Genomic DNA, 66,594 nt, shown 5'->3' with positions numbered 1-66,594 from the left:
CTAGTGACGGTGAGGCTTATTAAAGCCGTTTTAATCAAAAATTACATATTGTAGTGTGTGGTCTTGGTATTCTATTATAGTGACAACTATTTGACAAGATCTTCCCATTTGCAATATTGTCCACCGGCTAATGCACGGTAGTAACGGTCTCTGCAATAGACAGGTCTTCCATCAGCAGCTTCAGCCGCGGCCGCTGCCAGATCATCGTCAGTCACAACATCTACTGGTAACCGAAGCAATTGTTCTTTTCTGCAAATTTGTATAGTGAAAAGAGGTGAGTTTGGTTTTTTAAAAAGGCCACTTAACCTCTGATCCATTTCCTTACCTTATATTGAACTTGTTGCTGGTTCTTGAAATGGAAACTTCTGGTTGGTTTTCTTTAGATCTTAGAGTGGTTTTAAAGAAATCCTCAACCGGTGTTGCGAATACGAATAGCACGAATGCTGAAACGAGTAAAGCTCCTGTTCCGATTAATGTTTGTTTGAGCATCTTGATCACAGGCTTCACCTGAAAATCACAAACTTTCCTGATTTTGTTTGTTTGTTTGCTTTTTGCAACATTGAATAAGAAACATTGTTTTGTTGTTACCTTGTAAGAACCTAACAACCTGTCGCGAGCCAACACCTGAAAACACAAATGCAATGTCACAATAATAAACCAGTTGCTTAGCTTTTTAATTCTGCTTGTCAATCAGGAGGCAAAGATGCATGTCTTATAGTTTCAATAATATAACATGCCTTCTGGAACCGGTGATAACTTGGCAGTGTTTCGATCCATCTACTAGTTTTTGCAATGTTTTAGAATAGATTTTGCTTTGCATAGTGAGGTATATTCACAACAAGCTCAGTTATGGGAAACTATCAAAATCAGAAATTTACATTAAAAACTACTACAAATGACTAGAACTATGTAAAAAAGTGATAACTTGGTAGTGATAAGATTGAGTTTCTACATATTTTTTGTCCTGTAAGTTAGCTAAACAAAAGAAGTTGAAGTTAACTAACCTCAGGTGGTTTCACCCACATTTGTCCATCATACCATCCACTCTCTTCATATGGTATAACTGCAGAAAGTAGTCTATCTCCAACATAGCTCCATCCCTAAAGATATACCAAAAGTCAAGAACAAATCAATCAAGCTCACAACAAGTGAGACCTCTTTGGAGAGAAGAAAGCTGGTCAAGTTTAATACCAGGTAAATCCTCAAGACAATCAATGAAACCAGGAATAACGTTCCTGTCCCTGCAGCTAGAGCAAATCTCAAAGGCTCCTGCAACATTTTTCAATAGAAAAATATATTAAAATCTCTACTAAAACACATCTTGTTGCACAGAGGCTCTGTTTCAAAAAAAGCTCACTCTGGAAGGATTAAAGCTAGCAGCTGCAATAGGAACACCAAGAACAGTGAAAGTAACCAACCAAAGACCACCGAGACGGATAAAGAACTCGCTTGGACCCAATTCTCCCCATGAATACAACATTCCTTCCTTTAAAGACGAATACTCATTCACCTACAAACCAAAACGTGTAATTTTACACACTCAAAAAATCTCATCATTACTTTAGAATCAGAAGAAGAAGAAGAAAAAAAAAGTGATTTACTTACGGGTCTTTGGTCTGAAGGAACTTCAATCTCTGAACTAGGATCCCAGCTTTGACCAGAGAAACTCATGCTTCCACCTCCATTATTACCTTTGTCTTCCACTGCTTTCACCGAAACACTAAGAAGAAGTTCCTGCTTCTTACCAACATCATCGACGATTCCGCCATATTTGATGATCGACGAAGAATCATAGTAACTCCCGAGCTTACTACTGTTACTACAAACCCGGTGGGGTTTCTTGGGAATCAGAGGGTAATTAACGATTAACCTGAGCATTGCTCGATCTGATTCCTGTTCCTGAGAGTATTGTTGAATGAAGATTAAAGGTCAGTGGAGCAGAGCACCTGATACACGGCAAACAACACAGAACCAGAAAAAATAATAATCAGTTTAGTTTCGGTTTCTTCTGTGACTTGTGGCGTCTCTCTCTCGCCACGTGGCACATGCTCCCTTGCACGCATCCTCTCGTGTTTCCACGAGCCTCTCTACGTGAATTATAATTGGGCCACTCAGGCCCAATTTAAATTAATCGGCTTTTAACCACATTTTGCAAATAAATATTTATTTTTCCTTTACCCCCATACGTTTGAATGTTTTTGACTAGCGCTTCTCGGACACGATCTTCTTCATCGCGTAGTGACTTGGCTAACTTCATTCAACAGTATGTCCGCCACGCTGCTTGTATAAAAGATACGCCCATGTTCTCCATTGCACTGAATCAAGTCTCGATTGAGCTGATCCAATCCGAAAACATAGCCAAAGAAGCTGATGGGAGAGACCGAACCTGAAAGTATCTTGGAGTTAGAACTGGACCTTGGACCAAGCAAGGTTCTATTATCATTATATTTCGACTTTATAACAACAAAGGTTCTATTAGTCCAATGGCGTAAAATATTATTTGAGAAAAACTTTAAAACTTAGCCAAGCGTTAATGTTAAATTTAATATATGTGAAAACGTGTTGAACTTATGACACCGCAAGACTTACAGACCAGAATGACAGAATGCTAAGTCCGGTTAGTTTTCAACGTATTTAAATTTAACACTTAGAGTTGTTGTTTTTTGTAAACATTTTGGTTAATTAAATATTTTATTTAAAAATTAAAACAATTTAGTTCAAAAATTATTTAAAAAAAAACTTTTAACTAAGTGTTAAAGTTAAAATACGTGAAAACATGTTGAACTTATGAGACCACAAGACTTACGGACCATAAGGACGGGATGCTTAGTCCGGTTAGAAATGAAACGGTATTACTTAAAAAACTATTTAAAAAAACCTTGAGATTTAGTTTTAAATAAAAAAAAAAATCAGAAGTGAAAAATAGAAATCTTATTTTTTAAAACTCAAAATTATGATAATTTATGATCAAAAAACAAAAAGGTAAGAAAGAAAAGATACAGAACTAATTTTATTTTATTTTTTAAATTGAACACTTAAACTAATTTTTAAAAAGTAAGATAAAAATAACATGGTTTTAGTTAAAAATTATTAATTATTTTCTTAAAGTTTAAATATGAAATTTGTTTTAAATTTTAGTGAAAATCATTATTATTTTTTTTTAAAATGAGTTTAAGTGTTAAATCTATATTACGTGAAAACATGCTAAAATTCGAACAGCTTACGGACCAACTAAGGACAATATGCTTAGGCGCGGTTAGTTTCCGCCGTTTTTGAAATTGAACACTTCAACTAATTTTTAAAAACTAATAGTGAAATTAACATGGTTTTAGTTAAAAATTAATAATTCTTTTCTTAAAGTTTAAGTGTTAAATTTGTTTTAAACTTTAGTGGAAATCATTATAATTTTTTAAAAATGAGTATAAGTGTTCAATCTATATTACGTGAAAAAATTCCGAACTTCGAACACCAAAGGACAAGATGCCCAAGCGGGGTTAGTTTTTGTCGTTTTTAAAATTGAACACTTAAACTAATTTCTAAAATGCCGTAAAAAAAAAAACCTAATTTCTAAAAAATAATACTAAAATTAACATGGTTTTAGTTAAAAATTATTAATTATTTTCTTAAGGTTTAACTGATAAATTTGTTTAAAATTTTAGTGAAAATCATTATAATTTTTTAAAAATTAGTTTAATTGTTAAATCTACATTACGTGAAAACATGCCGAACTTCGAAAACCAAAGCTTACGGACCAACTAAGGACAGGATACCTATGCGCGGTTAGTTTTCGACCTTTTAAAATTGAACGCTTAAACTAGTTTTTAAAAACTAATAGTGAAATTAACATGGTTTAAGTTTACATTTATTAATTATTTTCTTAAAGTTTAAGTGTTAAATTTTTTTAAAATTTTAGGAAAAATTATTATTATTTTTTAAAAATGAGTTTAAGTGTTAAATCTATATTATGTGAAAACATGCCGAACTTCGAACAGCAAAGCTTACGGACCAACTAAGGACAAGATGCCTAGGCGCGGTTAGTTTTCGACGTTTTAAAATTGAACACTTAACTAATTTTTAAAAGTAATAGTAAAAATTAACATGGTTTTAGTTATAAATTATTAATTATTTTCTTAAAGTTTAAGTGTTAAATTTGTTTTAAATTTTAGTGAATATCATTATTATTTTTAAAAATGAGTTTAAGTGTTAAATCTATATTACGTGAAAACATGCCGAACTTCGAACACCAAAGCTTACGGACCACTTAAGGGCAGGATGCCTAGGCGCGGTTAGATTTCGACGTTTTTAAAATTGAACACTTAAACTAATTTTTAAAAAGTAATAGTGAAATTAACATGGTTTTAAAATTTAAGTGTTAAGTTTGTTTTAAATTTTAGTGAAAATTATTATTATTTTTTTAAAATGAGTTTAAGTGTTAAATCTATATTGCGTGAAAACATTGCCGAACTTTGAACACCAAAGCTTACGGACCAATTAAGGATAAGATGCCTAGACGCGGTTAGTTTTCGACGGTTTTAAAATTGAACACTTCAACTAATTATTAAAAAGTAATAGTGAAATTAACATGGTTTTAGTTAAAAGTTATTAATTATTTTTCTTAAAGTTTAAGTGTTAAGTTTGTTTTAAATTTTAGTGAAAATCATTATTATTTTTTAAAAAGTAATAGTTTTAAATTTAAGTGTTAACTCTATATTACGTGAAAACATTGCCGAACTTCGAACACCAAAGCTTACGGACCAACTAAGGACAGGATGCCTAGGCGCGGTTAGTTTTCGACGTGTTTAAAATTTAACACTTAAACTAATTTCAATTTTTTTTAATGAAATTACATGATTTTATTCTTAAAGTTTATGTATTAAATTTGTTTTAAATTTTAGTGAAAATCATTATTATTTTTTAAAAATGAGTTTAAGTGTTAAATCTATATTACGTGAAAACATTGCCGAACTTCGAACACCAAAGCTTACGGACCAATTAAGGACAGGATGCCTAGGCGCGGTTAGTTTTCGACGTGTTTAAAATTTAACACTAAAACTCATTTAAAAAAAAAATTAATGAAATTTCATAGTTTTATTCTTAAAGTTTTATTTAGTTAAATGTTTTAGTGAAGGTTTTAAACTTAATTTTTAAAGAAAAAAAAATAAGAATGAAAAAACGTAATACCTTGTTGGATTTGGTAGCAAAGAAGGCTCATACAAAAAGGCCCATTCGAATTTGGAAAATCTGAGAAGCTTCTTTGTCTTTGATGATTGCTTTCTTTCTGACTTGCTTCATGGGCTTTTTGTTGGGCTGAAGATGACATTGCAATCCAAGACCTTCTTCTCCACCACCGTGTGACCTTCTCTCCACCACCGTGTCCGTCACCGAGAACGCAAAAGCTTCCAATGATCCTCCTCAACAAGTGCATTGAAGATCCGACGTCCTTGAAGTCAAACAAAACCTCCGCGTAGACTGTGAGAAGATATCGAGAGACGAAGAATCAGAGCATCATCTTCTTCATTCACGCCAAAGATTTTTCCAGAGAAAATCATGAAATTCGAAGAAATCAAAGATGAAATTGAAGCAGGAATCGATGAAGATAATGGTAAAAAACCAGAGCAATTGGCGCATATCTCTCACTCTATAACTCTCTCCCTCTCAATCTCTGTGTGTTTCTCTGTTTTTTTTGATGAAACTAAAACAACGATTACACATAGAGAGAAGAGAAGGCTCGAGACTCTCTATTTATAGACTTATGTGTTTGGGATCAAAGTTTCCTTTTTTTCACTGTTTCTTTTTTTTTAACACAACGGTCAAAAAGCAAAGTATCTAATCGTATCTTCTACTATACAACGGTCGTATATACTCTTTTCATGTTGTGTTTCCTTTTTTCAAAAAATCTTCAGTATTGTTTCCTTTTTTCACTTGGGTTCGAGAAAGTTTAGTAGAGCAAAAATAGATACGTCTTATATTAGCCAAGATTCGAGATCGAAAAAAAGATACTTGTGTTCAGTCAGGATTTCAATACTGAGATGGAATCAAGCAAGGCAAAAGCTTTAAGTAGATAAGATGATCTGATGCATAAAGATGTACAATTTGTTCTTGAAAGATACTCTATGAGAGTCTTTTAGTGATGTCCTGATATTTCTTTGCCTAATCCCTTCTTCTCAACCATCAAAAGATTCATGGTTGGGAAACTTGCAATAGCCTCTGGTTGTTTCAAACCTTACACTCACAAATTTTTCCTATTAAAGGAGTATACATGTTTTGAAACTGAAAGCTAAAGCCAACAACGAGCCTGGATTCGAAGATGGAAAGATCTCTTCGCTTCAAGCGGTTTTAGGACATATATGGCCTTCAAGGGTTAAAAACAGTGGCATGAGCAGAGAAGAAGACACACATTGTAGATTACCAATAGATATGAGACAAAGGCTAAACCCAAAGCTAAAGGAAGAGTGTTTTGGGAATGTGATTCAGACCGGGATAGCTACAGTTAACGTTGGGGAGCTGCTGGACCATGAAATTACAACCTGACCCCTACATCTACAAACCCATTTCTCTGAGGGAAGGTGGTGGTGATAGAATCTGCTATGTTGGGTTCAGAGGTTTCGTACAACGTTTTTGGGAGGGAAGATTGTTGCTTGCCGGGGATGGTCTAGTACAACGTTCTTAATGGTGGTGTTTCGTGTTTGACGATTATATGTAAGTTATGCATAGAAGAAGCAAAGGGGACAAGAATTTTTGTGATTAAAAATGCAATGGAAGGATTGGCACGGGTTCTTCTTATACGAGATTGTGTCTACTTGGTGGGTTATATGCCTTCTGTGTTTACCTTTTTACACAAGTATGCTGCTTCGGTTTGTCAGAGACAGAGTAAGAAGACAAATGTAAATGATATGATTGCTTAAAGATAAGTTTTTGGGTTTGATGATTAAGTGATAAAACTTGGAACATTACTTCTCTATCCTTTAGCAGATGAGACATATTTTGTTTTTCTTTATCTACAGAGCAATATACAGTATTCCTTTTTTTGATATTATGTATGGGAAACATCCATTTCATTTAACCAGAAAACATGGCGGGAAAGCTCGAACATTTCGTGTACCAATACATACTTGAATAATAACATTTATGTATAAGAGGTTTCAGACATTTGAAGTCAGGACAAATTTGTTGGACAGAAGAAACATCATCTTGATATAAGAATACTTGAAGAAAAGATGAACAATACCATCATCATCACCAGAAAGTTCAAAGACAGATCTCTGTGTTCATTGACTTCTCATTCTGCTGGTTTCTGCTGCCCTAACTTGGGCGAAGTAAGCGTGTGCCTGTCATCAAATCAACAAAGTATATTGATTTACCTAATATCTGATTAGAAACAAAAACAAAGGCTTCTTATTTGTTTTCTAAAGCATACAACGTACCATGGCTTCTTTTGCAGTTAATCTATCTTGATGATCATACCGAAGTAGCTTGTCGAGGAAATCAATCGCCTACACGGTTTATGAAAAAACCCGTTAGAACCCAACTAAATCATTTTCTATACAAGGACACAAGAAAAGATATAAACCTCTGGTGAAACCAAATGCTGATTGTCTGCGTTGATGAATTTGGACCAAGGTTTCCTGCTATGCCTGTAGGTTGAGTTCCATTAAAACCAGAGAATGATACAAAACTATCCTTAGCTTCAGCTCATTACATGCAAATTAGAAGCTCAGAGATTACAACATAATGTTGAATATTCACGTACCGCCCAACAAGTGCTTCGAGTTGTGGGTCAAGTTCTAACTGGTACTTGTTCAGATAAGCATTCAATTCGTCAGTCCCAATCACCTGTGAATAAGAAGGAGAGTTCATGATAACAATGGAAACGGAGATCTGCAAAAATTCTAGATACTGAATTGTAATATACCTTGGCAATTTTCACTAGCTGATCCTGATTGTCATGGCCGTAGAAGAAAGGTTCCTTACGGAATATCTAATATGGTGAATGAGGAAAAATTAGGTAATAATTAGATCACCACAATTTCATTTCTCAGAAAAAAAAAGTAAAGTCTTCCAAATGTTATATCATGAACTCACCATCCCAGCAAACATACAACCAAGACTCCACATATCCAATGAATAGTCATAGTCTTGCAAGTCCACGAGAAGTTCAGGTCCCTTAAAGTATCTGATACACATTAGGAGAGATAAACATCAGAGTGAAGCTTGGCAACAGCGAAAAAATGAAATAAAGGGTATGAAGTAAAACCATACCTTGAAGCAACACGGACATTATACTCTTTTCCAGGGTGGTAAAACTCAGCAAGACCCCAATCTATAAGACGAAGCTTACGCAGCTCATGGTCAATCATAACATTGTGAGGCTTGACGTCTCTGTGCATTATTCCTTGTGAATGACAGAAGTCCAGTGCCTGCAACAAGTAGTCTTATAAAATGTGAGTATGAAGTCAAATGGAATACTTTTAATCCAACCAATATCAGATGTTTACCTTCAAAAGCTCATAGATATAGTAACGAATGTCGTAATCAGTCAACGTAGGATACAAAACTTTAAAGTCTGTGCTGTTAACATATTCAAAAATCAAGCTTGGAGTTTTCGAATGTTGATCTCTAACAACATCAAGCAGCTTGACAATATTTGGCCCACCGCAAAGGTTCTGAAGTATCTTAATCTCTCTTCTTATCTACGAAAAAAGGATCATAAAATTCAAGAAACAACCTCAATTATCCAAACTAATCAAACCCAAAACATTGAAAACCAATTCACCTTCTTTTTCTTAACAGGTTTGAGGATTTTGATTATACACTTGTCCTTGCTGTTCACATTTATACCCTCGAAAACTTCGCTATATTTTCCACGCCCTACCTTCCTTACTACCTCATAATCATCTTGCTCCCTGAGAGAGCAAAGAACAAGATCAACACTTTAACTAAAACATCACTGCTTTACACCATAACAGACGAACTATAAGCAAAACAAAAAATCAAAACTCATCAATAGAGATAAAAGTAAAGTTTCTTCTATATTAGCTGCATCAATTTCATCAGATTAGCTTCATCAAGAAGCAAGCTGAAATCAAATTCAATACAAACCCTAAAAAAATCGATTATATTTCTTTACCAACTACCAATTCAGCTAATTCTAGGGTTTAACAATCTTACCCCCATTGAACAATGAGTGACTCGTAATCCCAATAATCCTTAGGTCGAATCACGTTAACGTCGGTGTAAACACGAGCTTTCGACATCGCCCGCGTCTGGTTAGAATCAGAGATCTCGACGAGAGAATCTGGATCGATCGTAGTACTACCGGAAACGTCCGAGACAGCTTTCGCTGTGGGAGTGACGATAGATAAGCGTAGGATAGGAGAGTGCGCCAACGGCGCACGTAAGGTTAAGACGGCGCACAAGAGACGTCGAAGAGGAGATTCGAAGAAGAGCGTATCTATCATTCACTATCGAAGAGGAGATTATGATTTCTTTTTGTTTTCCTTTTTTTTTCGTTTGCGCCAACTAAATTTACCAAAAAGGCCTGACAAACCATTATGGGCTTTATGGCCCAATATAAATGAAATATGGATTGTATTTCGATCGGTGGGTCTTTAAATTATGGTGCTAATTCTCAAGAAAATCTCTGCAATAATGGGCAAGAAAAAGGTGGAAACTTTCTATTTGTGGTGTCCCCACGATTCAAGATTAAGAAGGGGCTGCGACAAAGCCATTTAAAGATTGATCAGACTCCTATCACTATCAATGGGTTTTCCGACAAATGTAACAGCTAATTGGTCGTAGTCTTACATACGCCCGAAGATTACGCTAATGGTTGTTTTAGGAGTTGAGGCATTTGATGGATGCAGAGACTCAATGTATAGTGTGGAGTCTACAATTGTTAACATCAGATTGCAAAATGCTATTGATCTTGAAGTGGTTGAATTGGTTAACGATAATGACTCTTGATTCCAATGTTGAGGACTCCAAGGAAGATTTTGTCGTCTTTACTCTCATTTAGCTGACCAAGCCATGAAAACAAACAACTAGAGGTAAATAACTCAGATTCATGTATCATTTTCTGTTTTTATTGTTCGCAACTATTTGAAAATTTTGAATTTTTCGTTGAGGACGTCTTATATTATTCAAGAGACACAATTAATTGCAAGATTGAGTTGAGTCTCAATCAAAATGTTGAGGCATATAGTGACTTCAATTATCAGAAAGAAAAAAAAGGAAGAATTTAAAGATGATAAGACTCTTTGTAGGGACAAAGATCATATCATTCATGTTCTGTCACAAAGCCAAGATTCTGCAGCTTACTTATACTTCTTCACTCTCTTTTCCTTTACCATTAAACCAATTTATAGCTAACATTATATTATATTTGTATGAGATATATACATATGTGGAGAGGAATCAATACTCTTTTATTTAAGTTGGAATTATTAGTTTTGGTCCAAAGATGTGTGTCTGATCAACTTGGACTCTTGTGAATTTTTAAACCAATCCATTACCACACACACTCCCTCCTTAGAGCTTAGACTGACTCTCTATCTTGTACTATCCATGAGAATTACATAACTACCCTGTTCTGTTTTGTTCATTGCTCTTGGTGGTAAGGGTAGTTTGTGGTTTTCTTTGTTTGGAGAATTTGAGTTCTATTTTTCTGTTTGGTCACAATTATTAGAGGAAGAAGCTCATTTGGTTGATCTTATTCTCCCTTTAGTACGTTACGGCACGTCTTCTTCATGAGAAGGACTTGAAATAGTGTTCCATGGTGAATTTCTTGAGTGAAAAGAAACTGCGAGCTAAGTGTTCGTAATATGTCAGCAAAGAAGAAAGATCTTTTGTCTTCAGCCATGAAGAGAACCAGTGAATGGTTCTTTATTCTCTTCATAAGATTATTTTGTTTCTCAATCTATTTTTCTTTCCAGTTCTGAAGTAGAAATCGTTTCTCTTTTGCTGTGATTAAACATAAAAATCCACTCTTTATTACATCGTTTCAGGATCTCTTCTCAAGAAGTTTCTAGTGATGTCACCGTTCATGTAGGAGAAGCTTCTTTTTCACTGCACAAGGTAGATTCTAGATCTATATTTAGCGATCAATCTCTATGATGTTAAACCAATGTGATGATCACATTCTTGCCGATTCGGTTTCCTTTCTCTCTGAATCTTGCAGTTTCCACTCTTGTCAAAATGTGGGTTTATCAAGAAACTTGTGTCGGAATCAAACAAAGATTCAGATTCCACCGTTATCAATATAACAGATATCCCAGGAGGCTCTGAAGCATTCGAGCTAGCGGCTAAGTTCTGCTACGGAATTAACTTTGATATGAGTACAGAGAACATTGCCATGCTGCGATGTGCAGCAGAGTATCTAGAGATGACAGAGGAACACTCTGTGGAAAATCTCGTTGTAAGAGCCGAATCTTACTTGGATGAAGTAGCTCTCAAGAGCTTATCGAGTTCGATCACTGTCTTGCACAAATCAGAGGAATTGTTGCCCATTGCTGAAAGAGTAAAACTTGTGAGCCGTTGCATCGATGCAATTGCTTATATGACTTGTCAGGAGAGCCAATTTTGCAGTCCTTCCTCCAGTAATAGTGGTAACAATGAGGTTGTGGTTCAGCAGCAGAGCAAGCAGCCTGTGGTTGATTGGTGGGCTGAAGACTTAACGGTCCTTAGGATTGATTTGTTTCAACGTGTCCTGATCGCGATGATGGCTAGAGGGTTTAAGCAGTATGGACTTGGTCCAGTGCTTATGCTCTATGCTCAGAAATCTCTTCGAGGGTTGGTGAGTTTCCTGCAAACACACATACCATTTTGGTTCGGTTGATGAGTCTCTTCTTTTGTTGAAGTTCTAGGGACAAAGAATGATCCATAAAAAGTTGTTTTCTTTCTTTTCTTTACAAAATGCAGGAAATTTTCGGGAAAGGTATGAAGAAGATTGAACCAAAACAAGAACACGAGAAAAGAGTGATTCTTGAAACAATCGTAAGCCTTCTTCCTCGAGAGAAAAATGCAATGTCGGTTAGCTTTCTCTCTATGCTTCTACGTGCAGCAATATTCCTTGAAACAACGGTTGCTTGTAGACTTGACTTGGAAAAGAGAATGGGATTACAATTAGGACAAGCCGTGCTCGACGATCTCTTGATTCCTTCTTATTCATTCACTGGAGATCACTCTTTGTTTGATACTGACACTGTTCAACGCATTCTCATGAATTATCTTGAGTTTGAAGTTGAAGGAGTCCGCTTAAGCAATAACGGTGTTGATCTTGCTGGTGATATGGAACGTGTTGGTAAACTGTTGGAGAATTATATGGCTGAAATTGCATCTGATAGAAATGTGAGCTTGCAGAAATTCATCAGTTTAGCTGAACTTATTCCTGAACAGTCTAGGGTTACTGAAGATGGGATGTATCGAGCCGTCGACATCTACCTTAAGGTAATATTAAGTTAGTAAAGATCTATATTCATTTGCACTCTATATTGATCAAATACTGAATCCGTTTTGAGGGATGACTACAAAATCTGGTAAATATTCGACTTTTACAGGAAGTGGTCCTGAAACTGATAGATACTTAGCATTTTCATAAAATTATGGCAACTAATTTCCTGAAACTGATCAAGACTTATCACTTGCAAAAAAATGATGGCAACCCACTTCCTGAAACAGATATGTCTTGTGTTTAAGGAAACTAGTTACCCTTTTTTTTTTTTTGTATAACCCAAAACTCAAGAGTTAAAACCTCACTTGAGATCTTGTGGTTAAGGAGATGATCAAGTTCCCATTATCTTAAGAGATTTTGAAAATTTAAGAGATATCGGGTGAACACTTGCAGGCGCATCCAAATATGAGTGATGTTGAGAGGAAGAAAGTATGCAGCTTAATGGATTGCCAAAAACTATCACGAGAAGCTTGCGCTCATGCAGCTCAGAACGATCGTCTTCCTGTTCAGACCATTGTTCAAGTCCTTTACTACGAGCAACAACGTCTACGAGGAGAAGTCACTAACGATTCAGATTCTCCAGCCCCACCACCACCTCCACCAGCAGCTGTTCTTCCTCCCAAACTCAGCTCCTACACCGACGAACTCTCCAAGCTGAAACGCGAAAACCAGGACTTGAAGCTCGAACTTCTCAAAATGAAAATGAAGCTTAAAGAGTTTGAGAAAGAGAGTGAGAAGAAATCGTCATCATCAACTATCAGCACCAATCCAAGTTCACCAATCTCAACTGCTTCCATGGGTAAGCCTCCATTACCAAGAAAATCATTCATAAACTCTGTTTCAAAGAAACTCGGAAAGCTAAACCCTTTTGGCATCACACCATACAACGGTAGAGGCAGAACGAAACCACCAAAAGATCGGAGACACTCTATTTCTTGAAAACCATATTTTACACACATATAAGTATGTTTAATTTTTGCTGGAACTTTTAAGTTCTGATTCAAGGATTTTTTTTTCTACTTATCAACATTTGATATTTTTGTGTGTTTATGATGTTTGTTTGTACATAAAGCTGGTAATATTTTTTCAAGAAATATTCTAAAATAGCTTGAAAGTAAGTTTTAGCTCCAAGAGTATCACAATCTTGAAAGAAAAATAAATTCCATACATATTATTATGTGAAGCTTTATGAAAAGAAAGTAGAACATAAAATATGGTATTTTTGCTAATAAATGTATAAAACTTTATCTGTGGAACTTATCACTTGTATGACTCATAAGTTATGAGTATAGATCATAGATTCAGAGAATTTGGGATTCTAAAGCTGATAATGATCAAACAAGATCGTGGGGTCATGTATGAAAAACTAATAGTAGTAACTTTTCATTTTCAATATTTTTGGAAATTAGAAAAAAGTATATATAAATCAGGATTAAAACAGGGGAAGTAGGTGATGCTTGAAGCCTAAAGGGAACATGCCAGCAGATAGTGCATGTTCTTGTCCCATAACTAATTCATCATTGGCCCCTTTTATAACTTCTCCTCTATTATTATTATTTCTTATTCATAATAATTCAATTTTGCTTACCCAAAAAAAAAAAATTCAAGTTCATTATCTTCTTCTTTTTTTGTGCATTTTATAGCTAAAGATCGAACCTTATATAGATATTTTGAGCTCTAGAATAATTATTAATGTTCATCTTCAGAAACAATAACACATTAATATTGATTTTATTTACAAGAACCCTAAAAAGAACTAGTAAAGAAGAAAATTACTGATAAGCATTAAATAAAAAGGAAAAAAATCACCTGATAAGAGGCATGATAAAACAATCTCATCAGAAAATAAAAATTAAACTACTAAATTGGAAAAAGAGATGCAAATCTATTTCAGAATACAGTTAAAATTAATATTATTTATTATCAAATAACATTCAAGGTCAATGCTTGAAGCCATGGCTGCTTCTGATGCTTCATCATTCTTTCTTGCCTCACTTGTTCTTCAAGATTGTTGTTATTGTTATTACTTGATCCTGTCGAAGACGAAGAGAAACTCCGGCGACCGGAATTTAAATTTCCGTCCATCATCTCCGGCAAAGAGTTCTTTTTCTTCTTCTTGTTCATCCTCATCAATTCATCACCACCGTAACACGACGGACCTAGAGTTAACTCGATCTCACTCTCATCCATAATCTCTATATTATTACCACCGGAGAAATTCGCCGGCCGGTCAATCTCATGGTCAACTCTTCTGATGAATGTTCCTAGACCTGAGTTTACATGATTATTCTTGGTAGTAAATTTGTTAATCTCCATGTTCTTCATCAATATCTTCTGAACTTGATATAATCTATGAAGTTCATATACCTGAAAATGCATTAATTAAAAACCATATATTAATTTTAACATGTAACATATATATGACGTGAAATGTGTAATATATGGATTCTAATTATTACCTGTTGCTTGAAAGTTTCTTCATGTTTAAGCATAGCCATTTTCATGCACTGCTTATCGTACGGATTAAGAAGCTTCTCCATGTTTGACGTTCCAAGAGATTAGGATTTTATTTCATCAAGATCTCAAGGAGATTTGATATGACGAACTTCGAACTTTGTTTTGTAATAACCTGTGAAATTTGAAAGTTGTTAGGGACAGGAAAAAAAAATAAAAAAATTGTCTGCTAGGATCGGTTTAGATTCTGCAATTTTTAGCCACTAATGCTAATAAATCTGAGCACACATGCACAAAAATATCTTCATATATCTATACATACAAAATTTCATAACAATATATATCGTACTTTGAAAACCAATTTGGTGGTTCATGTTCTTTCCCTTAGACGCATGTCAATCTTGTCTTTTCATTAATAAAGAGTCTTTTACATTCTTATGGACTTTTGTGGTTTTCACAGTAAGAATTGATGTCAAGTTTGGTGGGAATAATAATAGAGCTGTTCAGTCTAAAATGAACAAAACCCAATCTGAAAATTGAACTGAATTATATTTTGGTTCAAAAAATTTAGTATCCGAAAAAGCAAAAACTAATATATAATACAAGTTGATGAAGAAATAAAATCAAATTAAGAAGAGATAATAAGTAGTGGTGTTATCATTACTGACCTGGAACCAATTTGGTTTAGAAGCTGATTATACGATGGAAGAAGATGATGAAGGAAATTAAAGGAGTTTTTTTTAAGAAGGGAATAATGAGCTTGAGAAGGAGATGATTATGATGAGCTTAGAGAAGAGATATGGATTGGTGCGTCACATTGTTCGTAGTTATATATACTGCAGATAAATTATTTAAAAAGAAGTTATCTAATTTAATGATTATAAAAACAAGGTTTAAGTAATCATTTGTTTAAACATATTAATTAATCTCTCTCACACACATATCACAAGAACCAAAGTGATTGTTGCAAACTCATGCCCAAACAAAACAAGTGTGTCTTTAGCCAATAGCCTTCTTCTAAGAAATATGCCATATGCCTCCTCTTCAGACAGCTCCAGCAAAGCTTTACTTACATTAATCCATATAATAATATCTAAATAAGTCTACATGTAAGTATATATGTCTACATAATCGTGTACATGGATACATGCTTGACAGATGAGACAATACTAGATTCAATTTCAGATCCATCACATATTCACATAATTAAATTCATCCATAGAATAATAATATTCATGGCTTGAGGGGGTTTATGATTCATGGTTTTTATATTGGTGGTTGAAATTTTATATTTATATCATCATTATGAATACCGAAATTGTTTTGGAGTTTTTCGTTGAGCACTTGAGCTTTATTTTTTTGGTAAAATCTCCCGAATGTGTGTGTGTATATATTGTCAAATAAATGTGAATTTAGTGCTTGTTGGAGACTTTATATCTTATAAACTTTATAATAATAAATAATATATGATTGGGCTCTATAATAATTATGATTAAGATATAATATAGACCAACGGGGAACATCTTATATCTTGCTGAGCTTGAATCACATGCAACCCAGACTAACAAATCAACAAACCCAGTTGTCTTAATAAATGTATTATACAAAGAAGAAGTATGATTAGTAAAAATTTGTAGATATTCTAAAATAATTAGGAGAGACTTTTTAGAGAATAATTTGGTATTTAGGGAGAGAGAGCGAATCAGAATCTACGAATAGGTGGCATGTCGTGGGTCCTGCAAGTATGGGGGAGAAAGAGATCTTAGCCGTTGGATTTTGTTAAGGATGTCCTTTCGAACTGTTCAAAAGTCTTAAAAACTGACCCAACAGGATCTGATCTCCACCGTATCTACTATCTACAAAAACACACATAAAAGTGACCAAATAATTCTTCTATAAGTAATTATCACATTTATTTTTAGTATTGTTTATATGAAGAAGTTTTTCTGATTAAATGTTCCTGGACCAACTTTTTGTTCTACATTAGAATTTTATTATCTCGTTGAGTTTGCATGTTATGTCAAATTTAAATTAATAATACAAGACATGGCTTTAATTAGAGTTGGCCGTTTTGTGTTGATTTTATCGTCTATATAAAGTCAATTTCTTATGTAATGTGTAACGGGAACAATGTCAAATCCTTTACAACTCACTAATCATAATTATATGTTAAGGAATGATTTAGGAAATAAAACTATAGATAAAGTAGCAAAAATGTCAGAAGTCTAGTATTTATATATTTCTATTCATTAATCATTATGTTTATTTATACAAAACTTGAGCTACAAATTTTTTTTTCTTTTTTTTGCCTATCAAAATTTCAATGAAATTATTTCATGGTGTTAACATATATCCATAACAATAAAACAAGTTATAATCGTAATCTCTTAGATCTCTTCACAAAAAATATGTGGGAATTAGCTAACATGTTGAGTTGAAATTAGATTTAAACCTAGCCACTAACTCTCTATCTCTCATTTCATTTTGTCAACTCCATGTATCAAATTTATCGTTATTTACTAATGTATAACCATCTGTTATGTTAACTAGAAAAACATGTGACAACTAGCTACCAATTTTATCTCTATAATTACCCAAATAAACTAAAGAAAAAAACGTGCTTGGAAATGTGGATGTGAGAGAGAGAGAGAGGCACGCGTTGCCGGAGAGAGGAGCGGCAATGGCATAGAGCCGTGGGTCCGATCGACGCCCGCGTTTGTGGAGTGCTCATTCCTTCCTCGGAAATTGTGGACAACAATTATTTATACTTTTGGAATGGCCAAATAATAGAATAAAATGTGGATCAGACCCAACAAAATTAGATGTAAATGAACGATCGAGAGTTGTGAAGATCGAGTGTCTTCCGTAGGTTCTTGAAGCAAGCGAGACTCTGACTTCTGCAGTAATGTTTTGTCCCTCCTCCTCCGCTACGATCACGCGCTTTATAGTTTATACGATCCCTTTTGTTTTTTTTTACTTAGTCTCTTTCAATTTAAATTAACGATGAAAAAAAAAAAAAAAAACGATACCATATTTTTGCGAGTCTATGATGTTGTAGTCTATACGCATGGATATGTGTGTGTGTTCATACATGCGTTTCTTTGATTGCTTTGAAATTTCTTATTCGTTGAAATATATAAACACAAAAATCCATGCGAAATTGTATACATGCTAATCTGTATACATAGCGTTAACATTTATTAACATATAGTTTGATTTTGTTGTATACATTTATATATATTAAGAAATTTCATACTCAGGATTTTGTTGTATTGTGAAACTTCTATCTAAGTATTTCTTATCTAAGATTGTGGTATCCAAAATATAAATGATGAAACTTTTTAGTGGTTCTCTCTTACCGGATTATGAAGCTTAGGATTTCTGACTTTTAAGCAAATTGTCATCTTTAGAGGAGGATTTGTTATTCGTTGGTTGGTTGGAGAATCTTCGTTACATTCTTGTAAAGATTTTCTCACAGATAGGATGTCTTGTTGGTTTATTATGTGTCTATTTGTCGAGTTTAATTTGCTTAAGTTCATTTTTTGTGGCATGTATTTTCCTATTACTCTTATCTTTTGCCTCTTAGTATAGTACTTTTTTTTGGACAAATCCTCTTAGACCATCCATCTCTAATGGTCATTTTTGGGTAAATGTCTTTAAATTTTTTAATAATTAATTTTAATGTGATTTATTGTTGAGTGTCTTTAAAGATTGTGAAAGTGTCTCTAAGTAGATATTTTAGTCATTTTTCACACATTTTAAAGACACCCATCACCAAATCATATTAAATTTAATTATTAAAAAAATTAAAGACACTCATGAAAACATAACCAATGTAGATAGCTTTAGTATAGTACTTTGCTTTTTTTTATATAGGATATTAAATTTCGGAAAAATTTAATGTTTTCCGCCGGCATATGTTGTAATCCTCCAAATATCCACCATGGTAATTCTAATCTTAACCGGATGACAAAAAGAAAAAAAAAAGGAAATGGATAGGAGAATTTCGTTTTGAGACATGTTGAGAAAATCAAGGGTCACGGCCATCTGAATTTCTGAACCTCGGGTCCCCATTTCATAATCACGAGCTTGATTATGATTATTGATTGATTATTGAAAAGTAAGATAAGTTGAAAAAAAAAAAAAACAAGATGATTAAACAAGTGATTTTTTCAAGTTCACTAACACTAAGGGTAATTATGATGACCAATGGGTGACATCTCGATTTCCTAAAACGTCCTTATTTTTACTGAGTTTTTTTATAAACCAACTCTCTTTCACTTTTTTCTTATTCCCTCTTTTATTTATAAAATCAATTAAATATTAAGTTTTTCAATTGTTAAGGAAACTGATCGCCTATCAGGCATTTTTCACATCCCCTGTAAGCTCATCTGATCAAAACTTATGCAAGAAAAAAAAAAAAAAAAAAAAAACTCAAAACTTGACATCAAAATCAGTAAATGGACATGAATGAATTTTCTTATATCGATATAAAATTACAATACTTTTTGGTCACCCAGTCCTATATATTCAAAAAAAATTGTGTTGCTATTTTTGCTCTGCACAAAGGTCACGTTTGGGAGTATCTTCTCCCTTCTTAAATTCTCCAAGTGTCAAATGGCATGTTTCTTGTTGCTTGATGACCCTTTTAGATTGCCTGAGACTGAGATGACCCACCGATTATGTATTTCTTATTACGTTAACTTACCCTTTTGAGAGTACCTTCTATGTCCATGGGCCTGAATACACGGAACACGACAAAGCCCATAAAAGTCAAATTTCCCAAGTTGGCCCAAAACAGAAAGATACTACTACTAGAGTACTAGTACGTAGACATTCTACAAAGTCAACGATTAAATTTTCAAATTCTTTTACTAATTCAAATGCCAATTTACTTGGGGAAGCAACTCGTCGGCCATCACCAAGAACGTGGCTCCAAGTTACATATATGATTCGGCCGAATTTTGAATACTTCTTCAAAACATATATAATTTTTCTAAACCATATTATTGATAAAGTCTATTTCACCATTCCTATAAATATCATTCAATAGTTTCTTCATTTCTCACAACTCAGACAATCTCTCGCCTAAACACAAGAACTTCCAATTCCCGAAAAAATGGCGCGGTTTGGTCTGGTTCTAGTCGTGGCTCTTAGCATCACCATCTCTATGCTCCCGGACACAACCACTGCTCAGCTCAAAACAAATTTCTACGGGAAATCATGTCCAAATGTTGAAAAAATCGTGAAACAAGTCGTTAACCAGAAAATCAAACAGACCTTCGTCACCATCCCAGCTACTCTCCGTCTCTTCTTCCACGATTGCTTCGTCAATGTAACGCTCAAACTTTTGTTGGTTTTTTATGTTTGAAACCTATGATATGATGATTTAAATTTTTTTGTATGTAGGGATGTGATGCATCGGTCATGATTCAGTCAACGCCTAACAACAAAGCCGAGAAGGATCATCCAGACAATCTTTCTTTGGCCGGAGATGGATTTGACGTTGTGATCAAAGCCAAGAAAGCTATTGACGCTATCCCAAGTTGCAAAAACAAAGTCTCTTGTGCTGATATTCTTACTTTAGCCACCCGAGATGTTGTTGTCGCCGTAAGTTATAGATTTAAATTTTTTTCCAATCATAGAAAATGTTTTTGGGAAATTCTAGGTCAAAAACACAGAACTTTATAGTTGCTATCAATACAACAATGTTAAATTTAGTTTTTTTTTTTTTTTCTTGGATGTGTTTAGGCCGGAGGACCGTCTTACACGGTGGAGCTCGGAAGGTTTGATGGTTTGGTGTCGACTGCGGCTAGCGTTAACGGAAACTTGCCAGGACCAAATTTCAAAGTTACAGAACTTAACGCGCTTTTTGCGAAAAACAAACTTACCCAAGAGGACATGATCGCTCTTTCAGGTAATGATTAAACAAGCTTTTTGCGAAAAAAAACTCGATTTGTTTAGAAATAAAACCACTTATATATATCTCCAAAATGGATATAAATTATAATCTAAGCTATTAAAATTTTCCAAACAATGCAGCGGCTCACACACTTGGATTCGCTCATTGTGGCAAAGTGTTCAACAGAATCTACAACTTCAACCGCACACACTCCGTTGACCCAACTATAAACAAAGCCTACGCTAAAGAACTACAGTTGGCTTGCCCCAAGAAAGTTGACCCAAGAATCGCCATCAACATGGACCCAACCACTCCAAGAAAGTTCGACAACATTTACTTCAAGAATCTGCAACAAGGCAAGGGACTCTTCACTTCCGACCAAGTTCTCTTTACCGATGGTCGCTCAAGGCCCACCGTTAACGATTGGGCCAAGGACCCTGTTGCTTTCAACAAGGCTTTTGTAACCGCTATGACCAAACTCGGCCGCGTTGGTGTTAAGACTAGACGCAACGGTAACATCCGTCGTGACTGTGGCGCCTTTAACTGATTTTCCTTTTTGGGTTTTGTTTTCGAGATTTGTTTCTTGACGTGTTATGAGTTTTTGTTGTTGTTTTCTGTTTGTTTCTGCTTCTTGTATTTTTGAAAACCATTAACAAATTTAAACCGTTGTTTTATTTCTTTTGGCTGTAATATTAATAATGATCTTATTTCTATTAAACTTGTTTAACAAATCCAACCTAAGCATACAAAATCAACACAAACCAAGACATATATACACAAAACCTAAAGATGTTCAAAACAAACTCTGTAAAGGAAGAATCTGATCTATCTATTTAAAGAGTTAGTAGCTTGTCTGAATCTGCAGGCGATCTTCTCAAGCTTTGCAGGCCAATCTCCCCCGAGTATCGACGGATTTAACTCCATAGCTACTTGAAAATCTACCAGAGAAGATGCTGGTGAAGCGTTACTTGAAGAACATACTTCTCTTTGGCGGCTACTAGACCTTGAAGCTGCTAATTCAAGACATGGTTTGATCAATCTCTTCAAGAAAACATCCAACCCTGCGTTTAACGTGTTGGCAAACCCAACCGAAACCTCTAATCCTTGCTCCATAAACCCCGAGTCATCTTCGAGTTTCTTCTTTAAAGAAACCGAATCAGGAAGCTCACCAGAGGAGCAACAACATGTGCCTATACGATGTTGTTTCTCTATAACATCTCTAAGATTAACACCAAAAGGAGCTTCAATAGGTTGACTTCTCCAACATCGAATCAATTGGTCAACTTCTTCACCATTTTCCATTAACCATTGTTGTCTACCACTAGAAGAAACAACCTCAGTGATTAGACTTTTACCTTTGCTAACATTACTATCTTTAAACCTCCGTTGAGTCCTTCCTTTACGAGGCGATTTAGGAAGGTCTTTGCACAAAGATTGGAAACTAAGACTTGTCTCAAAAACTCCATATAATTGCTTCTTCTTCTTCTCTGAATCTACTACACCATTCTTTATCAACGGAGGTGTCTTTGAAGAGAGACATACGTTCTTAAGAATCCCTCTTAGCAAAGCGTTGTGTAGACTTATATTCTCCCTCTTCACCGTCGCAATGATTAGCTTATCGAAATCAGATTTGCTGATTTTCAAACTCAAGAATTTCGATAAGAGATTAAGGTAGCTCTCAGTTTTGGCCCGACCAATCCTCTTCTCAATCTGAGATTTTAACACTGCTATGTCTGTTCTAACGGCATGATGCTGACTCGTTGGCATTTGGGTCCCTCGAATTTCCCTATAAAACAAAAAAAAAATACTGAATCTGCATTCTCGTATAAGTCAAATCACGAGTGAATAAGGTCAACGCAAGCTGCGATATACCAAAAAATGTCGAATTTAGATCCGAATTACAAAACCCAGATTGTAATTCGTCGGAATAAGTAATTTTTTCAACTTCATTCGATAATTAACAATTCATGTAATCCCCCGAACGAGAACTCACACATGAACACTGTGAACAGTAAACCTACCAATATATAAAAAATAAAATCCCAGTTTCGATTCCCGAGAGAAATCCAAACAACAACAACAGCAAAAGTTTAGAATTCTCAGTCATGAATAGTGAAACTTGAATTCTTTCCACAGATTACCAGATTCGGAAAATTCACAGAGAACTCGAAAAGTTAACTAACCTTTGTGAAGAAGACCAAAGAATCGAACAGTAATGAACTCGATTTTAATCGCGACTTGTAGTGGAAAAAAAAGAAGAAGAAGGATTTTGAGGAAATTTAGACGAATGTAGATCGCATTTTCTAATTTCTTTTTGTTTTTTTAAGAAGCTTCTGCTTTGAAAGAGTCAACGTTTAGTCAACGCGGCACGTGCAAAATTTCACACAGCTGGAGAGTTTGCTAACGGACCAATCACGTTACTTGGTTTGCTAAATAAAAGAGTTTGAAAGTCAGCACATTCAGACACAACGGGTCCGGTCAGGTTAAAATTCCCTACACTACTAATCCTTAATTAAGATAAGATAAGCATCATTATATAAGATCAGCAGCAACCCCATTAATTGGTGCCCAAGCCGATGCAAACACAACACTATGTCCCTTCCACGTCAGCACAAAACGTTCCACGTCATCATCGTCCTCAACATCTTCCTTCATTCCCCAACCGGTGGCGTGTTCCTCCAGCATTGTTTTAACCTCCGTCCCCGCCCTCTCGCCGAACCCAACTCCGGCAAACTTAGCTTCCCTCATCCGCTCGAACCACCGGCTCTTCAGCTCCAATCTCTCCACCCTCTCGGCACCTTCCTTGGCTACTATGTTATCTATCTTCCAACTTATATCTGCCTCGTACCACTGCCTATGCTCGCTGCCGCGTGTCAAAAACATGTCGGCGGTTTCGTAAGGAATCCACATGTAATTGTAGAGAGACCGTAACCTGAACATTTTAACACACATTTTACTCACATGTATCACTTTCATATGTTAGTCTCATTGAAATATTGCGTCATTTTCTTTTTGTAATGGGATCTTAAGGTCAAACATTCGTCTTTAGGTTTAAATTTTGAAATATAACCAAAAAAAGAAAGAAAAACCTGGAGATAAAGTTAGTCGAGGTGAAATCCGAGTCTTCGTCAATTAGGGTTACGATCGTTGGGTTTAGATCTCGAAGTTCTTTCAATAAAACTGATCGGAGAGGATTCGAAGTTAAGGTTTCGTCGGGGATGTAATGAAGCATCATGTGGCAGTTAACGACGAGAGCTTCATTGAAGACGAATGGGTCGATTCGTAGTTGTTCGATAAGGGAGGAGAGGCCGTCGGAGTAAGAAGAAGAGATGATTCTAAACTCCATTGCTATGTTACGTGTTGTCGCGAAGTTTACTAGCTTTGAACCCAGCTCTTCGTAGGAGATTCCGAGCAACGGTGGCGGATGAGATTCGGCGTCGGAAGCAATGACAGTGAGTTTGAGAAGCGGAGGGGGTTGTTTGTGGAGTTTGTTTGCCATGGAGTCTATAAGAGTAGGGATTTGCATGCAGTGAGTCAAACTTAAGTCAACGATGTGAACAGAGGAATAACCTTCGACGGCGTCAAGGATTGCGGCGTTCGCGGCTATGAATCCGAAACGGTGCCACGGCGTTAAGTCGACAAACTCAGCGAGCTCTATGACGGAGAACCGGTGTAGCATTTTCTGGGAGACGGAAGCGGTAGCAGCCAGTGATAGAAACGCGAACGCAGGGCTTTTGGAGGCGGCGCGTGAGATTAACGCGCGGAGGAAGGAGGAAGCGAGTCTCTGAGTTGAGTCTCCGTCGGGTGAAGCGAGGTTGTTGAGCACCCAAATGATCTGTTGAGCCAACGTGGCGTCGTTTGATTCGATGGCCTTTGCGCAATGGAGGAGAAGCTGCTCCATGCAGTTGGCATCGCCGCATAGAGATTTGGAAGAAGAGAAACCAGGCCAAATGGGTCGGGTCGGGTTTATAATTTGGGTTGTGTTCATAATTGGACGTTGGAGATGGGAATGAGAAAAAACAGAGGAGGAAGAAGAAGAAGGCAGACAAGCAATGCGAATAATAATAAATGCAAATGAGAGCTTTTGAAGAAAACAAAGAAAGAGGATGAGAGAGTGTTGAAGGCAAGAAGGAAGAAAGAGACGAGACATATTGACTAGTACCTTATCAATATGAAACGCACCGTTCTAATACTCAAAACGAGACAAAACCGTAGATGTATAGGTACAGCTTTTTTGCTGGTCATGTGTGCTTTCATTTTCGTTTCTCTGGGTCTTAATTTATGTAGGTGTTGATATGTCTGAAATAGCTAAAATTTAGGTTATAGTAGTCTTCTGCATTTATGCTGGTATATATCTCTATATATGGACAAAATATTTAAAGTTTAAACCATTCGTAAAAGTTTGTACATTTTTCTTACCTGGTCTTTCCCTCCAAGTTCTCGTAACGTTCCATATATAGATATTTGTTACTTCCTATCAGTTTAAGGGTGCAAATGGTTGCCTAAAATTAAATGGTTGAAAGAGTTGAATGAGCATTCATCTAATTTTTTACCATTTGAGATGAATAAGTTGAAAAAATGGTTCAACCCATTCAACTCAAAAAAATGGAAAAATGAACTAATTATAAAGAAAATTTGTTCAACTTGTTCATCTCCTATTTCGCAGAGGAATGAGTTGAATACTATTCAATCTTTTTTTTCTTTAACTCAATTTTTCTAATTTTTCATCCATATGCAACCATTTGCACCCTAAATAATTAATGGAGTAAAACAACTTTTGCTTATAAACCGTCTAAACTATTTTGGCCAAAAAAAAAAAAAAACAGTCTAAAACTATTTTTCTTTTTTAAAACATGTGGCAAACTCCCTGCAAGGCTGCAACACTGTTTTGTCGTGTAAACTTTATGGTCCACTAATTTAAATATCTTTTTTTTTTTTGTCAATCAGACACCATATATTAATTCACGGAATAAGACTTTATTCTAGAGAGAGCCAATCAGGGACCGTCGAACTTACATGGGAAAAACAGAACCCGCGATTTCTTGCACATTTCGCAAGATAATCGGCGGAGGTATTACCACTACGGGAGATATGCTTAAGACTGAAAGTAGTAAAACGATCCCTATAATATGCAAAGTCTTTCAATTCTGTAGAAAACGTAGGCCACTCTTCAGGAGCACCAGTCATAGCCAATAGGTCAGAACAATCCGTCTGAATGAGGATGCTCGTCAATGGGATTGCCACTAAGCACTTCATCGTCCATAAAAGAGTATCCAGTTCCGCATGAAGGGGAGAAAGACTTCTACGCAAGCCTTTTAATCCCAAGTGTAGAAGTCGTCCTCCTTGATAAACAAGCCACCCGTGTCCACTCCTAGTCTCCGTCCCGAGCCAAGATCCATCAATATAGCAAACCGGGCAATCCTCTGGAGATGGCGGCTCATGCGTACTAGTTACCAGCCCGGCCTGGGGGTCTTCTCTCTGATTTGCTCGCCTCCACGCGCCTTCCTCCTGAGTTGCAAGATCTAGCGTTTCCTGAAGTGGGACGCTTAAATTCTCAAAAATCTTTCGATTGCGCGCCTTCCAAATATACCACATAATCCATGGGAATACTCTTAGGCTCTCTTCATCCGCCCCCACCTCTTTACCCCGCCAATACAGATAATCTAAGTTATTGTAGAGTGACGCCGAGGGAAACAGCGTTGGGGAAGATGGAATGTTGGAGAGAGCCCAGACTTGTCTAGCAGGAGGACATTCAAAGATCAGGTGGTTGATTGATTCTTCTTCTGCACCACATCTTGAACATCCTTTATCTCTACCGATATGGCGATAAAATAGTCGTTGGCTCGAAGCCAAACAACCAGAGACACATTGCCACACGAAATGCTTTAATTTTTGCGTAGTTTTTAATTTCCAAGCTTGCGCCTTTAGTGTCGTAACACTAGGTCCCTGAGAAGGGTGGTCGCAAACAGGGCGAGAAATGCTTCTCGCGACCTCGTAACCAGTTTTGACGGTGTAATTACCCGACTTCGTCATTGTCCAACAATATCCATCACTCGAGACAATACGACTCGGTTTGATCCCTAATATAAGGGTAATTTCCTCTGGGGGAAAAAGTTCCCGGAGACGATCCATCTTCCACTGTTTAGACCCAAAATCAATTAAGGTATTAACGTAAGCCAAGGGGTCTCTCTCCATCGATAATCCCCTAGGTGGGCGTGCCGGAGTTTCTGGTATCCAAGGGTCTGTCCAAATGCATGTACCGAAGCCCGAGCCAATGGTCTTACGGATTCCATATTTAAGAACGTCCTTGGCGGCCAGCATGCTTCTCCAACCATACGACGGACGATTGGAGACAGTGATCTCTAACGGGCTAGAGTACCGAAAGTATCGTCCTTTAAGAACCCTACTAAGGAGAGAATCTGGAAATCGTAGTAATCTCCATAATTGCTTCGCCAAGAGTGCGAGATTAAAATCTTCCAAGGACCTAAATCCAAGCCCTCCGTCTGATAATTGGGTACAAAGTTGGTCCCAAGCTATCCAGTGAATTCCACGGCTTTCTGCTTTATTACTCCACCAAAAATTGACAATTGCACTAGTAAGCTTAGAGCATATTGCTTTTGGCAGTAGGAAGCACGACATAACGTATGTCGGAAGAGCTTGTGCCTGTGATTTGATTAGGACTTCTTTTCCGCCTTTAGAGAGGAATTTAGACGACCACGAGTTTACTCTAGATTGTAGTCTATCTCTCACAAACGCAAAGACCTGAGCTTTGGATCCATGGATTTTTTCAGGGAGGCCTAAATAAGTTCCCATCCCGCCTTCACGTGAAATCCCAAGAATTGTTTTGATTTCCTGCCGGACCGGGGGTGGGACCTCGTTACCGAACATAATAGATGATTTATTCAGATTAACCTCTTGTCCAGATGCCCCGCCATATGAGCGGATGATGTCAATAACTTCTCTACTCTGGTCCACATTGGCCTGGCAGAAAAATAGGCTATCATCAGCAAATAGGAGATGTGAGACTCGAGGGCTCGCATGAGAAATCCGAAGCCCCTGAATTTTGCCTTCTCTTTCAGCCTTTCTGATCTGAGCGATAAGTGCTTCCGTACACAAGATAAAAAGGTACGGAGAAATTGGGTCTCCTTGACGAATCCCTCGGGTTGGTCTAATCCGGCCTTTTGGATCGCCATTAATCAAAATCCGATATGACACTGAGGTAATGCATTGCATTATCCAATCTATCCAACGAATGTTGAATCCCATCTTTTCCATCAAGGCTCGGAGGAACCCCCATTCCACCCTATCGTAGGCCTTACTCATATCCGTTTTTAGAGCCATAAACTTCTTTCGATTTGCCGGATTAGAACGAAGAGCATGGAAGTTTTCTTGCGCTATCAGGATATTATCAGTAATTAATCTACCTGCAACGAATGCAGATTGCGTCTCGGATATTAACTCCGGAAGGAATCTCTTTAGCCGAAGGCTTAAGATTTTTAAAATAACCTTATAGCTTACATTACATAAGCTAATAGGACGAAAACCTGACATTACACGCGGTCTTTCCCCTTTAGGGATAAGACATATACTGGTCTCATTCAGCTTCCCGTCAAAAATTCCGGAGCTAAAGAAATTCTTCACCATATTGGTGAGATCGCCTTTTATGACTTCCCAAAACCGTTGGAAAAAAAGAGCAGTCATCCCGTCTGGGCCTGGGGCCTTAGTCGGATTCAAGGTGAATAAGGCGCGCTTGACTTCTTCTTCGGTGACTTCTTTAACTAAGAACTCATTCATAGCTGGGGTAACCGATGGTGAGATGTCTCGGAGAGCGGATACTGGATCCATCGGGTTCGATGAAGTAAATAGGTTTTCAAAATAATCCACTGCGACTCTTTCGATACCATCTTCATTATCTATCCACGTCTCATTATCATCTAGAATGCCTAAAATCTTGTTCTTCGCCCTTCGTTGTTTCGTCATAGCGTGAAAATATTTTGTATTTTTATCACCCAGCGCTAGCCAATTTTGGCGACTCTTTTGGTACCAAAATATTTCTTCCTCGGTGTAGGCATCGCTCAATTGCTTTTTGAGCTCCCGAAGTTCATCCAAAGATGCATTGTCATCCGCGTAATTTTCTTCAATTTTGTCATGAAGTTCCTTGATGAGTACCTCAGAGTTGGTTCGTGTTGATTTCTTCCAGATGGAGATAACTCGTTTGCAGTTTTGGATTTTTTTCATTAAGGGTCGGTCAGCTCGACCACTCTCTCCATTCCATCCTTCCAATACTGCTTCGGTAAGGCCCGGTTTCCCAATCCATCTTTTATCAAACATGAATTTTCGCGAGGGCTTCCTCGGACTTGATTGTATAGATGCAAGGAGTGGTCTATGATCCGAACCCCACATCTTTAAGTACTCCACATTAGTGTGAGAAAAAATATTGTGCCATTCTTCATTGCCCATAGCTCTATCTAGTCGACATCGAATCTTACCATTTGTCCGTTGTCCAATCCATGAAAATTGATTTCCATGAAAGGGAAAATCAATAAGTCCACACGAATGGATCATAGCACGGAATGGTAGAAAGGAGGCTTCAGAACGTTTTTTTCCTCCTCTTTTTTCGTGGTTACCTGTTATCTCATTAAAGTCTCCAATAATAAACCAAGCTTCGGGTCTAGAGACACCGATACGCATTAGTCGTTCCCAAACATATTCTCTATTTGAGACAACAGGATCACCATAAATAAATGTCATAAAGACCCGGTTGCCATTAATAATAGTCTCGATATCGATTAACCGGTCATCTAACAATAAAAACTTAACCGGGAAATCGTTCGAATACATTAAAGCTAAACCACCACTTAAACCCTCCGGTTCCACAGTTTGGAGGTTATCAAAACCTAGATCTACTTGCACATCTTGCAGATACAATTTTGCATTCTTCGTTTCTGATAAAAATAAAAAACCTGGCGAGTACATCCTATTCAACTCTACCAGTCGGCGCCGAGTATCTTTTGCTCCCGCCCCTTGACAGTTCCAAGCTATAGTCCTCATGCTGGCGGGTCGGGGGAGATCCGGGGCTCCTCCTCACCGTTTTTAGGCTTCATGGCCTTAGTAGCTTTCTTCTTGTTGTCCTTATCCTTTTTATTCTTGGTTGAAACCGCCTCATTCTGAGGGATGTTTGTACCGGAACTTGGTGGAGTCGCTTCAATTGGGCTAGGCGCCGCTCTCTTCTTCGGCGAAGCTTTTCCTCCAAACAACTTTAATTTTCTTGAAGCCGCAATGCCGATTTTTGGGCTTGGGGGACCTGCTTTTTGGGCTCGGCCTTGCTTGCATCAGAGGTCCCACCAACTTCAATTGGGCCTGCCTCCTCACAACCTGGCCCATCAGTCCGATTGTTGCATCTTGTCTTCCTTTCCTTCATCGGAGATCTAGCACGCTTACTAGAAGGAGACTGGGAGGTCGCCGGAGTCGCCATCCGCCGGTGAGAGATGGGAGCAATTTGCTCAGAGACAGTCCTCTCAGAGCTACCACCGTCAAGTAACCCCTCCGATTCACCACCCAACAGATCCTCGCCAAGCAGATCGTCATTATCAAGCAGTCCATCGAGAATCATTTCCTGCTCTAGCTCCTGCATCAATCTGACATCCTCCTCTGTTATCTCTTCCTCATGACCCACCTCCTCCTCAGCGAGGTTCTCCCAGTCAGAGGGGATTGAACCGCCCTCTTGGGTGCACTGGATCTCTAAATTCTCCTCTTGAGCCCTGTCTTGATTGTCGTCCTCCGCCCAATCTGACGTCTCGTTGTACTCTTCCGCCCAATCCACCAAACCGTCATCCTCCTCAACCCATTCCTCGCCGTCATTGACAGCCTCCTTAGCAACATCCGCAATGGTCTCCGTCCCCGTTTCTGTAGCCGGGGTGAGAACTAGTGGAGCTTGTTGGGTCGGGTTTTCTTGTAGCAGAGGAGGAGGAACTTCTCGCATCTCGTTGACGCCGCCTTTCCCGGATCCAGATCCAAATTCGAAGTCAGCAGGGACTGGAGTTGCAGCTTCCGCAGCGTCATCATCGTCCTCAATCATTGGATCATCGTTAACCACAATCATTTTGCCTTTCCCTTTTTCAGTAGCCGCGATATTAGTACCACACCCCGCCGGGAAATCTCGATGAGCCATCGAATCTCTAACAGAACGGCTTCCCTGGTGCCGAGGAGGTCTCCGCGAGCTTCTCCACATCTCAAGACTTGGTTCGTCTCTTGAGGGTGATCTGATTCGAAGGGGAGATTCTCTTCGCCGCGAGGCTGACCTAAGACCATCTTGGTTCTTTCGGTGATCTTCACCTCTTCGGTGATCTTCCTCATTCCTCCTTCTCGAGCCCGAGGATGATTGAATCGAGGTCTCCCTGTGACGGGGATTGTTCTCATTACTTTTATCAGACTCCACCCCTATGCGATGCCACACCGGAGTCCGGTTTTCGTCGAGCCGAGGGACTTCCTTAGTTTGATAGAGGTTTCTTCTCACTTGTCGGGAAACAGGTGGATTGCTTCTTTGAGAGGGGTTGTTAGTTGCTCTGCTGGACCGTTCAGAGCCAGATCTGCGTCCCGATTCATCAGCAACGCCATTTCTTTCTTCTCTGCTTCTGTCCCTAACTCGAAGCTCTCTCTCTCTCGTCCCACCAGAGCCGCGATTCACGTCAAGCCTACGTCCCTCAAAAGCTAAGTGTCCACCTCTCTGTTCTTTGTTTAGCTTCTTTTGGTGGTCTGAGAGATGAGGACAGTCACGCTCTTCATGTGAAATCATGTGGCATGTGAAGCAGTATCGGAAGAGCTTCTCATAGGTGAGAGTTACCATCACTTCTTCTCCATTATCAGTGATGACCTTTTTTTTGAATTTCAGAGGCTTAGTGACGTTAACACCTACAAGGACTCTGGCATCATTGACATCCACTTCCTCGACACGCCCGATAGCTTCACCGATGCCTCGAAACGCCTCTTCCACCCAACACCTCAGGGGAAGGTCTCTAATCTTCACCCAGAATGAGACAAAACTCAGGAGATCTTCCTGGAAGTTCAATTCCCACCTCTCAAGTGAGAACGTCCATTTGTTGAAGTGACAAGGCCTCTTCTTCAGGATCTTCTGAAGCTCTTCCTCAGATTCGAAGTTGAAGTGGAAACGACCGTTCCCCAAGTCATATCCACGAGCCCTGCCTTCCACGTCCCATATGCCTGCACTTGGCATAAAAGCCAGAAAAGCCTCCATGCTGCGTCCATTGGTATGAAAGACACGGCCAACAACAGTTAGCCGGAACCTGTTCATGAGAGCTTCATTATCCAGCGTAGGAAGCTGAATCGGTTCATCCTCCTCAGATGAAGCAGAGTCTCTGGTAGCTTGGCCAGTCCTTTGAGAATTCTTCATGCTTGCAAGAACAGAGTGCACAAAAAAGCAATAGAGCAAAAGAGTAAAAGCCACAAGAGTTGATAGAACAACCGTTGAAAGAAGGTGAGAGAGAAGCAAAGCGCAGAAAAAGAGTATTTGTAAACGAAGAAGAGTTGGAAAGAGTGAAGGGGTTAACGAAGAACCCAGAGGATTTGTTTGGAAAGAAGGAACACCATCGCATTATACAAAGGACTCTTTGAAAATTGCTTGAATTGGAAAGAAAAAGTGGGTGAGATCTAAACAGATTTGAAATCATTTCTGTTTTTGGCTTCCTCGGGCTCCGGGTCAGGGAGAGAAAAAGAGAGAAGCATCTTTTTTTCTTCTTCTTCTTCTTCTATTCTCATGAACCCTTTTTTTTTTTAGACAACTTTGTTTTGTTTTTTTGGGTAGGAGGGCAGTGTTTCTCTAATTTAAATATCTTGAAACCAAAGATTTTCTAATTTGCTGTGGAAATGGTTACCACGCCCTGTGGCTATATATTGCTTGTATAAGACAAAATTATGAGGAAATATCCGACCAAAGATATATGATTAGGTGGGCACATCAAATCCAATGTTGGGGGAGGATTCCTTAGCCTTGAGATAACAGGGACTAGAGGACATCTATAGTAGGGTTTGGTGTCGTTTTATTAACCGATGTTGAATTAGAACCAGGACAAATACAACATTGTCGACCATAAGAGTTGATATGTCATCATATATGATCAGCTAAATTCGTTGGGTACTTTTGATTAGACAAGATATTTATTGTTAATCACTCTAATCCTTGTCGTATTCACGTGCTTGATTAGATCTTGAGTGGGCCACTCACATTTATAATAAGAACTCTATATGCCAGGACGGGTGTGAAAAGACAATTCGTTTCGTGCTCTGTGCGTTTTGGCAAGTACTATTCAGATCGGCCCCTTACCACAAGTAGATGAAGGCTTCATCATGAAGCAATGGTCTTGGCTCCAATTTCAAGGAGTAAACTAGAAAGAAATTCTATAGATACGTCATACGTTCATATTAGAAAATTAATGATTAAAATGAGTTCAAAGTTCAAACAAACATTTCGAGTTCAAAACAAAAAAAAGTTCAAACAAACATTTTTTTTTTAAGATATAATTTACAATATTTTTAACATGCTATTTTTTCTTTTTCGTGGGCACTTTGTAGATCAGTAAAAGAAAGACATTAAAATTTGTTAATACAAAAATTATTATATCGCTCGATTGTGTATTTTTTGGCTGCTGGGCTTGACAGGAATATTAATGGGCTCAAAAAATTCATTGGACAACAAAATTTTAATGCCATTAATGGGCCATAAGGAATTGGGCTCCAATGGACAATGGACAGCCAGTACAAAAAGAATTAACGTAAAACATAGGGTATGAACAATGAACGAAGTTACCACCGAAATAGATTCTTGTAGGCCTGGGCAAATAAACCGAACCGAATGTACCTACAGAAACCGCAGCAAAATAAACCGAACCGAACCTAACCGAAAATTTGAAAATAACCGAATGGATACTAAATTCTATAACCGAAATAACCGTAACCGAATCGGTACCAAACCGAAATATTTCGGGTAACCGAAATACCCGAAATACAATTATATTTTCAAAATAATTAGTTATTTATAGACCAAATAATCAAAAATACTTGAAAAATATATAAAAAATAGTAAAAATACTCGAAAATAACCGAAATATATCCAAAAATATCCGAAAATACTCAAAAATAACCGAAATATCTGAAAATATCCTAAGCAAAATAACCGAATGGATACTAAATTTTAAAACCGAAAGAATCGGAACCAAACCGAAACCGAACCGAAATTTCACAATATCCGAATGGATACTAAATTTTGAAACCGAAAGAACCGAAATTGAATAGACCTAACCGATAACCGAACGGTTAACCGAAAGTCCAGGCCTAGATTCTTAATGACGTGGGCCCATTTTTATATCCTTTGTTACATTAATATATAACTTAGAGTGTGAATTATTTTATAAAAGTTATTCATTGTACTTAGCTACATATACACGTAACGTACGTATATATTGAGTAATTTCAAGTTATATGTGTGTAAAGATTAGTCAAAGTTGTCAATTTCATTGTAGGTCCAAAGATGCCAAGTCTGGATATAAGTTCCGGCGATGCGGGAAACAGTCACGTGAAGATCACGTGTTCGAACACTGACCGGTCCTTATCTCGATCGCTCTCAAATCTCCGTTGGTCCCAAGTCCCCAGATTCTTTACGCCTCCCATCTTTTGATTTACCAAATTACCCCCGACATAATCGAACATTCTCTATCCTCTTGAATAATATGTGAAATTAATAGCGTTTTGGTCATGCAAGTGAATGACTATTCTTTTCTGTAATTTAGTACTCCCTCTATTTCATTTTATAGGATATTTTTGAGTTTTTAGTTTATTTTAAAATATAGTATATTTACAATTTTCTATGTAATTTTTAAATGACTTTAAATTCATTTAATATTTTATCATTATTTATATTATGGAATTTTTTATATCATTGGTTGAATTTTATTAATTAAATATTAAATAATAATTTTTAAAAGTAAAAATTATTTTTTTTTAAATATGTTATATGTGCTTTTAGCCAAAAAATCATTTATTTTGAAACAGAAGAAGTAAAAAACATGTATGTTTTTGTTTGATAATTACGTAACCTAAATTTAATTTTTTTTTCGTTTTTGTATTTGCCCAAATGTACAATAATTGGTATATACCGACAAAAAATCATTGAACAACACACTCTGAAGTCAATGGAATTATAAACCTTAAAAACGTATATTAATTACTTTAAATCAGATCCGACATGTCTGGAAGGAATCAATAAACAAAGGAGTAGATTAATTTATTTTCTCTTAATTAAAAAAAAAATAGCTGTAGTGGATGACGTATTAATGTAACCAAATACAAAGTGCGTGGATTAGGAGATGAAAAAGAGTTTAGGGGATACGACCAATAAAATTGTTGAAGGGGCAAATGTCTCTTGGACTCTCCCACGACGAAGGATCGTTTATTTGTAAAAAACCTTTATTAATTTTTGCCTGTTCATTATTGGCAAAAACACACACTAGTGACGTGGCTTTTGTCTTTAGAACCCATCTTACGTCATATCTTATCAAATCTCTCAACGATTAAATTACTTACAATTTATATAAACACGTTAAAACGATAAACCAAATCATGTATATCGCTCTTAGTTTTAAGTAAAGAATTAGTTTTCCATTCCGATAAATTGTAAAATCGGGTTGAGTTTCGTTCTCTCATAACAATTTTCTTTTTTAAAAAAATAGTCAGTCACTATGAATTATGATAAAGTTGATACTAACATTTTGATAGAAACATTTTAGAATATAATAGATCATTTCATTGATGCAAATGGATAAAGCTAAATAATATTAAGTCAGCAAGTGGGCTCAGAGACGTAAGGTGAAGGACAAAAGACTTAATGGGCCCTACGAGGGTCCAATTACAACTACGGCTTTTTACATCCAGCACGAGTCATCATCCTTCCTATCCGTTTCTTTAAACATTATTGACTTTAATTTCTATCAAAGTTTTTATATATCTAAAATTTCTTACTCTTGCGACAAGTCGTTGATGATATCATCTTTGGATATAAGTCAGGTAAAACTAGAAAGAAGAATAACTTTCAGTTTTTTTATTAATGTAAGTTTTTGATAAAAATATATGTTAGCATCATATCCACATGTATCACATAATGCATATTGTTTATAATAAATAAATTTTATCTTAAAGCATTAAACATTAAACATAAAGAAGACAATATCCCATGTAAAAAGGATTTTGTCAAAAGCAGACACGGTTGTTTTTAAAACTGTCTTCTTTCAAAAATTAGGTGGAACTAATTTTTAGTTAATTAGTATGAGTGGAACGGACGGAGCAGATTGAAAGATGGAAGATGACGTGGGACCATCGATCACGTTCCCAAGATCGGTGGAGATAAAATCCTCATATCAGGGAAGATAGAGAAGATAATTTATCAAGAAACCATATCATAAAATGCCAAAATATAATGCTACCAATTACAAAAAAAGAAAAGAGGAAATTAATGAAACAGGATGAACAAAGCCTAACGATTCCTCAAAAAATCTTGCTGAAAAAAAAAATGGTGTATTCATATTAATTGACCTCTAATTTTTATATATGAATTCTGGTAATCTTAAAATAATTAAATGTGAGTACTGAGTAGTGGAAGCTAGATAGAGCCTGTGATGGAAAAAAAAAAAAAACAAGTAAAATTAAAAATTAGAAAAGAAGTCAGAGGAAAGGAAGATAGCTGACGTGGACCACTGCCTTTTGCTTGCCATTGGATGGTTGGCAGAAGAATAATTGTAGGTCCCTTGTAATAATATCTTTATGATGTATAAAAAAACATTATCATAAAACGCCAAATTACCTCATAAGAACCGAGCTATTACTTATAATAACTTGCGTTATTTTCCGCCAACTTACATTTGTTATTTGCATAATGAATAAGATTTTCTATGAACAAAAATTATATATAAAAATATACCAAAAACCTCGCGGATGCAAATCTTGAAACTTAAAGAGTCATTGGGGTTTAAATCCTAATTTTGCCATTCTGTGATACAAACAAATTGGGAAACAAAAAGAACAAGTATTAAGATGCAACTTGCGTATTTACCGAACAATTAGTAAAAGAATCACAAACAAAAGAACCTCAGAAATAATACTTAACAAACAACACGTAATGAAAATCAAAAAAAAAAAAAAAAAAAAAAACACGTAATGAAAATCAAGAAAAGCAACGATATGATCATACGAGGGTACGTTATTGTTGAAAAATGGATTATTTAGTGAATAGTGATTGTTTTTAGCATACAATCTAAAGATAATTCGATTGATGTTTTCACATTGTGGCTATTTGATCAAATGGCCTCGTCCTATTAAATTGGAGAGTCATCATCGATCCAAAATCATGGGATTGATTATTAAAACAAAAATAGCCGTTTCCAAAGTTTTAAATATTATTGATAAAAAGAAGATATATGTGAAGAAAAAGGAGAGTGTGGTTTAGGGTATTCCATGGGTGAAAATTGGCTCTTTGCGTCGTCCAAAAGCCGCCTCTATAACAAAAGGGCTCTCTGTGTCATGTGTGCCTCCTCTCCTCTCCAACCATTTGGTCCAACCACATGCTTAGATATTATATATCCACTTTGTTGTTATTATTATTATTATGCACATATTCAAAATATATTATTTATGTACGGTCCAGCTATTTCAATAGTTTCGATCTTTAATTTTCCATACTTTTACTCTATTCAATGTGGTAGGACTTTGGAGTAGTCCATTATACTGGTTGGGAGTTTATGTAAAATTCTTTATATATTATAAGAAATCTTCTTTTAATTTTTTATTGAAGTTTCGAAAGGCTGAGTAAGTATCCAACGAAATGAAACATGGGATTTGCATATCCATCAACACATGTCAGCCAGTAAATATTTTACTACCAAAAACTGAAATATATTGGACGTGAAGAATCGATATATCCGTGTTTTTAGATGTGTAATTATTTCGAGTTTTTCTATACAAATCCAAACAAAACGTTCAACATAGCCGAATCAGCTTATTTTTTGAAGCCCGGTAACTCTTCCTCAGCAAGGCTTGTGTAGAATAGCGGAAAGTAATTAGAACACATTGTTACTGGATTATGAAGGAAAACTAAAGACAAATTAACATCATAGAAATTTTCACTCGATAAAGTTTTACATTGGTTAATGGGGGACTCTAAACCGAGAGAACAAAACGACGTAGTTGCTAATTCGCCGGTCCAATACTTTTTATCCACGGGAAAAAAGAGAAGAAAATGTGTAAAATTACATTTTAAACCCTAGACTAAGTCTGAGAAAAACCGACGCCGTTTTGCATTAAACAAAAAGGTTAAGCAACTTGCTCGTTTCTCCTCCTCCGTTCCCGTACACATCACCTTTGTCACAAAACGCCGTCGTCGTCACGGAGTCCTCTGAGTTCATCGACGGAGTTAATGATCGCCGCCGTGTAGAAGAAGGCGTTGTTGTTTTAACGGGAAAATTAGGGATCAGAGATAGATCAAGCTCGGAAGATGGTTGTTGGTCTGATGCTAATCGCTTACGTTTCGTCGGAGAAGAAGAATCCATGGTAGATCTAGATCTAGAGCTTGAAAATCGAGAATGATGATAGATGTTACGACCGGTTGAATCATTTTGCTGAAGATTCAACATTTCAGTGCAGATCTCAGATGCTTCTTCAGATGTAGGCGAAGGAAAACCAGCGAATCCGCCGCCAAGCTCCGGGATCGGTCTTAAAGAACCGCCTCGAAGAACCGTTTCAACAGCCGCTTGACAGATATTCCAATTTCCAGTCCATAACATTCCGATTGCTCCGTTTACTGGATTCACAGTTCTTCCACAAGCTTCGTAGAGCAAAGACTGAAACAAAGCTGCACCAAAAAAAATCGTAAAAAGATGAGAAAACGAACGACGAAATCCAAAACCCGGTTAACAGATATGGTTTAGTAGAGTGAAAATCAATTACCAGGACGTTGAGATTCCGGTACGGCGGAGATAAAAGACATGAGACCAGCACGCCCGAAAAATTTAGCGACGAAGACGGTGGCGTGACCTTGAGCATCGGCGGTTTCAATCCATTGAATACATGGCCGGAGGATACAATTCTCGCTGCAACCTTTCCGGAGAACACGGCAACCATTGCAGCTCATTTTTTATTTCAGATTTAAATTTAAGTTATGTCCTCTGGTGTTTTGTGTTATTTTAGTTTTAAGTTTTTTCTCTCCTGAATGTTGCTGATGTCTGGGAGAAGAAAGAAGAAGATTTGATTTTGCTTTGGGAGCAAGAAAGTGATCTTTGCACAGAAAAAAAGAGAGATAGAGAGAGATTAAATGTTTTATGAAGAAGATAGAGAAGACCACATATATATATACACATTATTACATTTGTATTAAAATCCAAATTGGAATATTTTTTATATTTTTAATAATAGGAATAATAAAAATAATTAAGAGACATATCGAAAAGGAAGCGTATTGGTGCGTGACGCTCGACGCCGTAGAAGAATCTTGCACAAATTTTAAACAATAATAATTAATTACTCAGTTTTTATTCCACAAGAAAATAACTTAAAATTTATACATTTTTTATTTTAATTTTGTATTGTGAAGTGACCTTAGAGAGACAGAGAGTGGTAAAAGATTCCAAGATGATGGGTGCGAGCGGCTCCGTGTTTCCGCGAGAAGTTGTGTGTTTCTCTCAACCGTTAATTTTACATTTTTACTTGTAAAATTATAATCTCGAAAAGAAAAATATGCGTCGACATTATCCGCAGCTAGTAATTGATGAGTTGATGACAACTGTGAAGTGAAATTGGAGCTTTTTATTTGTCCAAAAGATACATGTTTACGGGTCATTTTCTCAACGGATTCCTAATCCTTTAATCATCCTACTTTATTTAGTAGTAAGTATATCAGGGTAATTAAGGGTAGTAATCGATTGATTTTGCAAAAGGACATCAATAATTGGTTCCATATTTGGTGAAAAAATCTATCTAATAGGCTTTTTATCTTTTCCCATGGAATGGTAATCATAACACCCATCTTTAATATGAAATTCAAAAGGTGGTCACATGCAATGCAATACAAGAGAGATATAGAGTTAAATATGTGTTTTTGCCCTCCTAATTTCCACTAATTACCTAGCTTGATTTTATTTCATGGACTCTAGACAATCGTGTATATATGAGAGTTTGAATAAGAACATTACAAAATCTAAAAAGGACAAAACTATGGGATAAAATTAAAATAATTAAGGGGACTAACCTCTATCTAAGTCGACCCCTGAAAGGAAGAAAGAAGCCATTGACCCTATAACATCCTTAAGAGACCTACCTATAGTTTAATAATTAATTTTGCAATATATAAGTCTTCTTCTTTTTGTCACTCTCCACACAGCTAAAGCGAGTCTTTGCATGCAACGATGTCATGGGTGACGCAATCAACGTTTTCTTTTTCCCACACACACTAATCATAGATTCATAGTTGGGATAAAACCAATTCCATGAAAACGTCGTCGTTTTACTCGGGGATATCATCTATCTCTATCCACTATAGCCTTAGGCCCGTTACCCTGTAATCAGAGTCCTCTTTGCTTAATAAAGACCACTTTTTAATGGGCCGATAGTTTTTCTTTATTCGTAGGGGGCCGAATTATATGATCTTTGTAGGGGTTATGTTTAAATGGGCCGTTCATTGTCTAAAATCTATATATCAATGAACGAATCGTTTTCAGATTAAACTTTTTATTGGTTAAGCAAAAAAAAAGATATAAACTTTTTAATGGGCCGTTCATCATCATTATATCTCCTTACAAACAATTATATTATTATTATTCATGACGACCAAAACTAATTTCATCATGTAAAACACCATAAAAGAAAAATCAAATCTAAAATAACTCTAAGTTGAGACACATATACCTATCTACAATAGATCCATGCTAGATTTAATCTCAATTTTAATACAAAATCCTTTAAAGCAGAAAATTTTAAATCAACATTTTTTAAGTGAAAGTAAAACATACATACATTTACCTCCTAAATTTTCCACTTGTCCGTTTTTCTAAGTTAGATAAACTAATGAACCGTACTCAGATACATGCATTTAAGTGGATTTTATCCTACAAAAAATGCTTATATTGATGTATGGCTGTATACGTGTTTGGACCAAGTTATTTAATTTCGATATTATATAGTATTAGGCTGCTTGACCCCTAAAATAAGGAAGAAATAAGATAAAAATAAAAATATGTTTGAGAAGTCAGTGATGTCATAAAGTCCAATACATCAGCATGTCTTTAGCAAATGACATTACATACGTAGCGTGATGTACAATTTTGCCATTTTAACTTTTTATATAACAATAAAAGGAAATACCCTAGAAGTTTAGAACTAGTCATGCCCATTTGATTATGATTATCTCTAATTAGGCATTTCTTAATCAATTTTCATTTCTTTTATGTGGAAAACAAACAAGAATATAAAGAACTTAACTAAACTCGTGAATATTCCAAAGTAATGTTCCAGGCAGTCGCACGACACACATATTTTTTATATGACATTTCATTGTTTTCGGTAATATCTATTTTAAACTATATATAGAAAACAATATGCGTCCGTATTTTAATCAATTATGTAGCGTACCATTAAAAAAATGTAAAGATATCCATTATTTGTTTCTATATTCGATCATCTATCTTGTTCTCTAGTATATTTTTTTATCGACGTCAGAAAAGAAGAAGAAGAAGATAATCCATTTATAATCCAGCATCTTCGTATAATGTTATCTTTCTTTTGTTCATTTTGAATATATCATAAATCTCGACATATCAGTTTTTTTTTTTGATATATCAGTTTAAGTAAAGCAAAATTTAATAACATGCCTAGTAGTAGTACAAAGGGTTAGTTTCTTTGTGTCCCGGGTTCAATCTTTTTTTGAAACGTCAGAAAAACATTCTTTAAATTGGAATTGAATAAACGCTGGCTCTGGAGACCGAGAGATGAATCAAATGTTCGGAACTTTCACGGTTCAACAAAAAAAATTAATAATATAAAGAGCAATTTTAAGATAAATCAATAAATAAGTTATGTACTGTAGTATCAAATTTAGTTAAATATCTTACTGAAATATAATTTTCGTTAGATTGTGAAAACTGAGAGTTAAAAAACATAGTTAGTTTTCATACTACAAAGACACCATATATATTCTTATTTTTTAACAATGTTTATGTGCCACTAAAAGTAATATTACTGGAAACTATAATTTTTAGTTTTTAATAATAACAATTGATTGGTAGTAAGAACCTGAGAAGAGAGATTAGAGAAGAAACTAGAGAGATACGAATCCAATCCAAAGAATATGAAAAAGTGAAGAGAATATTGTGGAAAAAGCAAGCCGTCTGATCACGTTCCTTATATTATGATTACCGCAGAAAGATGATTATTCCACTGCTAAGCTAAAGATTGCGAAGCACCTTCACATTTATCTAAATAATGAATTTAAAATGTAAAAGCTAGAAAGGTTATCGTTTTTATTCTAACTGGGTCCACGTCGAGAGCAAATCGACGGCCTTAGTTTCAGGAGAAATTTGCAGGACCACCACTCTCCTTATGCCATGTTGCAGATTCTTCTTCCGCATTGTTCATCGGACCTATCTCTTTTTAGTTTTTATTAACAAAATCCTTAACGATTTAGTAACCATAGCTTTTATTTTGAAGAAATATGATTATAATATATCCATATGGTTCTTAAAAATTCATTTCTTCTACCGTCATGGTAATGTGTGATTTAGTATATGTACTCAGCTCAAAAATGATAAAAGAAAATACAAACGCATTCATAAGCATGTGGACATCTTATTTAGTTATTTTGTGTGTGTATGCATATATACCCAATTATTAATACATCATAACTATAAAGTGGTCAAATATAAATGGTCATGTTTCCATATATGTTAATACTTAATTAGAAACTAGTTGAAGTGTCATATGTTCGTTGACTCTCTATTCTTCTATGTCGATGGATACAATTAGCATCATCGTTTACACGCAAGTTTTTCCGGAATATGAATTTGTCAAATTGATAACTTTTGTTGTTTATTTAAGAGTATATAAATTTACTTTCTGGTTAACTCAGATTTAGTAATTTCATATTCTAGTTTAGTTTATTGGTTAGGGTTGTACTTAAGGAACTTTATCTTTTACATTTACACTAAGTGCACAAAACTAGCTATACTCATATTTTTCTCTGGTGCTGTTTCAAGTCAAGAATTTGAATTGTTTTGGTCATGATCATGAAACACATGTGTTGCGTAAAAGACCACAAACCATTGTGGTGTGATATGTGAAAATAGAGTATGATTGTGAATAAAGATAAGAAATACTTCGAAAGAGAAAGGGATCGATACCGTGGTGATGACAGTGATGATAATGTGTAATCATTATGACATCAATTACAAAATATATATGATATACCTGCAATACTTCTCATTGAGCTCTACAATCTACATTTTTATAAATTCAGCAAATGATATAGGCATATAGCTGACTCTATATATATTATAGATAAACAAGATTTAAAGCAAATCAAAAGGGATCGTAGTTAATCCTAAACCCACCACGTTTCTCCGCCGCCATTTCAGCTTTTTCTGTGTGCTTCGATCGACTTTTTCTTACATATTTTTTTTATTTAGTGGTTCGTATTGTAAAAGATTTCTGTGTACTTAAATTCCCAATCGCGCCTTTCTGTCTGTGTTCTTCATTTGTAAAAGATTTCGATCGGATTAATCAATAATCCGTAGCATAATTGGTTGAGGGCAGTTGAAAAAATGGATAAAAAATTGAACTAAAAATGTTATGTAAATTTCTTATCAAAAAAAATGTCATGTCAATTATTCACGATAATGAATATACGATGCGAAGAAAAGTATGAATTGGTATATATATACACATGTATACATATATGTTTTTATTTTGTGTAATGTGTGTATATAATATAATATACTTAGTTTTATTTAAAGTTTGGGATGTAACGCAGTCGCAGTGCCAAGAACTATAAAATACGATAGAAGTTAGAATCGTGGGTTATATTAGTTTTTGTATCCGTTCATATTTTATATTTGAGCCGTGATATTCCCGGAAAATATAGCTATACACGAATCCTAGCTAACCCGATCATCGATATAGAATATAACCAGATATGCGAATTAAATAACACAAGGAAATTAAGAAGAATCGACAGAGCTCCAAAGAAAGAGCACTAACCACAACATTTAATTTTTTTATAAATATATACAGAGAGAGATAGTGATGATTAAATAAAACGCTAATCATATAATCTAACTAGGGAGAACAAAGCAACATACTAACTATAAATAGACTAATGGCTAGACCCACTTTGTGAAAGAGAACGATTGCTATATTTGCAAGAAGGAAAAAAGCTTTTAGGTTTTGATTTCTTTGTTATCCGTAAGGTTTTATACTTATACTTAAGTTTAGCTAAAACTAAAAGACATGGGGAAAGGATTCAAAGTAGTTGTGGTGAGAGAGTATGATCCAAAGAGAGACTTGACGAGTGTGAAAGAGCTCGAGGAAAGTTGTGAAGTCGGATCTTTATTAGTGGATCTCATGGGTGACCCGCTTGCCCGGATCCGACAATCTCCTTCTTTCCACATGCTGGTACGTATGTGACAATTTATACGTTTATGTCTCAAATGATTTTGATGCGTTCTATTGCTAAGTTTTTGTGCAATGCATGTGACAGGTGGCAGAGATCGGTAACGAGATAGTTGGGATGATCAGAGGAACGATCAAGATGGTGACACGTGGTGGAAATGCATTACGTCAAGCAGGCGGCGTTTTGCCGGAAATAAGCACCACCAAACTTGCCTTCGTCTCCGGCCTTAGAGTCTCTCCGTTTTACAGGTTCGTGTTGTAGATAGTATTTTTCCAATATTAATCAACTATAACAACAACAAAAAATAAAGAATTAGTACAATATCACTTCTATTTTAAAAAAATGTATGATGGTTACAACATAAATTATACTATTTTGATGATACATAACGCCTAACGGAAAAAGGAAGTTTCTAACTAATCAAATTAAGAAATATTTTAGGAGGATGGGAATTGGACTGAAATTGGTGCAAAGACTCGAAGAGTGGTTTCTACGAAACGGCGCCGTTTATTCTTACGTGCAAACCGAAAACGACAACACAGCTTCGGTCAAACTCTTCACCGAGAAAAGTGGTTACTCCAAATTCCGTACACCAACTTTCCTGGTCAACCCGGTCTTCAACCACCGAGTCACCGTCTCTCGCCGAGTCAAAATCATCAAACTCACTCCCTACGACGCCGAGTCACTCTACCGCAGCCGATTCTCCTTCACCGAGTTTTTCCCTTCAGACATCAACTCAATCCTCACAAACAAACTCTCCCTCGGCACTTATTTGGCCGTGCCACGTGGCGAAGACCATGTTTCCGGTTCCTTACCCGACCAGACCGGGTCATGGGCCGTTATAAGTATCTGGAACAGTAAAGATGTGTATAGACTACAAGTCAAAGGAGCGTCGCGTCTTAAACGCACATTAGCAAAGATAACGCGCGTTTTCGACGGAGCGTTTCCGTTTTTGAAAATCCCGTCGTTTCCTAATCTTTTCAAGTCGTTCGCGATGCATTTCATGTACGGTATCGGCGGCGAAGGGCCACGAGCGGCGGAGATGGTGGAGGCGCTTTGCTCACACGCGCATAACTTAGCTAGAAAAAGCGGTTGCGCCGTCGTGGCTGCTGAGGTGGCGAGCTGTGAGCCGCTTAGTGTTGGGATTCCTCATTGGAAAGTGCTCTCGCCTGAGGATTTGTGGTGTTTGAAACGTCTCCGAGACGACGGTGACGATGACGGCGTAGATTGGACTAAGTCACCACCTGGATTGTCTATTTTCGTTGACCCTAGAGAAATATAGTAATGTAACAACCAAACACAAAAACAAAAATAGAAAACCTTATATTAAACCAGAGTGTTATACTAAATTACACTTTTTTAACTATATATGTAGTTTCATACTGAATAAATTGTAAATAATTTGGATTACAAGCACAAGCTAGCAAAACATATGTAACCAATTATGTTTGTACAGTGTGAACTTGAATTATATCGTTTGTATATATTAACGTATACCGGATTGTTGTTGTACGAGTAGATTGTTCTTAGATTTGTTATGTTTAGCATTAGCCACTTCACTGTTTTTTGGTCAACTTGTAATTTCCCTAATTTCTATGTATTTTTCATTTAAAAGCAGTTGTACAAAGCTAAGTAGTTGGTGATAATTGAATAAATCTCCATTTGTGGAATACGAGAATGTAAATCTTCCGGCTCTTAGCTTACTCTTAGGTTTTAATTTGATTTAAATTAAATGGGAAATGATGAATAATGTTAAGAGTTGTTTCTTAGTTAAAGAGACAAAACTCATGTTAAGAGGCGTCCACGTGGCAGTGTCTGACTGGTTGCTCGTAAATCTGGGCATTCGGTTAATCTTTCGGTTTCGGTTCGGTTGCGTTCGGTTTCGGTTAGTACATATATTATGATTATTAAAGTATTTGATTGTTTTGATTCTAAAATAATTAATATTTTGAATTTATAATTATAATTTTGGGTATTATTTTTAGATATCTTCTAGGTTTTTGGATATTTCGGTTAACCGTTTGATAATCGGTTCGCTTTGGTTCGGTTTCGATTAGTTTGGATATATTATTTTACTAACTATTCAGTTATTTTAAAAACTTCGATTTGGATACGGTTCGGTTCACCAAATCGGCGAGCACATAAGGACAAAATATTATAGAAATCAAGTTTAAAACTATTGTGCTTTATGTTATTTAAGTTATAAATTGTATTTCATGTATGTTTTAATTTTTTTAATTTGCAACAATTATTAAATTTTCTATAATTATAAATTTTATTTTTATATTAATATTTTTTTTCTAAGAACCACATGTTAAGATCCTACCATTAAAGACACATAAAATCTTAACCTAAAAATACAATCTCTTAACTATAACTTTTACAAATTTATTACTTAAATATTTCTAAGATCTATTATTAAGATCTCATTGATAATCATCCTCTTAAGGCCTTAGCAAAGGAAGTCAAAACCAAAGTCTTGTTTTTTTTTTTTTTTTTTTTTGATAATTCAGGTATCCGGGTCGAAGCCCGACTAGCACCAAGGCTTGATGCCGGTTTTCTTTCGGACCGTCTGAGCCAAACGCTTAGTGTGTTTTTTGGAGGCCCGATGAGCTAGATGAAAACCTCGGTGGCCAACGGGAATCGAACTGCGGGCACCATATTAGGATTACTCCTTCAAGTACCAGTAGCCCAATCCACGTTGGTTGGTTTTATTTTTTGTTTATATAGTTCATTCTTTTTCTAATAGAGGATTTGTTTTCTTTTTGGTCAACGAGGAAAAGGGCAATGCAATGAATCCCAAATAAATAGATAATCAAAGTAAATAGATTATTAAAATGGTCCAAACGTAACCTTTTGAAAGTATATAATAAATTTAGATGACGTAGAACAAAGAAGCTCATGGAAAATCAATCGACTTTTTTTTTTTTTTTCGTCAAGAAAATCAATCGACTTTGTTTATAGTTTTGATGGTCAATTCTGCCGGCTTAAACCTTTTATTTTTCAAAATATATTATTTTCTTGCAAATTGCTAGTATTATTATTATCACAAAGAAGAAGAACAGGTTCGATCAATAGATATGAAGTTTGCAAGTAATCTTCAAAAGATTTTCTTGACATTCTTGTTTACTTTTTAGTCAAAAAGAAAACTTAAAAAAGGTAACATCAGTAGAATTCTTGACAAAACTAAAAGGCAACATTAGAATTTGGATTTCTCAAAATTGTAACGGTTACATAACCAATGACTTTGGGTTGTAATAACCAAAACAAAAACCCAACTTTGATCTAAAGCAAAGTTAGCTTAAAGAAAAGCCCTAATTTAGAAAAGCCCAATTTGTCTAAAGTCAAGACGATGATCTTCTCCGGCGAGTCGACGGCGTCGATTTATCACCGACGGTAGTGACTGAGCCAGGACTTTCAGATGTATCCGAGCTACTAACATCTCCAACACCATCTTTATCTTTACCTGTCCAAAGCTTCGAGAAAATTCGAGACATTACAACTCCTTTAGCTTTACTCTTCTCAGAACTACTCGTCTTGTCTCTCGTCGTCTCCTCCGTGGCCGTGACTGAGTCACACTCTTCTTCCGTCGTTGTCCTCGAGCTCCCGTGAGAGCCACTCGGTGGAAGAGAAGGTTTCGTGGTGGGACAAGTCGCACGAACTTGCTCGAAGAAGAGGATCTGCACAACGACTCGTAATGGTAACCTCTCGTTTTGCACGGCGTGAGCACAAGCCTCCGGCGATAATTTCCGGCAATCCATTAATCGACATAGAGATTTCTTCTCGCTCTTTGTTATTCCTGGATGTTGCTGTAAAATCAAAGATCAAAACTTTAGTTTCCAATGACACAAATCTGATGCATTTGTGAGCGGACATTACCTTCAAGAACATGTCAATGGCACGATAAACACCATCGTGTGATGATCTTGGGAAATTCGAAACTTTTTCTGCTACTGTGATGAACTTTAAAGGAGACAAATTGGGTTCGATTCTGGAGATTTCAGCTAAGTATCCATCGATTAACTTGGCGACATTTCCTTTTGAACTGTCTGAAACAAACCCATTCCCTTCGTCTGAACAATCAAGCTCGTCCCTTCTCTGTGTCTGTGTAAGAAACTCATCTATTAAGGTTTCAACAATGTCAATGTCATAGACTGTTTCACCTCCCTCTGGAGCTCTGATCAAGAGATCAGCTACATTTGCTTCCTCTAGCTTCTCTCCGATTCTTCTACTTAACTCTTTCCTCTCTTCTTCTCCACATTCCAAAGAAACAGAACATTTCAATAGCTTGATCAAGAATCCACAAGAAACACTCTGTTTCTCACTAGTCAACATCGAAACCAATGTCTCCAACAAAGATCTTTCTTCCATCACATCTTCATCATCATTATCATCGTTTTGGATCATGAAACAAGGAATTCTCTTCGCTGCATATACCTCGAGAGCTTCTCCGATAACCTCAGGCAAAACCCCGCCTTTTCGTCTGATAGTCGAAATCACTCTTTTGAATAAATCAATACTAAGCTCGGCGAGATCCTCGATCCACCAGTCTCTTGGTACACCATTGTTGTTAATCTCAGGCGGAATAAGCTTTCTTCGGTTATACGTATAAGACCAATCTACTCTTGCTGGATCAATAGCAGCTTTCAAAGCGATTGACTCCAGACACCGTACATCGATTTTCACATCTTCGGACCATGGATAAAATGATCTTGTCGTCTGGAGAACTATGATGGAGTCTTTCCAGCTTCTTAAAACACTCGAGTTCAAGAAAACCTCGATCTTGTAAACAAGATTCCCGCTTTCAATCGATTCATACATCTCGAGATACTCAGCAGCGCAACGCACAGCTACAACATTGTATGCGTTGAGAGTCACAGTCATTCCGTAACAGAATTTCGCGCATATCTCAAACGCTGGAGGCCCTCCCGGGATATCGGGAATGCGGATTTCATCATCAGATTGTTCATCGGTCGTGGTTGTGGCGATCAACTTCTGAAGACGAGCACTCTTGGACAGAAGAGGGAACTGTTTTATACCCAAAAACATCACTAGATTAGTAGCTAAGACCAAAATTGTTAGTTCTTGATTTCTGAAAACTTATTAGTTCTTGAATATTACCTTATGAAGATAGAATTTCACGTCTCCAACATTTACAACTACATCAGTCGCTAACTCCGTTGCTACATATCTATAAACAGCCACAAAAAGTAAGAAGATTCTGAAGCAAAAAAACAATGATAATACTAAAATCTTGAAGACATTTTTACCTTATGCAATCTTCATCAGACTGAAACGAATCCGGTTTGGACCCAAGTTTCATAAACTTCATTTCTCACAAATAAACAAACCAGAAATAGATTTTTGTTCTGCTCTCTTCTTCTCTTAACTTGGAATCTCTGAAATAGTTTTTGTCACGACAAGAGCATTAGTGATTCAAAATCTGAGATCCTTATTGGATGCCAAAGGGATCAAGAGTAAAGTATAATCGAGCAGAGTATTGTTGAAGCATAAGCTGAGAAACATTTTATATATGTTAGACTTTTAGACTTAAACTAAAAGAGAAGAAACCTATTTTGCTTCTTCAGTACTGATAATAACCTTAAGAGAGATTAAAGGAAAACATGAAAGTGCAAAAACAAAAGAGAGATGCTCCACTTGCTCGACACGTTGCATTCTTTATTATCAAACAATTCTCTGTTTCTTTAATGTTCTGTTTCTTTAACGAATCTTTTCAGGTTCAGAAAGCATCAAAGGAAGAAGAAACAAAAACCCAGAACCCTAGAAAAAAGTGCGAATATCAATAAGAATAAAGCTGTTCTTGGTTTGTGTTGAGGAACAAAAGCATTAAAGAGAAGAAACAATGAAGTAATCAGTGGAGAGTTGCTAAAAAAAGATTCTTTCATGTTAATTAACGAGATAAAACAATTATCCAAAACTATAGACTAATCTAATTAGAAAAATAATAATCAGATCGACCCATTTATAGAAAATCGAACAAAATTTTGGTCTTTAGACACCAAAACATGTGGTTAATAGTTTCAAATCTACAAAACTAAGAACTTTAAATGTGCCGAATTCACAACTTACACACAAACTCTAAAAAGGTGATTTTTAGAGTTTTTATTTCGATTTTTGACCTCAAAGCAGCAAATTTCAGAGTAAATGAGTTGGAATTAACGAAAAATCATACCTTACCTTTGGTGGAAAAAAAAGAAACCTTCTTTAGGACCAAGTCGATGAAATGAAACAAAGACAGAGGCAAAAAGTGTGGGCTATATTGCTGCTGCTGTGTTGTAGTAGACAGAGAGAGGAACAGAGAACTCCTATCTAATCCAAGAGTAATCCGACAAAACACAAAACAGCAATCCAACAAAAAAACCAAAGAAAGAAAGAAAGAGAAAAAACAGAGAGAATCAAAAGAAGATGAGCTGTTGTTTCTTCGTCTTCCTTCTCCCTTTAGTGCAAATCTGAAACTCTTCAGAATGTTCTGTCCCCTTTACCTCTCTCCTCTCTCTCTCTCTCCTCCCAATACCCCACTCTCTGAATCAGCACCACCGCCTCCACCACTCAACTTATATAACTTTATTAAATTATTAAGATCAAAGATAATAAAAAGAAAAGCTGTTGTTTGATAATAACCCAGGATTTGTCTCACTGTTTTCAATCGAATTCAGTGTGATGTGTTTTTTGCTTTTCTCTTGTGGTTGTGGATATAAATTGGAAGCAATGGTTTATAGCTTATTAAAAAGAGAGTACATATTAGCAAGTAGCAAAAGATTGTATGCGTATACATAAATTCAGTCACGCTAATATCTGACAAGTTAAACTGTGGTTTCCACATTCTGACTCTTTTCTTTTGTAAAAAAAAATGAATATTATCGCAAGAGAAAATAAATAGTTTTAGTGATTTGAGTCAATATTTTGAGTCAAGTCAGTCTTTTCGGTATGTTTGATGTTCCATCCACAAGGATTTGTGCCAATAGTTTGGTTTGATGGGTTGACCATTAAAACCCTTTTTTTTCTTTCTTTCTTGGAAGCGTTTACGGAAACAATTAATGAATTAATAATGAAAAATTTTCTTTTATCAGAAAAAGTAATGATTTTTTTATATTAGTTGTTGGTATTTTTATCAAGAGAATTTGCTATATCTTTTTTTTTTCTTCTTTGAAAAGTACTGTTATTTGCAATGTTTTTTTCTGCTACAAATTTATCGCGATGGAAGAATACAGTAAATGTTTGTACCTACCAAACAAAAAAAAAAACTATTTAAGTTCTTTTATTATGATTTATATATATTTTGGATAAATGATAGACCGATCAAACACAAGTGAACCCTTCTTTTGCCCTAGTGGACGAAAGGGGACCGCACGCAACATTCTTTTTCTTTTTTTTGTTAATAATTATGTATGTATTAGATTTTAACCCGCAGTACACCGCGGGGCTATATTTTCTTAAAAAAATCAAAATGTAATTTGTTTGATAGATTATTTTGATTGTTAATTTTAGGATTTCACCCGTGGTATACTATCTTTTATAAATATCAACCCAAACCCGTCCCATCATATTACCCGTCTCGTGAAATTAAACATCATTTAGTTATTTTCTTTTTAATAATACTTTTATTTAAAAGCTATATAATTCAAGTCAATTTAAAAATTTCTTTTAAATGGTTCCCATAAGATATATATACATATATATTAAATTTGTATAGAGTTGAAAAATATTAATATTACAAACTTTTTATATAATTTAAATATTATAAATATTTTTAAAAATATGCAATATATATTTTTGTTATTGAATAAGAGGATATTATGTGTAAGAAATGTAGAAAATAAGAGTTTAATATTTTTATTATGGAGTCGCAAGAAAAATCTTTTATTTCTATACATGTTATTCTTTTATTAATAATAAAAGAAAACAAATCCTTTAAATTAGATATTAACTAAAATAAACGCACCATAATTACTTATTAAGTAACAACCAATAAATTTCACCAAAAAATAGGTAACAACCAATAAATTCTAAACGCAGTAATTAAAGAATGAGATATTAAAAAAAATATCAAATAAGATATAAGAATCTTAAAATAATTGAATATCTAAATAATTTAATTGTTAGTGTCGATTTTAATGTCTTCATTAATGTGGATTTTTTTTTTTACAGAGAAATATTTTCTAAAGATTATCACATTAATGACTCAGAAAATTAAGGAAGATATGAATTTATGATTCTCGAAATCGTGTTGGTAATATCTTTAATTAATATTTTTCAAATTTAAATAATTAATGTCAATGGCATTCATCCGTAAATACATTCCAACTCCAGGATTTATTTGCTAAAAGTCATCCAAAAATGTATATATAGATTAAATTATATCTACTTTGTAAAAATAACAAGGAAATTTGTTTATAATATATTTCTTCTGCCTTTTAATTCTTTCTATAGACCCCAAACACTGAAATCCAAAAGGATCCAATGTCAATTTAATAATACGTTTAACTATAAACTATTCATACTAAAATTTTAATATGACTTTTGGCCACGTCACCTTCGGACTCATCCGCATGAATGTGCAATTCTTACATTTTATAATAAGACATAAAAATATGAATTAAACAACTTAAAAATTCTTATAAGGAATCTGACGGCCATCACCCTAAATTGTAAGGCTACGTAATTTGATAAAAGCTGTTTAATGTGATTAAAGAAAAAGATGAAATGTCTAACCCAAATGTCTAACCCAATAAAGAAAAAGATTAAACTTGACAAAACAAAACTAACAAATTTTAAGAGAAGTTTTTAAATTGTAGAACTAATGAAATAAGGAATTAAACTGAAAAAGGAAAACATAATAATTAGATTAAAACAAAAGGAGAAGCATAAAAAATTGAGGGTCACATGATTATGGAGAAAGATAAGCTAAGGTATCTTTACTTAAGAGTTTGGTCGGTTAGGAGAAAGCTGATACTATATGATTACTTTCAACGGTTTTGGTCAATGGACTTTAAACATTGAACATTACTACATTTCACATGTGCTTTGCGGATTTCTTCAACGTCCTATCGAATTTATATCAAGTCAAGAGTTTCTTCTCAATTTGTTAATATTTGTCACTGATAACTCTAATGACTTCGATCGTGTTTTTCTGTTATATTGGTTTATATTTGCTTTCTAAAAGATTGATGTGATCCCAGAAAATGATAGCATGAATGATCATAATATCCAATTTTTTTGCACGAACAACTATTACTAACATAGTCTAGCTAGCTAATAGGCATGAGTTGCTTAGTAATCAAATTAGTATTTGATACTTTCGTGGTAAAAAATATCGTTTAGTTTCTTATATATTATCGGTCCTGTATAATGACGTGAATTAAATTAGTAAAAACAAGATTAAATTGATATCGGAAGGGGCACATGGGAGAAGCAGATTCTCGTAGACAAACAAAATCGAATGCATGCATATATGCTGATTCACCTCAGTGTGTGGGTAACATGTTCGAATCATTACAGTCAAACTTCTTGTAGTTTTCAATTTTAATCCCTCTACAACAAGTTTACCTTATTTTATTTCTCGTTTATCATTAAAATATATAGTAAAACCTCCATAAATTTATACTCTATAAATTAATAACCTCTCTAAATTAATAACTTTTTTCAGTACCGAATTGGGACTAATGTAAAATATGATATAAATCGATAAATTAATAAGATAATAATTTTTTTGAAAATCTCATATAAACATATAGTCTCATATATATCATAAGTTAATAATTGTATTAACTTATCAATATATATATATATAAATTTATATATGTTATATATGAATTACTATTATATATATTTAAATTATTTTCTATAAAAAATTTGATGAAATATGACTCTATTATTCAAAAAAAGTTTGTGATGCTTTTTAAACTTAATAATTGTTTCGTAATTAGTGTTTAAAAGATATTGTTTATAAAGAAAATATTTATTTTTAGATGAGTTTTTTTAAAAAAAATTATAAAATTAGTAAAAACATTATTAATTTATAGTGGTTTTACTGTAAATTAACTATCGAAACATGCATTTCTGCTTTGCACTATTGGGCCATTAAAGAAAAAAACAGACTAACTAAATACATGGGCTTCTTAAGTTGGCTGAGTTCTCTCTCGTATCATCAAATGGGCCTATATTTGAATATTAAGATGGTATAGGGCCCAATTCGGGAAAACTTGATGTCGGTCCACTGCGTTTTAGACCCCCATCAAACCACTAGAACAAGGGTCTTCAACTTTAGTACAACGAGTCTACGACAACGATTTTAGATTTTGGATCGAAAACAAAAAGTTTAGATGGAAAGTCATTCATCTAACAAAAAATTCAAGTTGCACACTGGAAAATCATTTTGAACAAGTCAGAGTATTTTTAGTCGATCAAACGTATTATTAACTGAAAAATATGACAGACATGATATTGACTACTTATTTTTTGTAATAATTATATAGTTTTTTTTTTTTGTTAATTAATAATTATATAGTTTATGTGAAGGAACAGATCACTAGGAGCTGTGTGGAGTAACAGAATTCAAGTGGCTTTCCTTTGCTTGCGGAAGTAAATGAAGTATAGATTACGAAAAAAATATTTCTAAAAAATAATAATTCACGATTACAGAATGGTCCACTATATAATAACGTGTACGATCCAATAATCCATCTCTGCATTATTATTATTTTTATAAAAAAAAAATTTTAATATCCCAATTGTTTCCTCTAATCTATAAACAAATCCAACAACAAATTAACATTTCCTTTTTCAAAAAAAAATAATAATAATGCAAGTCCACTCCAATCATTTTCATTACAGACTCAGTCAAGCTCAAGCCGAAGCAACTGGAAAGAAACGACCGTTAAGCTTCACCGTCCACTAACCCTTCTTCTTAGCTCGGCAGTTGACTTTTCTCCCAAACTGAGTCAACGTTAAGAAATCGTCACTGAGACTTGATCAGCCGGTAAATTTAGGTCAAATCCACGGTGGCCACCAATAGCACTTTCTTCCGACGATCTCTCGTTATCCACATCGCTGACGTCACTACCAGCAACGACTTCTACGCTGTTGCTGCTACTTCCGTTACCGTTACCGTTACTGCCACCGTCATAGTGACACCGTTTGTGTCCACCTAAGGCTTGACCTGACGAAAACGACTTGAAACAGATCGAGCAAGTGTGAATCTTTCCATTTTGACTAACACCGTTACTAGTATTAACGGTAACGTTAATAACAACGGAACCGCTGTTACTGTGACTGTTATTTGATAGTTCTTGGTTACCGGAAGTGATACTGTTATTCGTCGGTTTCCGGTGACTCGTCTTGTGTCCACCTAAGGCTTGGTAAGACGAAAACGATTTTCCACAAACGGAACACTTGTAATCTCGGTGATCGGACGGTGAAGGACGTGACGGTAGAGGAGGAAGAGGAGGAGATTGTACGGCGGAGCCACGAGCAAGCATGAGGAGACAAAGAGCGAGATACTCTTCTTCAGAAGGAAGGTGATTCTTATTCGTTTCTTGATTCTGATGACCGTGATCAAAACGTTGACGTTTTGTTCGTTTTCTTTTAGCCCATTGCTCGAGATTCTCAGGCTCCATTTCTTCACGATACCGGAGAAGAGGACGATCGGTGGTGGTGGCTGTTGGAGAATTGAGAGTCTCAAGAGCCATATGGTTTTTAATTTTGAGATGTGATTTTGATGTATTTAAGAAGAAGAAAGAGTGAAGTGTGTGGTGTATTGTGAGCACGTCTTGTGTTTGTGTTTCTGAGAGTTAGTTTTGATTTATATATATATATATATATATATATATATATATATTTTTGTAAGAAATCTTTAGAATTGGGATTGAGAGTGGGAACGTGGGCTATGAGTGATCAAGTGGTGCTGCTCTTGCTTTCTTCAATCCATTAAATTCCTTTATTTTATATTGACATATAGATGTAATATGTTGTCATTAATTTTGGATTATTAATTAGGGTAACTATTTTACCAAGTCAATGCAGTGTTTTTAGTTAGAAAACTGCCAGACTTGTTCATAATATCTTCCAATTTTACGTTGAATTGAAAAAGATTACAATACTATACGTCACTAATCACTATATGTAGTTTATATACATTTTCGAGTTTATCCACTAAGCTACTTATGTCATATAACTGAATTTTTGTTATTGATCATTAGCTGCTAACTAACTATACTTTTTATTTTTTAGTTTGTCCTAATTAACCTTTTGTTTATTTCGTGCTTGTTCAATGGCTTATTTTATCCACTTGCATTTTCTTAAATTTCCCGATCAACTATGAATTACCCATTAGTTCCCACCAATTGATCGAGAACTCTTCGAAGGTTACTAGTTAAATAAATATCGAAAATTTGTATGACTTCCAAGTTGATTCTATATCACACTTTTCCCGGTAGGCACCCAAACTTTATATAATAATAATGCAACAAATTAAATAACGTTAATTAGGAATGTAAAAAACTAAAATTAGGAAGACAATTGTTCTTGAAATGGAGTGCCATATCTTCGGAGCTGTATTAAAATAAACAAAATAAAAGGAAGAAGAAGCTTTTGCCACTCTGGAATATAATCTTTTTCCCGATTTGTGATATGTGGTGGGATTGATTTATTGCTTATCTGGCATTCTCTCATTGGTTAAAGAAGGCTGGATTCTTCTGGTGGACCACGTGGCGTAATAAGAATGGTGAAACTTTTCGGTGGATAGTTAAAGTCGGTACGAGACTAAAGGGCTCAGGCTAACATGACGGTGACACTTCGTTGCACCACCGTCAACACCGTCACAAACACTATTAATGTTTGTTTACCTTCGAATTTGATTGGTTTGTTTTTTATTATAGAAATAAGAATAGCTCACTTGATTTTTTCTCAAAAGAATGTACATAGGTTTGTGTGTGTAAGACTTGCCACTAGTCAGTAGTCCACCAACCAAAACACAAGAGTTAAAAAAACAAAAACAGAAGAAACTAAATGAGATTAAAGTAATGTGTTAAATTAACAATTGGGGTTCGTTGACGGAGATAAAAAAACAAAGTGGAGTAAGTCTTTAAGTCTTCGAGTTTGTTGTTGTATTATGAAGTGGGTCGTCGTCTTTGCTCATAACAGTTTTGTCTACTTAGTCAATTCAACTGCCAAAAAACGCTTCAACGATTATCTTAAAAGCTGTCGTTATGCAACTTATGATTGGGAACTTTTCTACGCGGTTTAATGTAGAGTCATTTTATAGAAACAGTCCTTTGAACATTTCGCAACCTTTTGAATACGAGGAAAAAAAAAAAAAATCACTATCAGTAATCACTTGGGACCAAAAGCCCATCAACATAACAAACGAGCCAAGGTTTAACTAATGGTTATATAAAACGTTGATATAAACGTGTCAACAAAATCAGAGTGGCGCAGCGGAAGCGTGGTGGGCCCATAACCCACAGGTCCCAGGATCGAAACCTGGCTCTGATACGTGTTTTTGTTTATTTTTTTCCGTTTCCCCTACAATAAGGCCCATTCCGGTCTCGGTAAAACAAAGCCCATTAACAGTACCAAGTGGGCCAAAGAACGGATTAATTAAAAGTGAACCCTAAATGATAAACCATGATTTATAAAATTAACAAAACTATAGATCACTACTTAATTAATATCATCTATCTTCTTTGTTTCCGGGGTTTCTCAGAGTCCAGAACTCCAGATCTTCAATGGCTGACAAATCTCAACTCAGAACAAACCGGCAATGCTGATAACCTACAAAAACAAAATCAAAATCTCATGAATTTGTAATTATCTTTCTCTATTGAATCTTAAAGGTAAATCTGAGTTTTAAAAACTTACTTGGGTCAGTTGTGATAAGCATGGCGGTTCCACCGAAAGAGCAAGTACCTCCGTTACGTTTAGTCTTTTGCCAATAACTGTTGAAAGCATAAGATGCGTGAGCCATGACTGTGTCTGGATAGTAACATATCCCGTGAGGTTTAATCTCATCGCAATTGGCTCCTCCTTGTCCACACGCAAAGTCCAGAGATTGTTGCAATGTCTCCGCCGCTACACTCGGTTTCGCCACGCACCATAGCCCTTCCACGTCCTTCTTCTTGACAGGAGACGGTGACGGCGCCGGATGGTAAGGAAGGCACGGCGGAAGAGAGATCCCTTGATTTGATTCCGGTGGAAATTGGGGAGGAGAGGGCATCGGAGATTGTGAAGGTTCTGAGAAATAGGGTATAGTAGGTGGAGATGGAGATCCGATTGAGGAGTGAATTGGTGAGTTTTCTGGTGATGGAGATGGTAATGTTGGGAAAGAGATTGTGAATTTGCTGGAGAGATTGATTAAAGATCTCAGATTTCTTCTTGTCATCGTCGTTGTAGATTCTTGTTCTGGTTCAGGGTTTAAGAAATTGACTTTGTTGAAGCTCAAAGATCCGAGCTTTTCAACGGAATGAAGCAAATCAAGATGATTATCAGGTGAAGAAAGGAAGTTTTGAGGTGGGTTTATGGTGAAAGTTGAGTTTATGGTTTTGAGGAAGATAAGAACAGGTTTGAACATTTCTGAGATTTTTGGGTTGTTTAAGCAATTGTAAGAGAAGCCAGAGGAGACTTTGATGTTGTTCTCAAGACCCCATCTTGTAAGAGAATGGTAAATGTTTTTCAAAGAAGAAAGAACCAGATCAGAGGTGGGTTTGTTTTGTGTGGTTTGGCAAGAATCAGGGAAAAAGACAACAATGGTGGTGATTTTTGTGGAAGGGTAACGAGAGAGGACATGGGTTTTAAGCCAAGTTTCGGCTTTTATGATACTTGAGGAAATCTCAGTAATGGTTTTGTTGTCACTCACAGAAACAGCGAGATCAAGATCAGTGGTTTGAGGAAGTTGAAGGAGATTGTGATGGAGATTTAGAGCTCTAATGGGTGTTGATTCTTGACCAGCTCCTGCATAAAAAGATCATAGCTATGAGTTGCAAAAAAAAGAAAGTATATACATTTTTGTTTGTGGTTTTTGTTACCTGCAAAACCGAGAAAGGCAATGAAGAAGAAAATGTAAAGAAGATGTCTCATTTTGGCTTTGGCACAGGTTTTTTTCTTCTTTACTTGTGTTCTTGGTTTCTTTCTCAGCACATGAGAGGTTTATAAAAGATAGGTTTTTTCTAGAGTACAGAGGAAGAATCAAAGTAATGTTATTTTTTACTTTTAAGGAAAAAAAAGAAAAAGGAAGATTAGTGTTACACAGTGACTGTTGTGTTGTTCTTGCTGCTTACTATAAAGTGGTGTATGGAAAATAATGCCGTTGAATATGTTGAATTGTTCTGTTTTAAGAAACCGTACATTGCGACACGTGTCTCTAGTGGTAACAATGCACAACAAAGTTGGTTGCTTTGTTTGACTGTTGGGTCACTTGAGTGTTGTTCACATGATTAATTTCAAATAGAGGTGTTAGACTGTTAGTTTTAACAAGTATTAGAATATGGTTCAGGCTTTAGATCGAAATTGTTGTAGTTTGATTTCGGATTAGATTGGTTCGATTTATCAACAAATATGTCTTTGGAAATGAAGAACTATAAAAGATAACAATGAGGTCGCATAACATTCACGGTAGGCACAAACATCGTGGACCCTCGATAACGTTGGAAACATAGCTTCTGCAAAACATTTTTGATGGACTTTTAATACCTAATCCTTATACGACGTCATATTTAAGTAGCCTTGAGTGATTTATTAGAACGGCATGTAATGGGCTTTAGTTAGGGCCTTTTTTAAAAGCCATAGTATGGGCTTAATTAGACCTCTACTTCTTTGCTTCTTTGTCCAAGTTCAGCCTTTTTTTTTTTTTTCTGCTAATAAGGAAACATTTTATCGTAAAAAATAATAATTTATATTTTATCTTCACAAGCAGATTTCCATTTCGATTTATTTTATTTAAAAGGCTGTGATTAGACTGATATTATTGAGTGAAGTGGTGTGGGATTCTAAAATTGCTTTGAACGTTTTGAATAATCCTGTCATAATGATTATGACAACACTAGCAAGGGATTTGTCTAGTAGCTTTATCATGATTACCACCTCAATTAATGTTTAAATTAACCAGATAATAAAAAAAAAACTAACGAATCAGAAGATGGCAGTGTATTAAAATCCAAGCATTGACCCATCCGACCCATGATCTTCTCGGATTTGTCGGTATGATTACATGCTACTAAATAGTCTTTTCTAACGTTAATTTTGTCTAACTACATCAAGAAATTTGTTTTGACAATAATATATTAGAAAAAAAAAAACTCTATTCGACAGTTTAGTTCTTAGGAAACTTTCACATAATATGGAACTTTTTACAAGAAATTAGTTTTGGAAAATGCAATATTAATTTAGTTGTAGATATACGGTTCAAAATAAATCTGCGAGCCTCTATTTAATAAATTAAACCCCCAGCTTAAAAACTATAATCATATTATAATTCTGGCTTGTGGATCCAATAGAAATATAAAAGAGTGACAATAATGAGTAATGACAGAAAAATGAGTACAAAAGTGTTGAAGAATATTATTTATCTTGAGCTTTAAGTATATCTCTATAAGACTATAACACAAGCGTTGTGCAAATTTATGTTTACGTGGGACAGAAGAAAACTTTTTTTCCCTCAGGATTTTTTTTTTTTTTTTGGCGTATAGGAATATTTGTTTCTTCTAATTGAAAATGCACATGCTATTCTTTACCAAAACAAATACAGCTAGAAGTTAAGAAAATACAAAATATACCAACTTGAAAAATAAGAATGAAAATTACTATTTTTGATTGAACCTCTTGATTTTGTATAGTCAGTAACGTTTCTGCATTATTTTGTTAGTAAAAGGATAAGAGATTTATGGCACAATTGTAAATACGAGGAAAAGAAATGGACATCCCCAGCAAATGAAAATGGAAAAAAAAAAGGTATAAAGATGAAAAAAAAAAAAGACAATGAGAAAGTTTTTTTGGTTTAAAACAAATTAAAAGAAAAAAAAAAGAAGAGAAAAAGCGAAACGCTAGAGAGCGTGTGGTTGACCCCTTCGTTCGTCACTTGTCGATTACCATTAATCCATTACCATTAATAAACATAAACAACAGAATGATAGTCGGTGGATGTATAAATCATTTATTTTTTCTTTACCTAAAATATAAAAAAAAACCTGAAAAAATAGAAAGAATAAAAGACAAAAAAAAGGAAAAGATAAAAGATAGAGATGTAACGTTAAGCCCGTTGTGAAACTTTATTCCAAACTTACATGTATGGGTCTTCTTTTTTCTTCCTTTTCTATTCACTATTAAATCTTTTTTAATAGATTCGCTAAAAACTTGATTTATACGTATTACCTATTTCATGTAAAATATTTCCCTTGTCTGCGAAAAATTGTTAGAATAGTTAACTAAATCTTTTAAATTTATAGAATCAAGCAATGGAGACTTTCTTATATTAATAGTATACTTTACTTACTTGTGACATTAGCTAAAAACAACCGACACTTTTGCAGTTTGTTTTCAACTCGATAAATTGGTTGTTACTTGTTAGTGTTAAAAAACAAACTTTAAATAGTCTTTTGAAAATTGTAATTGTTGGCCCATATTGTCATATGACTCATATACGGTACACTGGACCACAGAGGATTGTCTTTCCGTCTACAGAATCAGCCGGACTAGTTTTGTAACTTTGTTTAAATTATTTGTAATCGTAGTTTTAAGTTTTCACTAAAAGAATAAAAGTGTAAATATCGTAGAAAAATATAATAAAATCGAAAAGTCGATGGTGGAGGTAAGTACGTGTCTTTTTCCTCTTGAAATCAACGAAACAAAATCGGAAATTTTATACGTTGGACGGAAAAGGACAGTCACATTCTTCTTTAAATACTACATACTAAAGGACATTTACGTCTTTAAGCAGCAAAGCCATAGTATGTTTGTAGTAGTATTAGATTGTTGAATCTCACGTGGCGAAAATTTCCAAATTATATGAAATCTAATGCAAAGCAACAAGACCATGAGAGTCCACCATAATTTTAATTACAAAGTTGAATTTTTATTATAATCTTAATAGTCAATTTCCACGAAGCTTGACGTGAATAGCTAGGCTGTCTATTCTTCGTTTTTATGTCTTTTACTTGAGCAACTGGTAATTTTTATTTGTTTTTCCAAACATATTTTTGTTGTTGTCGTTCACAAATAGTAATACAAATACATTTGTGGTTAGTAGACTACAAATAATGTGATTATTATTTGTCATTTTAATACGTATGTGTAACTAATTAACGAATAAGTAAACGAGGTTAAAAAAAGCAGATTAAACGATCCCGGAATGCTGACGTCAGCATCATAAATCTCAGATCTCGAAACGAAACGGACTTTCGCTTGCTCTCTCTCCTCTCCTCTGCTATTCCTTTCCCTTTTTCACCTTTTTTTTTCTTTCTTTTTCTTTAATTTTACCATTAAACATTTCTTAATTTTTTCCTTCCTTTGAAGATATGATCTGACGAACAAGGAAAAGAGAGAGAGAGAGAGAGCAAAAAAAAAAAAAAACAGAAGAAGAAAGAAGAAGATGAATTTAGAGGAGAATTGTAAAACAGTTTATCACGATTCGCCATGAGAGCTTTTCAATTTAGATTCTTCTTCTTCTTCATCTTCTTCTCAGTTTCCGTTAGTAGTGAAGTTCATCGGAGAATCCTTCATCAGCCGCTTTTCCCGGAAACTTCTACTCCTCCACCACCAGATTTCGAATCAACGCCGTCTCCTCCTATACCAAACACTCCCGATCAGCCATTTTTCCCGGAGAATCCTTCTACGCCTCAACAAACTCAGTATCCTCCTCCGCCACCTCCTGTTTCCGCCGACGTCAATGGCGGATTACCGATTCCAACAGCTACTACTCAATCAGCGAAGCCTGGGAAAAAAGTTGCTATCGTCATTTCTGTTGGAATTGTCACGCTTGGGATGCTTTCTGCTTTAGCTTTCTTCTTGTATCGTCATAAAGCGAAGCACGCGAGCGATACTCAGAAGCTTGTTAGTGGAGGTGGCGATGGCGGCTGTTCTCGAAGATTCCAGGAAGATCCAGGACCACCGACGACGACGTCGTCTACATTTCTCTATATGGGAACTGTTGAACCGAGTCGTGTATCGGCGAGTGAGTCTAACGGCGGAACTAATGGACCGGTTAATTCGTCTCCGTACCGGAAATTGAATTCGGCTAAGAGATCAGAACGGTATAGGCCGAGTCCGGAGCTTCAACCGCTTCCTCCGTTAGCTAAACCGCCGCAACCGTCAGATAACTCTCCGTCGGCTTTATCTCCTTCTTCATCATCTTCCGGTGAAGAATGTCGTGATACGGCGTTTTACACGCCGCACGGATCTGCGATCAGCAGCGATGACGGTTACTACACTGCATTTCCTCGCTCCGCCAAATCACTTCCTCACTCGAAGAGAACATCTCCGAGGTCTAAGTTTGGATCAGCTCCTGCGACGGCAGCATCTAGGTCGCCGGAGATGAAACACGTCATCATCCCGTCAATAAAGCAGAAACTGCCGCCACCAGTACAACCTCCGCCTCTAAGGGGCTTGGAAAGTGATGAACAAGAGCTTCCTTATTCCCAGAACAAGCCTAAGTTCTCGCAGCCACCTCCACCGCCGAATAGGGCGGCGTTTCAAGCAATAACTCAGCATAAATCACCAGTGCCTCCACCACGGCGGTCTCCACCTCCAGTCCAGACTCCACCACCACCACCTCCTCCTCCGCCTCTTGCTCCGCCTCCACCTCCTCAGAAACGGCCGAGAGATTCCCAACTGCTACGAAAAGTCACCAATTCGGAAGCAACAACCAATTCCACAACGTCACCTTCAAGAAAACAAGCATTCAAGACTCCAAGTCCTAAATCGAAGGCTGTTGAAGAGGTCAATACCGTATCAGCAGGTTCTCTTGAGAAAACAGGTGATGGGGACACGGACCCAAGCAAGCCAAAGCTAAAGCCACTCCACTGGGACAAAGTACGAGCGAGCTCAGATCGAGCCACTGTTTGGGACCAGCTCAAATCAAGCTCATTCCAGTGGGTAGCATTGTTTACTACATTATCGTGCCGAATACATTTGAATTTGACGCTTTTCAGTAACTTTTTTGATCTTATTATGCTCTACAGATTGAACGAGGACAGGATGGAGCATCTGTTTGGTTGCAATTCTGGAAGTTCAGCTCCAAAGGAGCCTGTGAGAAGGTCAATGATGCCTCCTGCTGAGAATGAGAACAGAGTGCTGGATCCAAAGAAATCGCAGAACATTGCAATTCTCTTACGAGCTCTGAATGTAACACGTGAAGAAGTGTCTGAAGCTCTCACGGATGGTAAGTTATTTTTGATGCGAAAGCTCTATTTGCATAAAGCAAGAGTTGGCATTTTCATAGATCATCATGATAAGTTAGTAAGCTATCTACATTTAGGTTCCTCTGTTCGGCTCATAAACTGCTTTCAAATATTGATGCACTAATTGAGATCTTGCTGATAGTAGGTAAAATATTAGAGATGCTCATCAGAGGTAACAGTGGTGAGAATCTAAATTATACAAAAAAAGGCTTAGGCCTCAAGTTATAATCATCGCAAAGAACAATGACATATGACATTATTATCTCTGCTTTATATTGGTTCTAACATGATAGTTCAACTTATGAAACATACCACATGTAAAGGAGAAAAAGGGCCATCCTATAATATTTACAGGACTAGCAAATATGATGCAGCTGACATTCATTAAGATTCTCTGAGCACTATTGATTTTATTACGTTATTGTTCTAAGATGCATGAGTATTTGTGGTCCCTATCCTATTATTTTAATTTAATTTTACTTGTTGGACTGTAACAGGTAATCCCGAGAGCTTAGGTGCTGAGCTTTTAGAGACTTTGGTGAAAATGGCTCCAACAAAGGAGGAAGAGATCAAACTCCGAGAGTACTCTGGTGATGTCTTGAAACTAGGGACAGCTGAAAGATTCCTTAAAACCATTCTTGATATCCCTTTTGCCTTTAAAAGAGTTGAAGCAATGTTGTATAGAGCCAACTTTGATGCAGAAGTCAAGTATCTAAGGAACTCTTTCCAGACATTAGAGGTTAGTTACTTTTCAAGACACTTAATGATCTAATTGCTCAGACGGATTCTGATCCCTTGGTTGCTTTGTAGGAAGCAAGCTTAGAACTAAAAGCAAGCAGACTATTCCTAAAGCTCCTTGAGGCTGTCTTAATGACTGGAAACCGAATGAACGTTGGCACGAATCGCGGAGATGCCAAAGCCTTCAAACTCGATACACTTTTAAAACTTGTAGACATCAAAGGAGTTGATGGCAAAACCACATTGCTTCATTTTGTTGTCCAAGAAATCACAAGAACTGAGGGAACAACAGCAACAAAAGATGAAACCATCCTCCATGGAAACAGTGACGGTTTCAGAAAGCAAGGATTACAAGTAGTTGCTGGACTCAGTAGAGATCTGGTTAATGTGAAAAAAGCAGCCGGAATGGATTTCGATGTACTGAGCAGTTATGTGACAAAGCTCGAAATGGGTCTTGATAAACTCCGATCATTTCTCAAGACAGAGACAACTCAAGGGAAGTTCTTTGATTCGATGGAAACGTTTCTCAAAGAAGCAGAGGAAGAGATCCGAAAGATCAAAGGAGGAGAAAGAAAAGCTTTGTCAATGGTCAAAGAAGTAACAGAGTATTTCCATGGAAACGCAGCGAGAGAAGAAGCACATCCTTTAAGAATCTTTATGGTCGTGAGAGATTTTCTCGGAGTTCTCGATAACGTTTGTAAAGAAGTGAAGACGATGCAAGAAATGTCGACATCGATGGGTTCAGCTTCAGCGAGATCGTTCAGGATTTCAGCAACAGCTTCGTTACCGGTTCTTCATAGGTATAAAGCAAGACAAGACGACACAAGCTCGGATAGTGAACACAGCAGCAACTCTTCTACGTGATTGAAACAAAAAGCTGTACAGTTTCTTAGACCAAGACAAGAAGAATTAAAATTGGTGTTTCTCAAACCGG

General features: G+C 35.9%; 13 protein-coding genes and 1 non-coding gene across 18 annotated transcripts in view; 5 read left to right on the top strand and 9 right to left on the bottom strand.

Annotated features, from left to right (window-relative positions):
• Window positions 1-1,969, bottom strand: part of LOC9302779 — a 2,012-nt gene extending 43 nt beyond the window's left edge. Inside the window, exons 1-7 of the mRNA XM_021015499.1 lie at window positions 1,606-1,969; window positions 1,358-1,510; window positions 1,192-1,269; window positions 1,005-1,100; window positions 589-624; window positions 326-507; window positions 1-249 (exon numbers count right to left, since the gene is read on the bottom strand). The exon at window positions 1-249 is cut by the window's left edge and continues 43 nt beyond it. Coding sequence (XP_020871158.1) covers window positions 87-249; window positions 326-507; window positions 589-624; window positions 1,005-1,100; window positions 1,192-1,269; window positions 1,358-1,510; window positions 1,606-1,878 — 981 coding nt within the window. The 5' untranslated portion in view covers window positions 1,879-1,969 and the 3' untranslated portion in view covers window positions 1-86. The remainder of the gene's footprint in view (window positions 250-325; window positions 508-588; window positions 625-1,004; window positions 1,101-1,191; window positions 1,270-1,357; window positions 1,511-1,605) is intronic.
• A 5,069-nt stretch (window positions 1,970-7,038) lies between these two features.
• Window positions 7,039-9,499, bottom strand: LOC9302778 (casein kinase II subunit alpha-1). Its single transcript, XM_021028951.1, has 10 exons — window positions 9,169-9,499; window positions 8,774-8,903; window positions 8,496-8,690; window positions 8,260-8,417; window positions 8,083-8,173; window positions 7,913-7,978; window positions 7,751-7,833; window positions 7,571-7,634; window positions 7,425-7,493; window positions 7,039-7,328 (listed from the first exon to the last, which is right to left on the bottom strand). Exons 1-10 carry the CDS (start codon window positions 9,456-9,458, stop codon window positions 7,269-7,271), a joined length of 1,206 nt encoding a protein of 401 aa, XP_020884610.1. The 5' UTR covers window positions 9,459-9,499; the 3' UTR covers window positions 7,039-7,268.
• A 909-nt stretch (window positions 9,500-10,408) lies between these two features.
• Window positions 10,409-13,544, top strand: LOC9301081 (BTB/POZ domain-containing protein At5g67385). Of its 2 annotated transcripts, XM_021028946.1 has the most exons (6): window positions 10,409-10,612; window positions 10,724-10,876; window positions 11,004-11,073; window positions 11,177-11,791; window positions 11,917-12,444; window positions 12,842-13,544. In XM_021028946.1, exons 2-6 carry the CDS (start codon window positions 10,821-10,823, stop codon window positions 13,385-13,387), a joined length of 1,815 nt encoding a protein of 604 aa, XP_020884605.1. In that variant the 5' UTR covers window positions 10,409-10,612; window positions 10,724-10,820; the 3' UTR covers window positions 13,388-13,544. The 2 variants fall into 2 exon arrangements, with proteins under 2 accessions (XP_020884605.1, XP_002866705.1); XM_002866659.2 differs by having other exon boundaries at window positions 10,409-10,876.
• Window positions 13,545-14,149: 605 nt separating this feature from the next.
• LOC9302777 lies at window positions 14,150-15,975 on the bottom strand. Of its 2 annotated transcripts, none has more exons than XM_021022119.1 (3): window positions 15,252-15,975; window positions 14,908-15,077; window positions 14,150-14,815 (listed from the first exon to the last, which is right to left on the bottom strand). In XM_021022119.1, the coding sequence occupies exons 2-3, from the start codon at window positions 14,986-14,988 to the stop codon at window positions 14,372-14,374; spliced, it is 525 nt and encodes a 174-aa protein (XP_020877778.1). In that variant the 5' UTR covers window positions 14,989-15,077; window positions 15,252-15,975; the 3' UTR covers window positions 14,150-14,371. The 2 variants fall into 2 exon arrangements, with proteins under 2 accessions (XP_020877778.1, XP_002865005.1); XM_002864959.2 differs by having other exon boundaries at window positions 15,571-15,974.
• A 3,942-nt stretch (window positions 15,976-19,917) lies between these two features.
• Window positions 19,918-21,531, top strand: LOC9301080 (peroxidase 73). The gene is made up of 4 exons (XM_002866658.2): window positions 19,918-20,237; window positions 20,312-20,512; window positions 20,654-20,819; window positions 20,945-21,531. Exons 1-4 carry the CDS (start codon window positions 20,022-20,024, stop codon window positions 21,349-21,351), a joined length of 990 nt encoding a protein of 329 aa, XP_002866704.1. The 5' UTR covers window positions 19,918-20,021; the 3' UTR covers window positions 21,352-21,531.
• On the bottom strand, window positions 21,495-23,127 carry LOC9301079. 2 transcript variants are annotated; one of them, XM_021015444.1, is made up of 2 exons: window positions 22,988-23,127; window positions 21,495-22,590 (listed from the first exon to the last, which is right to left on the bottom strand). In XM_021015444.1, the coding sequence occupies exon 2, from the start codon at window positions 22,569-22,571 to the stop codon at window positions 21,630-21,632; it is 942 nt and encodes a 313-aa protein (XP_020871103.1). In that variant the 5' UTR covers window positions 22,572-22,590; window positions 22,988-23,127; the 3' UTR covers window positions 21,495-21,629. The 2 variants fall into 2 exon arrangements, with proteins under 2 accessions (XP_020871103.1, XP_020871104.1); XM_021015445.1 differs by having other exon boundaries at window positions 21,495-22,592; window positions 22,991-23,127.
• A 98-nt stretch (window positions 23,128-23,225) lies between these two features.
• On the bottom strand, window positions 23,226-25,166 carry LOC9301078 (scarecrow-like protein 32). Its single transcript, XM_002864957.2, has 2 exons — window positions 23,894-25,166; window positions 23,226-23,736 (listed from the first exon to the last, which is right to left on the bottom strand). Exons 1-2 carry the CDS (start codon window positions 24,952-24,954, stop codon window positions 23,337-23,339), a joined length of 1,461 nt encoding a protein of 486 aa, XP_002865003.2. The 5' UTR covers window positions 24,955-25,166; the 3' UTR covers window positions 23,226-23,336.
• Window positions 25,167-37,953: 12,787 nt separating this feature from the next.
• On the bottom strand, window positions 37,954-39,189 carry LOC9302776 (LOB domain-containing protein 37). Its single transcript, XM_021015561.1, has 2 exons — window positions 38,811-39,189; window positions 37,954-38,715 (listed from the first exon to the last, which is right to left on the bottom strand). Exons 1-2 carry the CDS (start codon window positions 38,992-38,994, stop codon window positions 38,165-38,167), a joined length of 735 nt encoding a protein of 244 aa, XP_020871220.1. The 5' UTR covers window positions 38,995-39,189; the 3' UTR covers window positions 37,954-38,164.
• Window positions 39,190-43,878: 4,689 nt separating this feature from the next.
• On the top strand, window positions 43,879-45,959 carry LOC9301077 (probable N-acetyltransferase HLS1). Its single transcript, XM_002866657.2, has 3 exons — window positions 43,879-44,519; window positions 44,605-44,765; window positions 44,959-45,959. The coding sequence occupies exons 1-3, from the start codon at window positions 44,355-44,357 to the stop codon at window positions 45,797-45,799; spliced, it is 1,167 nt and encodes a 388-aa protein (XP_002866703.1). The 5' UTR covers window positions 43,879-44,354; the 3' UTR covers window positions 45,800-45,959.
• A 1,735-nt stretch (window positions 45,960-47,694) lies between these two features.
• LOC110231108 (BTB/POZ domain-containing protein NPY3) lies at window positions 47,695-51,341 on the bottom strand. 2 transcript variants are annotated; one of them, XM_021035968.1, is made up of 5 exons: window positions 50,711-51,341; window positions 49,788-49,916; window positions 49,639-49,708; window positions 48,397-49,545; window positions 47,695-48,326 (listed from the first exon to the last, which is right to left on the bottom strand). In XM_021035968.1, exons 2-5 carry the CDS (start codon window positions 49,847-49,849, stop codon window positions 47,862-47,864), a joined length of 1,746 nt encoding a protein of 581 aa, XP_020891627.1. In that variant the 5' UTR covers window positions 49,850-49,916; window positions 50,711-51,341; the 3' UTR covers window positions 47,695-47,861. The 2 variants fall into 2 exon arrangements, with proteins under 2 accessions (XP_020891627.1, XP_020891630.1); XM_021035971.1 differs by having other exon boundaries at window positions 50,716-51,341.
• A 3,852-nt stretch (window positions 51,342-55,193) lies between these two features.
• Window positions 55,194-56,522, bottom strand: LOC9301076 (zinc finger protein AZF1). Its single transcript, XM_021013722.1, has one exon. It carries the CDS (start codon window positions 56,223-56,225, stop codon window positions 55,485-55,487), a length of 741 nt encoding a protein of 246 aa, XP_020869381.1. The 5' UTR covers window positions 56,226-56,522; the 3' UTR covers window positions 55,194-55,484.
• Window positions 56,523-57,843: 1,321 nt separating this feature from the next.
• LOC9302775 (glucan endo-1,3-beta-glucosidase 12) lies at window positions 57,844-59,936 on the bottom strand. Its single transcript, XM_021013714.1, has 3 exons — window positions 59,559-59,936; window positions 58,396-59,484; window positions 57,844-58,308 (listed from the first exon to the last, which is right to left on the bottom strand). The coding sequence occupies exons 1-3, from the start codon at window positions 59,608-59,610 to the stop codon at window positions 58,277-58,279; spliced, it is 1,173 nt and encodes a 390-aa protein (XP_020869373.1). The 5' UTR covers window positions 59,611-59,936; the 3' UTR covers window positions 57,844-58,276.
• Window positions 57,958-58,029, top strand: TRNAM-CAU. Its single transcript has one exon. It is a non-coding gene; the product is annotated as a tRNA-Met (tRNA).
• A 3,050-nt stretch (window positions 59,937-62,986) lies between the features above and the next one.
• The window catches only part of LOC9301075 (formin-like protein 6), a 3,715-nt gene continuing 107 nt past the window's right edge, over window positions 62,987-66,594 (top strand). Inside the window, exons 1-4 of the mRNA XM_002866656.2 lie at window positions 62,987-64,613; window positions 64,704-64,903; window positions 65,420-65,661; window positions 65,733-66,594. The exon at window positions 65,733-66,594 is cut by the window's right edge and continues 107 nt beyond it. Coding sequence (XP_002866702.1) covers window positions 63,160-64,613; window positions 64,704-64,903; window positions 65,420-65,661; window positions 65,733-66,524 — 2,688 coding nt within the window. The 5' untranslated portion in view covers window positions 62,987-63,159 and the 3' untranslated portion in view covers window positions 66,525-66,594. The remainder of the gene's footprint in view (window positions 64,614-64,703; window positions 64,904-65,419; window positions 65,662-65,732) is intronic.

This window comes from Arabidopsis lyrata (genome assembly GCF_000004255.2).
Source record: "Arabidopsis lyrata subsp. lyrata unplaced genomic scaffold ARALYscaffold_8, whole genome shotgun sequence".
In the NCBI taxonomy this organism is placed as follows: Eukaryota; Viridiplantae; Streptophyta; class Magnoliopsida; order Brassicales; family Brassicaceae; genus Arabidopsis; species Arabidopsis lyrata.
This window is presented reverse-complemented; position numbering and strand designations above follow the sequence as displayed.

What these genes read in the sequence shown, in the direction of transcription:
- LOC9301076 (XM_021013722.1), bottom strand. Translation starts at nt 56,225, where the DNA reads ATGGCTCTTGAGACTCTCAATTCTCCAACAGCCACCACCACCGATCGT.
- LOC9301079 (XM_021015444.1), bottom strand. Translation starts at nt 22,571, where the DNA reads ATGCCAACGAGTCAGCATCATGCCGTTAGAACAGACATAGCAGTGTTA.
- LOC9302778 (XM_021028951.1), bottom strand. Translation starts at nt 9,458, where the DNA reads ATGATAGATACGCTCTTCTTCGAATCTCCTCTTCGACGTCTCTTGTGC. An exon ending in ATATCTATGAGCTTTTGAAG is followed by an intron (nt 8,418 to 8,495) that starts GTAAACATCTGA and finishes TACTTGTTGCAG; the next exon opens with GCACTGGACTTCTGTCATTC. An exon ending in AGCTAGTGAAAATTGCCAAG is followed by an intron (nt 7,834 to 7,912) that starts GTATATTACAAT and finishes TCTTATTCACAG; the next exon opens with GTGATTGGGACTGACGAATT.
- LOC9302777 (XM_021022119.1), bottom strand. Translation starts at nt 14,988, where the DNA reads ATGGAGAAGCTTCTTAATCCGTACGATAAGCAGTGCATGAAAATGGCT. An exon ending in AAGAAACTTTCAAGCAACAG is followed by an intron (nt 14,816 to 14,907) that starts GTAATAATTAGA and finishes ATGCATTTTCAG; the next exon opens with GTATATGAACTTCATAGATT.
- LOC9301081 (XM_021028946.1), top strand. Translation starts at nt 10,821, where the DNA reads ATGTCAGCAAAGAAGAAAGATCTTTTGTCTTCAGCCATGAAGAGAACC. An exon ending in CTTCTTTTTCACTGCACAAG is followed by an intron (nt 11,074 to 11,176) that starts GTAGATTCTAGA and finishes TGAATCTTGCAG; the next exon opens with TTTCCACTCTTGTCAAAATG. An exon ending in AGAAATCTCTTCGAGGGTTG is followed by an intron (nt 11,792 to 11,916) that starts GTGAGTTTCCTG and finishes TACAAAATGCAG; the next exon opens with GAAATTTTCGGGAAAGGTAT.
- LOC110231108 (XM_021035968.1), bottom strand. Translation starts at nt 49,849, where the DNA reads ATGAAGTTTATGAAACTTGGGTCCAAACCGGATTCGTTTCAGTCTGAT. An exon ending in TGAAATTCTATCTTCATAAG is followed by an intron (nt 49,546 to 49,638) that starts GTAATATTCAAG and finishes GGTATAAAACAG; the next exon opens with TTCCCTCTTCTGTCCAAGAG. An exon ending in CCATTGACATGTTCTTGAAG is followed by an intron (nt 48,327 to 48,396) that starts GTAATGTCCGCT and finishes TTGATTTTACAG; the next exon opens with CAACATCCAGGAATAACAAA.
- LOC9301080 (XM_002866658.2), top strand. Translation starts at nt 20,022, where the DNA reads ATGGCGCGGTTTGGTCTGGTTCTAGTCGTGGCTCTTAGCATCACCATC. An exon ending in TCCACGATTGCTTCGTCAAT is followed by an intron (nt 20,238 to 20,311) that starts GTAACGCTCAAA and finishes TTTTGTATGTAG; the next exon opens with GGATGTGATGCATCGGTCAT. An exon ending in GGACATGATCGCTCTTTCAG is followed by an intron (nt 20,820 to 20,944) that starts GTAATGATTAAA and finishes CAAACAATGCAG; the next exon opens with CGGCTCACACACTTGGATTC.
- LOC9302776 (XM_021015561.1), bottom strand. Translation starts at nt 38,994, where the DNA reads ATGAGCTGCAATGGTTGCCGTGTTCTCCGGAAAGGTTGCAGCGAGAAT. An exon ending in ACCGGAATCTCAACGTCCTG is followed by an intron (nt 38,716 to 38,810) that starts GTAATTGATTTT and finishes TTTTTGGTGCAG; the next exon opens with CTTTGTTTCAGTCTTTGCTC.
- LOC9302775 (XM_021013714.1), bottom strand. Translation starts at nt 59,610, where the DNA reads ATGAGACATCTTCTTTACATTTTCTTCTTCATTGCCTTTCTCGGTTTT. An exon ending in TGCCTTTCTCGGTTTTGCAG is followed by an intron (nt 59,485 to 59,558) that starts GTAACAAAAACC and finishes CTTTTTATGCAG; the next exon opens with GAGCTGGTCAAGAATCAACA. An exon ending in GCTTATCACAACTGACCCAA is followed by an intron (nt 58,309 to 58,395) that starts GTAAGTTTTTAA and finishes TTGTTTTTGTAG; the next exon opens with GTTATCAGCATTGCCGGTTT.
- LOC9301077 (XM_002866657.2), top strand. Translation starts at nt 44,355, where the DNA reads ATGGGGAAAGGATTCAAAGTAGTTGTGGTGAGAGAGTATGATCCAAAG. An exon ending in CTCCTTCTTTCCACATGCTG is followed by an intron (nt 44,520 to 44,604) that starts GTACGTATGTGA and finishes TGCATGTGACAG; the next exon opens with GTGGCAGAGATCGGTAACGA. An exon ending in AGAGTCTCTCCGTTTTACAG is followed by an intron (nt 44,766 to 44,958) that starts GTTCGTGTTGTA and finishes GAAATATTTTAG; the next exon opens with GAGGATGGGAATTGGACTGA.
- LOC9301078 (XM_002864957.2), bottom strand. Translation starts at nt 24,954, where the DNA reads ATGTCTCGTCTCTTTCTTCCTTCTTGCCTTCAACACTCTCTCATCCTC. An exon ending in TCGACTAACTTTATCTCCAG is followed by an intron (nt 23,737 to 23,893) that starts GTTTTTCTTTCT and finishes TAAAATGTTCAG; the next exon opens with GTTACGGTCTCTCTACAATT.